This window comes from Lactuca serriola, chromosome 5 (assembly GCF_051521515.1).
Source record: "Lactuca serriola cultivar US96UC23 chromosome 5, Lser_US96UC23_V15, whole genome shotgun sequence".
NCBI lineage: Eukaryota > Viridiplantae > Streptophyta > Magnoliopsida > Asterales > Asteraceae > Lactuca > Lactuca serriola.
Genome location: NC_136412.1, coordinates 347,505,099 through 347,577,187, shown reverse-complemented (window position 1 = coordinate 347,577,187; position 72,089 = coordinate 347,505,099). Strand labels below are relative to the sequence as shown.

Genomic DNA, 72,089 nt, shown 5'->3' with positions numbered 1-72,089 from the left:
TAAAAGAGAGTAAATATTATTAATATATTATGGAAATAATATAGTGAATAATATATTGTTATTTGATTAATATAAGTCATAGAATTAATTAGAATTAATTTGGTGACTTAAAGAGATTAATTAAATAAAGGGGTATAAACTGTCAATTGTTTGATAGTAAAACTTTAGACTGTAAATCCATTAGGATATGCTTTGGACGAATTCTAAGAGTATTAGGATAGCCAAAATCGTCCAAAGGCTTATCTATGGAATGGATTTGGATAGCCTTAAGAGAAGATTATCCAATTAGGGTTTAGGTTGTAACCCTTAAGGAGTCTACAAGTATAAATAGACCCTGTGGCTGATGGAATTCGACACCTAACCTAAAGTAAGGAACCTCTGGTCGAAATTCCTCCCCTCTCCTCTCTCCCAAATCATCCTCCTTGCTTTGGTGTTTGTAAGCCATCAGAGGAGTGACATTTGTGACTCTAGAAGCTCCAAGACCTCAAGATCAACAAGGAACTCAAAGGTATGATTCTAGATCTGTTTCAATGTTGTTATTTAACCTAATTAGTTATTAGAAGACTTGGATTCAAAGCATTTTTATTAGAAAGCCTAGATCCGAGCAATAGGGTTTTGCATGCGCACATAGGAAAGTTCTTATGGCTAAAACCCATCAAGGTTTCCATACGATCGAACAAAAAAAAGCATAAATGGTTATGTGGCTTCAGTTTTGATTGAACTGATAATATTTGAGAAATATAATTACATACATATGACTGGTGAGTATAAATCATTGTATTCTAGGATCGGTCCATGGATTTGGAACGAGAGAGATAAAGATAACGGCTGTAAAATAAGATCGAATAAAGCCCGAATCTTGTTGAAGGTCCTTGCAGGCGGTGGTGCAAATAGGTACATGGAAGAAGGAGGGTGCGAGACGAGAGGATACATCAATTGTAGAAGAAGAAGCAGAATCGGCGATGGTGAGTCGATGATGAATGTGTTCGGCCCCAAACATAACTAGGTCAAATATATTAACTTTATTTCCTTAATTGAATGAATTTAATTAAATCGTTTCCTTAATTAAAAGTATCAAAAGTCCAAAATACCCTTTAATGATTCATTTAATTCTTTATTATTTCTTGAATTCTCATTGGTGCATTTAGGCACACAATAGTTGCTAAAAACATTTGAACCTAACTCTCTCTCTCTCTCTATATATATATATATATAGAGAGAGAGAGAGAGAGAGAGAGAGTTAGGTTCAAATGTTTTTAGCAAATAGTGTGTGACTAAATGCACCAATGAGAATTCAAGAATAATAAATCATTAAATAAATTAAAAAAGGGTATAATGGTAAACTTCCTGTATCTAATTATGGTAAAATTTTATTCAATTAATATCTCCTTAATTAGTTTAACCCTAAAAAGCCCACGTCCCTAACCTTAAAGAGTACGACGGCTTCCTTAAATCATCAATACCTCAATTCCTCCTTTCCACCAGAAATCGATCCTTACATCCGAGCACCACCGTCTGCCTATTATCCACCATCATGACAAGAACTTCTAGATCCTCTATTCAACTGCTCTTCTTCCACAGTTGCATGTTTGTCAGCCTATTATCCACCAGGTGGGTGGAATCGGTGATGGAGGAAGTTGGGCAACAATGATTCAATCAATAGGTAAAGGCTCCTACTTTTCTTTTTGTTCTTGTTTGATTTAGCAGAACTACATAGGTGTTCGTTTGATTAAGAATCGATGGATGTTTGTAGAAATGCCTCAAAGAGAATTTGGCAGCTTTGTTGTAGAAATGGCCTGAAAGAAAATTTGATTTCTATGTTGCACACCAGGTGTTTGTAGAAATGCCTCAAAGAGTATTTCTTTTATTTTCTTCATTAAACCTTTTGATATGTTTTTTTGTTGTTGTTATTAACTCCTTATTTGTTAATTACCTAAGTAGCATCAATCTTTGCTATTAGTGTTTGATTTTTTTAATCAATTTAGGGTGAAGATTTGATTAAGGGTTTATAAGAGGTTTTCACAAATTTGAGACATTTTAGAACTTAAACATTGTATGAATGAGAAAACTCTTCTCAAAAGCATTTGTAATCACCTGATTAAATAAACGATATGTGGAAAATATCAAAATCTAACCTTCTAATATTTGAAAAATATTAAAGTTAACATGTTCCACTGTTTACAATTTTATAATCTTGATTTAGTAGCAAATTTTATGTATTCTGTCAGAATGTATTCTATGTATTCTATCATATTCTATGTATTCTTCAAGAATATATAAAGTGCTAGGAATTGCAAGTAACATTCTAGTAATTCTGACAGAATGCATTTATACATTCTATGCTTTAGAATGTTTATATATAGAGAAATACGATTGCAAATGGAAAATCACATGCTTTTAATTCTTTATAGTGGCATGTAAAGTTATAACTAGCAGATTTTATTCTATGTATTCTGCGACATTGTATTCTATGTATTATGCACTGTATATTCTACCGGAATGAATTATATGTATTCTCCCAGAATGTATAAATTAATAGGAATTGCAAGCAACATGTTTTTAACCATTATTAGTTTTTGTTTGCATTTGTGATAGGAATGGTCGGAAGAATGGCTTGAAGACCTGATAAGAATGACTTGAAGATGAGCCAAAGATTGATGACACTCACAGTTTAAGAATGTTCTTATTCATTAACTGTATATTCAAGAATGTTTTGATTTTTTATGATATTCTTTTAGAATATGTATAAATATATTAAAATGTAGAAGGCTATTAGTATGTAAGAATATGTATAAATTTGTATTTAAGTTCGAATGTATATGAAAATATTAAAATGTTGTTATTCTTCAACTAGGAGTTCAAGAATTCTGTTATTCTTCATTAATATTCTACTAGAATAAAACTCCGAACGAACATCATTCAAACAAAAATTCATTCTGACGGAATAAAATCGGTTATGTTTACAAATTATGTTTAGAATTAATTAGAATTAATTTAAAAACTTCAGATTTTAAAATTAGAAGTGTTAATGATCCCTTAAAATCCGAAAATTACCTTTTTTAAAATAGGTTAATTGACCAAAATACTCTTTTGCTGAAATTTGTGTGATTATATGGTACATGCTACTCTATTGTAATATCATAGACCCTCAAATCATAATCATTGATTTTATTCATTCGGTGGTCCAGATCTATGCATTCTGGCACACAATAGTTAGTAAAAACAAAATAACCTAAGCATATATATATATATATATATATATATATATATATATATATATATATATATATATATATATATATATGGTTAGGTTCATTTGAGACGGCCTAATTTTGTGAGACCGTGAGACGCATTTTTTTATTTTTTTATTTTTTTTTAATTTTTTAATTTTTTTAGTTAATTCAAGCTCCGAAAATAATATTTAAAAAAAGAATTTTTGGATTTATCCATTTATTTTGCATTTTAAAATTATTTTTTAGAATATGTACAGTGTAATATTCTATTAGAATATTTCACGTATTTTTCAAAAAAATTGATTTTTTTTTTAATTATTTTTAGTTAGTTCAAGTTCCAAAAATAATATTTAAAAAAAGAATTTTTAGATTTTTCCATTTATTTTGCATTTTAAAATTATTTTTAAGAATATGTCAGTCTAATATTCTATTAGAGTATTTCACGTATTTTTCAAAAAAAACGAGATTTTATTTTATTTTATTTTATTTTTTAGTTAATTCATGTTCCAAAAATAATATTTAAAAAAAAGAATTTTTGGATTTTTCCATTTATTTTGCATTTTAAAATTATTTTTAGATTTGGTCTCACGGTCTCACAAAATTAGAATGGTCTCAAATGAACCTAAACATATATATATATATATATATATATATATATATATATATATATATATATATATATAGGAAAAATGAATATACCCTTAAGGGTATATAAGCTTAGATACCTAAACCCACAATAATAAATCATTTTGTTTGATATATTTATTAGAATGTTTTTATACTTCAACCCCTAAATTGATTTACTTTGAAGATTTTCAAAAATTACTATTATCTTCCTTCTACATCACATCTTTTTACCGAACACCTATTAGGTTATATATATTATAGTTAAAAATAAAAATTATGTAAGAGAAAGATAAATGTGAAATTTATAGAAATCATGGAAATAAATCACGTTAAAAGTTCAATTATAAAAGCATTGGATACTTACAATATATATATGATACAAAACGACGTATTATTGAGAGTTTGAGTACCTAAGTTTATATATCCTTAAGGGTATATTCACTTTTCCCTATATATATATATATATATATATATATATATATATATATATATATATATATATATATATATATATAAAACTTTCAATCGAGACATTTCTTATTGTAATAACATTTGAAAACAAATTTGGTTTACACAATTTTTTAATTGAAACTATAAAATAATATTCATATAAATCAAAAAATAGTTACAAACAATTAAAAATCCACTAACCAACACCACTCACCACCCCATCAAACCACCCACCACCACCCATCACCATCCTATAACGACCAACCACCCATTACCACAACTTACAACCCATCAACACCACCACCCACCATCACCACCCCCACCACCATCACTGCCACCTGCAACCACCACCCGCCACCACCCACCATCCACTCACCACCACCCATCACCACGATCCGCCTCCACCACCCATCATCAACACCTCACCCATAACCCACCATTACCATCACCCACCACCACTACCTCCACCGCCAATGATCACCCATCACCACCACCCACCTCTACCACCCACCACTCACCACTACCACCCACCTCCACCACCCACCACCACCGCCCATCATCACCACCCGCATCCACCATCCATCAGCACCATTCATCACCACTACCCCACCTATCACCCACCAAAACCACCACCAACAGCCACCACCACCAACCACAACTACCACCCACCTCCACCACCTACTACCACCATCCGCCACCCACCAACATCATCACCACTTACCACCACCACCATTAAAACCACCAAACACCACCTACCATCACCAACACCCACCAACATCATCACTGCCTACCACCATCACCACTAAAACCACCAACCACGACCACCCAACACCACCACCAAACATCACCACTTGCCGCCACCACACACCATCACCCACCGATCAACACCACAACCACCTACCCACTATCCTACCTATCACCCACACCACCCTTCACCACTACCAACACCCACCACCTATAACCACCCACTACCACCACAAACCAACTATCACCCACGATCCTGATCACCCACCGCCTATCACCACCTTGCCCGAACTACACCACCACCACCATGCATCTCCACCACACGACCAACACCCACTACCTACAACCACCAACACTATATATGATTAAATGCATATAATGGCATAAATCATGTGTGATTATAGGTATTTAATCACATAAATCACATGTGATTAAATAAGTATGATCACATATGATTATATATATCTAATCACATATGATTTATATAAACAAGATTAGTTTTCATGTTTTCCATTCAATAATTTTTCTCGTGTATTTAATCATATATGATGATATTTATTTAATAACATATAATTAATGTGAACAAAGATTTTTTTTTGCGTTTTTTATTCAATAGTTGTTTTGTTGTATACAATCACATATGATTATATATATATATATATATATATATATATATATATATATATATATATATATATCTAATCACATATTATTTATATAGACAAGATTCTTTTTGGTCTATATAAATCATATGTGATTAGATACATATAATCACATGTGATTAGATGTATTTAATCACATATGAGTAAAGTTGACAAAGAACCATTATTGAATCGAGAACGCGATAATGAATCTTGTCCACATAAATAATATGTGATGCAATAGTTGTTCTCGTGTATTTCAACACATATAATTATATGAATCATATGTGATTATATGTATTTAATCTCATGAATCATATGTGATTAAATACATATAATCACATGTGATTATATGTATTTAATCACATTATTTATATATACAATATTCGTTTTCGAATTTTCGATTCAATAATTTTCTTATGTATTTATCATATGTGATTATATATATTTAATCACATATGATTAATATGGACAAAGAACAGTTTTTGAACCAAGAATGCAAAAACAAATCTCGCGCATATAAATCATATGTGGTTTGATACATATAATCACATATGATTAAATACACGAGAATAAATATTGAATAAAAAACACAAAACGAATATTGTCCATATAAATCATATATGATGATATGTACACAAGATTCGTTTTCAAATATGGACAAAGAACAACTATTGAAATGTAAACACAAAATCAAATCTTGTTCACATAAATCATATATGATTAATATATATATATATATATATATATATATATATATATATATATATATATATATATATAATAAAATGTGATTGAGTATATAATCACATGTGATTAAATATATGAGAACAAGTATTGAATCGAGAACGCGAAAAAAAAAAAAGAATATTGTCCATATAAATCATATGTGATTATATATATATATATATATATATATATATATATATATATATATATATATATATATAATTGATGGGTTTTATGTACTCTAACATCCCTATGGTGCACATACAACCCAAATGCTTTGGATCTAAGTTTTTTCTAATTATACATGAAATATCGTTTTTCCCAAGCATGAAGCCTAAAGTAGCATACAACTTGACATATGAATCATAAAAATTAGTTAGAAGATTACCTCTTGTTGTAGCTTGTTTGTATTTGGCCTTTAAGAGCTTAGCACCCCAAGTATGATGCCTCAAATGTTTCACAACGCACTAAGAACAAGAGGAGGCTTGTGAGAGAGAGGCTAGGAAGTACAAATCGACTAGTATTCTCTTTTAGAATGCATGAACCAATTTTAGGGAGTTAGGGGTTACTTTTATAACCTAGGGTTTCATCCATGAAAAACCTAATTCACCATGACCCTTCACATTTCATAGGCCTTTTAGGCTAAACCTTCATGGACTCTCATAAAGGTTTAGTCCAATCCTAATCAACATGGATCATTGGTCCACACTACAAGTATTTCTGATTTACCTAATCAGTCCTCGAAAATTTAATCAGTCTCTTTTGATCACAAATTAATTTTTGATCAATACTAATTAAATAATGTGATTTCTCAATTAATATATTATACTTATAATATATTAATAAATCACAAATAACCTCTTTCTCAAATATCCATCCTATCAAATTGTTCTAGTGAATTGCAACCCAAATGGAACATGCTACTTTCGGGTCAAGTACATACCAAGTATAGTTATGGGCTTAGACGCCTAATCCAACAGTCTTCCACTTGAATAAGTCTAATAACTATAATTGCAAATGCAACTTCAAAATCCGATTAGCAATCGTAGCTCTTTAAAGCCGCTGTCGAATCCTAACGCACCATTTAGATAAGGGATCATATAATCCCCTGTTTTTCAAGATATCATGTAGACAAATACATGGAACATAGTCATAATTATTGTACAACAGTTTGGTTCCCAATTTCCGATTTGTTTAACATAGAACTTAATTGAATATATCAATCAAGTCCTGATCGGGCCTGTCACATACATTAAAACAAAATCATCGAGGGACCCAAGATACCGCTTTTATTCCTCTTAGGATAAAAGGAACAGATAAACTTCGACTTATATGTTTGTACTAATTTCTTGTTAAATCATACACAATAGCACGTTTGATAACATCAAGTTACTGATGTAGTTTCGCTTTCTTAGTGTACAACCAACTCATATATCAACAAATTCCAACTTTCCATTCACACCATAATCCTACCATTATAGTTTATTAGGTTAATTAAGGAAGGATATATTACCTTTTCATGTAGTTAAAGGTTCATTCTAGCATTCTTGTGCTCCTATCGCATCAATACGTCCTTTTATATTTGAAATCACCCATATAGAGCTTTAGAGCCACATTGGGGGTGTTTTGGTCTTGAAAATGCACTTCAACAAATTAATATCTATTTTAAGACATGTGAAACCATGCCGCAGTAGAGGATTTAATATAGCATCCAACTTTTAAATTCATGCAGCAGCCAAAGTTCGTTATCTTTGACTTACGTCAAAAATCAAAGCCAATTACCATCATAGAATACATGTTGCGGTTTCTATAGTTTTGGTTTTTTTCCTTTTAAGGATGATCTATTCCCATAATTTGATCTCTATGAATGTGCAGGTTAATAAATCTTATATAGCCACATACTGCCAATGTTTTTATACCAAAATGTTGATATGAAACTAAACATTAACCAACATTATTCCACTTTTCGCATAATTCTTCTATTGTAGCAAAATATGTACCCTTTTATATTAAGACAACATATATACACATAATGTTCATATATCTTTTAATTCTAGGGTAGACACAACATTACCATATATTATTTACTTATATAATACCACATTATATATTTTAACACTAACTTTTCACACAACTAATAACTTTGACCATTTTACCCTTTAACACCATCTTACTTTCATTACAGTAAGCTAGTAAAAATTTCAGGTTGTTATATTGAAGCCGACTAGAAATCTTACACCCCTGTCTGGTGGCGGAAACGCCGGGCGGTGCGACGTAGGGCAAATTGGATCGAGGCATACAGATATATATGTATATATACAAAAGTATATCATAAACGATACTTTTATTTATTATAATTTATTTGGGATTACATTGTTTCTATGTATTTTTGAAAGCCAACAAGCTTCCTTGAAAACCTCCTCCTCGACGCACTCATCTCCCTAAGAATACATGTATTTTTGAAAGCGTCAACATAATGTTGGTGAGTGAACATGTTTTTATAGTTTATTTGGTTGTATTAAATTAAGAATCCTTTTTCTTTTAGAAAAAACTTTCTCAAAGTAGTTTATCAACCCTAGCTTACTATCTTCTTAGGATATCTAACGATCCTATCTTATTATCTTTTAGGATATTTTATTAATCATAACTTACTATCTTTGTAGGATATTTTGTTGGATTAGTGTCTAAGTCCATAACTATTTTTGGTATGTACTTGACCCGATGGTGCATGGTCCTTTTGGGTTGCCTTCACCAAAGCAACTTGATAGGATGAATTATGGAGAGAAAGGATTAAATATGATTTATTAATATATTATGAGAATAATATATTAAATGAGAAATCATATTGTTTAATTAATATTAGTCAATAATTAATAAGAATTAAGTTTGTGGCTAAAAGACATTAATTAAACTTAAAGGACTAGAACTGTCAGTTGTGTGATAGTTAAATATTGAGCTAATGGACTCCATATTAAAGGGGTGGACGAATTCTATGGGGAAACCCATTAGAAATCGTCCAAAGGCCTTTAAGGAGAGAGCCCATGGGTTGCTTAGGGCTTAAGCATCCAAATTAGGGTTTCCTTGTTAGATAACCCTAATAGCCTCACTATTTAAGGAACCCTTATGCCCCAAAAACGTGAACTAATTGGTTAGGCTTTCCACACGTTTTTGGGTAGCCTCCTTCTCTTCTCCTCTTCATCCTTTTGATCTTGGTGTTTGTGAACCATTAGAGGAGTGACATTTGTGACTTTAAGCTTTCTAAAGTCAATACAAGAAGGATTTGAGATTGTTATTGCTACATAACAATCAAGGTATGATCTAAACCCTAATTCATATGTTATATTGATTATCATATATTAGATATAGGGTTTATAGTCTTGGATGAATTGCATGTACAATAGAGAAACCTAGATCCAAGCATTAGGGTTTGTATGAGCACATAGGATGTTCTTATGGCTAAAACCCATCAGTGGTATCAGAGCCATGACTGGTTTATATTGTATTGATGCCTTGTTTGTTTGTTCAAGCTTCAAAAATCGATTTTTTGGACCCCTGTCTGATGAACTCGGCGAGTTCCAATGTGGACTCGGCGAGTAGCTTCAACTCGGCGAGTCCATATAGGAACTCGACGAGTTCGAGCGTCAGAAGGAGGCTGTTTCGGGATTTTTGCCTATTTTGACTTAGGATAATTGCCCTAATTGTTTAAAATTAATAAAATTCGAATTTTATTGATTCCTTATGATTATCCTTGTCAAAATAAAAGATTTTGGTCATCTACTTAGACAATTGTTACCTTATTTGATAAATGTTAAGTTATGGAAATTATTTGATCATTATCTTGCAAGAATTTGAACTATATCTAATTAGATAACCACCAATTATAGTTAATTGTCTTATTTGAATTATGTGATCTAGAATATTCTTGACAAAGTTTGGAAAAGTTTCAAATTAATCCCTTTAGGTTTTATAGTTTAAATTAGAACTCAAAAGTTTTGTTTTGAAATTTAAATAGTTGAAACCCTAATGTTTTGAAAAAGGTTTCAAAACTTGCCCTCAAGTTTTGGAATTTAAATTTTGATTGAAAAGTTTGATTTCGAAATATTTAAATTCTAAACCCTAATGTTTTGAAATGTTTCAAAACTTGCCCTCAAGTTTTGGAATTTAAAAGTTTATTAAAAGTTTAATTTAGAAATGTTAAATTCTAAAACCCTAGTATAGTTTTGAAAAAGTTCAAATCACACCCTTATGGTTTTATTAATTAATTAAAGTGTATAATTAAAAGAGATTTAATAAATCCATAATGTTTTGGTTTACAATTTAATTGAATTAAAAGTATAATTGTTAAATTTGACCACCTAGTATTTTAAAAGTGTAAAATACACCCTATATTATATATAACATTAAAAGTCTAACATTATATATATGTGTGAGTAAAAGTCAGTCTTACCGTTAGTAGGCCTCATTCACGAAGCTGGTCTATAAGGGGTGTTTAAGGAAATTGCCTATAAAATGGTGATTGAATGGGTATCCACTCTTACCCACCGCACTCTTGACTAGTGGAGGGTCGTTAGCCGAACGGGTAGGATAGGACAGAAACCTTCCATTATAAATATAATGAAATATAAAAGTAACTAAATGTTTTCATAAAATTCCCAATCTTAGTTACTTTAGGCAAAAGTGAATTGATGCTATTCCATGAAATTACACTTTGTGCCCTTGCGAAGACGTTAGTGGAGCGTGTGTGGTTAACCGCAACACTAAATGGTTCCAAGCAAAGGTAGAAAAGGGTGACTTAATGTTTGTCATAGTTCGGTGGAGCGTGTGTGGTTTACCGGCACATTAAATATGTGATTGTAACATGTGAGGGCACCATGTAGATTTGCATGGTTATTCACACCCGCTTTGTGATCCTCGGCATCCCAGTCACAAACTAGAGGGGCATATCGAGATTTAAACATGCCATTGAAAAGTTCAATGAATCTCAAAGGATCTATGAGTTTTCACATTTAAAACTTAATTTTATTTTTCGTTTTTCATGGTGGAAATTAGCGAATCCTCATTCGCTTACCTTCAAATATTCTACAACTAGATTACGGCATCCCTTTTCTAGGTTGTAGTGTATTATGTTGGGTCCTAGCCTTAATATCTCATTTGGGTGATTTATTAAGGACTCAATCAATCAACTAACTTGAATTTGTTTTCTCTCGTTTTGTAGATGTCGAAGTTCGACAACTATGGTCTTCCCTAATCCCGTGGAACAAGCATTCCACATAAAGATGATATTCCACGATTCGATCAAGGAACAAGAAATCATGTTTCACTTCCTCCTCCTCCTCCCGTTGTTCTCCCTAACCCACAAGATCGAAGAATTGAAAGGTTCAATGTTACTAAAGCCCTATTGGAAATGAAACATGAAGATGGTAAACCCGTGTGTGCCCATGTTCTAGGAATGAAATCACACATCGATAGGTTGATAATGTTGGGTGCGTCATTCCCGGATAAGTTGGCTGTGAACTGGGTTCTGCAGTCACTTCCTAAATCATATAATGAGTTCAAAAGAAAGTATTATATGATGGATCATGACGAAAACCTCATTGACCTAACTTACATGCTCATTGCTGCTGAATCAGAAATGATTTGGAAAAGCAATGGGGCATATTTGTTGGGAAAGTCAACCAACCATGCTTCCGAGGACGTTCTAGGAGAACCGACTTGCGTTTGCTGCCAAGAGAAAGGGCGTTGTATGCAAGTCTTCCCTAAGAGCCTGAAGAGTCCAGAAGATGGGAGAGTCAAAGAGTATGGTTGTGCTTCAGGTAAAATCCACTATCTAACTCCATTAAGTTCCTATTCATTGATTCTTAATACATAATGTGATAAGATTGCATTTGAATGTTTTGCAGAATCAGTGAAAAGAGAGGAAGCTTGATGAAAGAGCAAGATGAGTCTAATCACGAAGAAATGGATCTCGATCGCATGGATTCGAAGATTAGATTTTGAGCTTAGAAAGTTTTGATAGAGTAGTTAGGAATATTTAATTACAGAGTTTTCAGTTGATTTTGCATTATAAGGACAAATGTTTTCCGCTGCTTTTAATGAATAAAATAAATTTGGATTTGACTCATTCGTTTATTTATTTATTTCCTTGCAATGAAATCGTTATGAAAAATTGATGTTTGCATATTTCTACAATGAATGGATGTGATTCTTAATCATGTTAATTACGGAAATGTCAAGAATTTACCAAATAGGGAGAGTTTCTCATCGCCCAAGTTTCAATTGGACAGAAACTTGGAATCATGCAACTTGGTTGCACGATGAATGAGAAATTTCATATTTGGAAATTAGACTAAGTCGTTGACAAAGTGTCAAGTGAAGGACTAGGAGATCGAGTACACAAAGTTGTGTGTTGATCAAGTCCACCACAAGGGTAACAAAGATATTCGTCATGATTCACTAAAGGATTAGTAAATATGATTATGCTTATAAGATTAAGTGTAATTCTGAATTGATTAAAAAGGTTTAAATCAATAGCAAAACGAATAAGAAGAATCAAGTAGGCAGAAATATAAAGTTTCTCTATTCTAAGAAGAAGGGAGAGTACCTTTTATGCTTTATGATATGACTTAATGATTAAGAACCATATCTCAATTGATCCTCTAAATAAATATTAGTACAGGTGTATGTATAAGAAGAGGAATCAAGAATTGAAGAAATGGTTAAATCAAGAAGTCAATCATACTTCATTCCAAAACAAGTCTTAGAGTTAAGATTGTGACATTAAGTGACAAGTCTTAGAAAGGTTTATAACATTCATCAAATGTAGAATTTGGAAAAAAAAAAGGCTTTCCTATTCTCACACATTTGAAATTGGAAAATGTGATGTCTTGGATAAGACAAAGACCAACTAGGACCAATTTTATGAAATGTTTTGTCTTGATAAAGGCTACACTAACTCTTGAATATTTGTTTGTCAAGAAATGTTTATTGACAAGAGAAACTTATATGTCAAGGAGTCAGTGGGAGTCTTAATGGTCTTGAAAGGTTTCAAGAAAAAATCAAGAATAAACCTTATCGATCATCACTAGCACACGAGTAAAGGCTTACAACCTATCGTGTTGACATTACCTTGTTTCTGTGTCGTTCCAATTGAGTTAATTATGCATGTGAGCCCTATGAGTTCTCATTTGAATGCATAAAAGGCATGGACCTTGATCAATTGAAAGTATATTTATAGGAAAGGGTGAGCTGCTTAACTACTTGGAAGACATGGTAGGCAGTCGTGTTACCATAAGGCAAGAAATCAAGATTAAGAAGGTTCGGTCCATATGAGTTTGGATTTGTCGCAAACTTTGGTTTTGAAAAATTCACATGGATAGGAACACACACACCATTAAAATCTAAGTGTCATAAGATTCCCTCCTTCATGAAAATGACTGTGAGGAATTGTTTTCACTAAGGAAGATTTTAAGAAGATAGTGATTGTGAAAATTGTATTCTCGAAATCGATTATGGTTATGGTATCCCTTTCCATGATTTGAATTATGAGATTTGGCAATTAGTCTGAATTGTTTAAGACACACATATGAGCTATCTAAGGCAAAGGTGTATAAGTTTAAGAAGCATTGATAAAAGATTATCAAGGCATTGGGTATTAGAAATATGAACTTAAAGAAATTCAATAGGCATTGTTTTTCTGAAAGTTAAGTTGTTTATGAATACATGTCAAAGCTAGTAGGAGCATAAGTGTTATGTTTATAATAATCATCATGATAGTGGGAGCATAAATGTTATGATTGCATGATTATTAAGGCAAGTATTGCAAGTTAGCAATATTAATTATAGAAAACAAGAGTTATACTTTGCAAAGTCACAATGGTTGTAAAGTTGTTTTGCTATAATTAAGGGAGAGAATATTATGTTTCATTTCAAATCTAAAGGCTTAGGTTATGGAATGTTAACAAATTTAGTTAATGAAACATAGTACGTTTTTTTGAAATTCGATTATGATTACGGCATTCCTCTTCATAATTCGAATTGTGAGAACGTAGCACATAAAATATTATGGCAGAAGATTGATAAAGTATCGAATCTTTATGTAAGACATTATGCATCGTGTCCCATACGCTTCGGGTATAGGATCGATTGAAAATGCTATAATATTTGACCATTCTTAAATTTTCCAAATGTCTAGTGCATTTAGAGGGAAAAGGACAAGAATCAGTTTTGACTAAGATAATTAGACAACTATCAAAGGACAATCCAAAGTTCGCCGAGGATTGGTCGCTTGTGAGTAGTTGGAAGCATGATATTGGATGGACCATATCGACATTATTATGAATAGATAAGATTCTATTGAGAATGAGTTGTCATATGGTAAGTATGGAAAGGTTTCCATATTGGGAGTTGGATATTGAGAGTCTATGTCTAGATTAGAAATTTTATGCAAAAGGATGTTCAAAGGAATGTACTTTGAGTGAGAAACATCACGTCTATGGAATTGTATTGTAACAATCTCTGATAGAAGACTTTGTAATTCCATTGGCAATAGTCACTGTGACTTTTGTGCTATGGCATTACGAAAGGATCATTGCATAAAATGTTAGAATCTAGCATATTCCATAAGTGGCAAGAATTTGATATTCTTTCATTTGTGAAAAGGATTAGGAGTTGTGAAATGAGTATGATTGGAAATGTGTTCATTTGATGTATTTCACAAAGTAAGAACCATAGGTTAGCATTGTGTGCATGCTGAGAGCATGGGACAAGTGTAGTTGTAATTCAAGTAAGAAGTTGATTACCAGAAACAACAAATAAGGAGTAATCGATATGGTGATAAATAAAAGGTGTTTTATTTATACTCAAAGGTTTGAGGCCATATGGGATTAGTATTATTCTTGTGCTTCACTTTGCATGTTTTGACTTCCTGAATAATTTAATTGGTTGAGAACAGTCAAATTATTCAAACGGGCCATAGTCGTTCATATGTTGGAAGTAGATATGAATGAAGACTGTCGTGAATTGGTGTGTGGATTGTCTAAATAGCATTAGACATAAGCAAATGTTTGCTACAACGTTCATGAGTGCTTATGAATATGATTTGAGCATTGGATTAAACCCACGCTCACTTGGATCACTTCATGGATTGTATCACGAGTGATTGGTGAGACGATAACATCTTATATTCTTGAAACCGAGATGTGTGAGTTGTATCTTGCAAGTCGGTTGCACATTGATAATATGTAAACGCGCCAGTAACTTGGTGTTATAAAATACATTGTTGTGTGTGATTTGGTGAGTGAGTGCAAGCGAGCATTGAGTCAAAGTTTATCCGTTCCTTTTATCCAAAGTAGGAAAAAGCGATATCTGTGGGCCCCTCGATGATTTAGTGATGGCATCTAAGCGCTTGGCCAAGCCGGGACTAAATTGATGTGTTCAATTGTAGTCTGTTGTCAGTCGTCATAAATCTGAATTCGGGAAACAGCACATAGATAGAGAGAATGATTTAGATCCATGTCTCAGTCTATACGATATCTAGAATGGAGGAATATATAATCCCTTATCTAAAGGACACGCGTATCTGATAAGATCAGAGCTGACAGCGGCTTTAGAAAGCTATGATTTCCAATCAGGATCTGAAGTCATACGCAGAATAGTTATTAGACTTATCCAAGTGGGAGACTGTTGGATTAGTGTCTAAGTCCAAAACTATTTTTGGTATGTACTTGACCCGATGGTGCATGGTCCTTTTGGGTTGCCTTCACCAAAGCAACTTGATAGGATGAATTATGGAGAGAAAGGATTAAATATTATTTATTAATATATTATGAGAATAATATATTAAAGGAGAAATCATATTGTTTAATTAATATTAGTCAAGAATTAATAAGAATTAAGTTTGTGGCTAAAAGACATTAATTAAACTTAAAGGACTAGAACTGTCAGTTGTGTGATAGTTAAATATTGAGCTAATGGACTCCATATTAAAGGGGTGGACGAATTCTATGGGGAAACCCATTAGAAATCGTCCAAAGGCCTTTAAGGAGAGAGCCCATGGGTTGCTTAGGGCTTAAGCATCCAAATTAGGGTTTCCTTGTTAGATAACCCTAATAGCCTCACTATTTAAGGAACCCTTATGCCCCAAAAACATGAACTAATTGGTTAGGCTTTCCACACGTTTTTGGGTAGCCTCCTTCTCTTCTCCTCTTCATCCTTTTGATCTTGGTGTTTGTGAACCATTAGAGGAGTGACATTTGTGACTTTAAGCTTTCTAAAGTCAATACAAGAAGGATTTGAGATTGTTATTGCTACATAGCAATCAAGGTATGATCTAAACCCTAATTCATATGTTATATTGATTATCTTATATTAGATCTAGAGTTTATAGTCTTGGATGAATTGCATGTACAATAGAGAAACCTAGATCCAAGCATTAGGGTTTGTATGAGCACATAGGATGTTCTTATGGCTAAAACCCATCATATTTAACTTATCCTAACATATTTTGTCTACCACTCTATGGCGTCCCTAATGGTAATCAGATCTATAAGGTGGTTGTAATGTATTACCATGAGCCCCCATAATCGATTGTTTGACTAGTGATTACCCCGCGAAGATGCTTAATCGGACGTCGAATAATGAATAAGAAGAAAGTTATCATGCCAGGATTATAGCTAGCAATCGTAGGTGGGGTGTCAATCTCCGTATAGATCTATACATATCTTCCTAGCTCTCGCAAGATTAACAATTATAGGTATCGGGGTAGCCAAATTAATCAGTCTAAGTATGAATATTATAAGCTCACTAACGTATTAACCTTAGGTATTTATCTTTTATATTTTTTAGTGATTTCCTATAACTATCATAATATAAACCCATTTAATTTTATATTTGATATTTATATCTTTTAGATCTCATAATTATTTTGTGTGTGTGAGTGTGCGTATATATATATATATATATATATATATATATATATAATTTTGCAATACATATGAACAACATAATGATTAGGTACAGTGCATATTCATATATTTGACCAACATTACTTCTAGGTACTATGTTATCCTAGGGATTTGACCATTATAACAGCTAGGTATTATCTCTTCCTAGACTATTGGACATCATAACTCTTAGACATAATATCATAGCTTACAACTACTCATAGTATCTATCACTACATTATTCTAAGTTTTCTAGCTTTATAAAATGATTGATATTTATGGAAATAAATATATTTTGATAAAGCAATTTGATAAGCATTTAAAATAGTGAAATTGGGGTTGTGAACCTACCCTAGTCACTTGAGACTGTAACGACCAAAAATTTCAACCAATTTAAAATTTTCAAAAACAACCCGATTCCATTAAAGTTTATTACAAAAAGGTTTTCAATACAATTTAGTTTAAGTATTCCCATAATCTCATCACAATATAAACACGAGGAGCGGTACGATCACGCCTTCGCCTTGCCACGGTCTCCTGAAGAACCTTAAAAACATTAAACCACAACTGTAAGCCCGAAAGCTTAGTGAGATACCCCCAAAATACCAACCACATATACCATACACGCATAACATGCCATAACATATCCGATTACAGAACAGCCATGCACTTCAGGTCTACTGTGGGACTGGTCCGCCGCACCGGCCAACAGTCCACCTGATCCACCCTCCGAGTCTAACCACATACATCGAGTCTGCAGTGTGATTGGTCCCCCCGCACCGGGCCTTCAATCCACCTGGTCCACTCTCTGAGTCTACAGAATGACTGGTACGCCCGCACCGGGCCTTCAGTCGGCCTAGTCCACTCTCCGAGCCTCGGCACGTCTGGTCCGCCCTCTTGGGGCCTACAGCCTATCTGGACCGTTCGTTGGGCCTTCGGGACAACCGGTCTGCCCTGGGTATCTTGGCCTACAGCACAAAGCAGGACCCGCCTCAACCCATCTCCAGTCCAAACAACCATGTGCACATATACATACAATCATATAGCAATTCACAGTCAACAAGCAGATCAAACAGATCACATAACGTATCATCATCCTAACCAGGATATCGACCTAACCAGTCACTAGCATAGCATCACCCTATCTCTCTGGATACCGATCTCAATCAGGTCTCTAACATATACCATCCTAGATACCAGGACGCAAACATATCAAAGCAATAACATAACAACAACTACCCGGATCTCAATCCGATAAGGGTTGGCCTTGGTGCCTTAGACCCTGTTGATATAGTGAGGATAACTCACCTTGAAACTGTCGGCTGAAAGGATTAGATCCCGCTACTCCAAACTCCGACACGAACTCCTCCACTGAACAACAACAACAACAAAGCACTGAACTCATTAAATACCCATAATTACCAAAATACCCTGGAAGACAACTGATCAACCCTTGGACAAAGTCAAAGTCAAACCCTGACTGACTCTACTCGTCGAGTCAACCCTATCTCGCCGAGTCACCCCGAGACTCGCCGAGTCCAACAATTCTGAGTCCACTCGCACACAGCTCACCGAGTCATCCCTTGACTCACCGATTCTCGACTCAACCAGAAAATATTGGGACTCTTCGACAAGACTCGCTGAGTCCAAGAATAGACTCGCCGAGTCTGAGGCTATCTTCAACCAACTCGCCGAGTTCCAGACCATCTTCATCCAGCTCGCCGAGTTGTTCTTCCAACTCGTCGAGTTCCAGCTCATCTTCAAGCAACTCGTCGAGTCTACCCATGTGACTCGCCGAGTACCACCGATCTGAATCCATACATAAGCATTCCAGGCCATGCAATTGATCCAAAACGTAGATCTAGCCTCCCATAACCCATCCATCACGTAAAGTGGCAAACTTTACGTGAATCCAAAGAGATCTAGGCCTTTTACACTTTAGGGCTAGGGTTTGGGACATGATGGCTTCACTAAACACTCAAACATAGGGACTTTAATGCACTCTAGACCTTCTCCCTACCAGATCTGAGGTAACAACCTCAGATCTATCCTTCAATCCCAAGATACCACAAGCCAAACCTCTCACCCATTCCAAAAATGAAGAATCTATATGAGTAACACCCCAAGAACGAGATAATACCTCAAAAGAATGCCCCAACAGCAAGGAAACTCGAATCCAAGCAAAGCCCTTTGCTCCAAGCCTCCTACCCTTCAAGATTTCCTCAACAATTGCTTCTCCAAGCTTCCAAATGCAACTTGATCCACTCACACACGAAGGTTAGGGTTTCTGGACTTGAGGAAGAGTAAAGAGGCTGGGGGAATGGATGTTATGATCTTTATATAGGGCTCAACCCCGAGAATTAAGGTTTTCTCCACTCAGCGCCTACTCTCCAAGTCCAGCCTCTGACTCGCCGAGTCGGCCACTTAACACGCGACCCATTCGCGACCCTACTCGCCAAGTCCACCCATGGACTCGCCGAGTTCCCTTTTTCAATTTACTCTTTTAGCCCTTCAACTCTACTCTTGATATTTCGGGATGTTACAATTCTCCCCCACTTAAATTAGGCTTCGTCCCCGAAGCCTACGGCAACTCATCTCCAAAAATACCCCCACAACACGCCACCTGGCCTTAACCGGACCAGGTTCCTCAAGGCATAACCATCGAAACTCGAACTCACCTTCTCTTTCCTTGCGGTGTCCTGACTACCGTCTCAAGCCGGCCACCGGCTTAATCCTCTGATAATCACACTCAACCATCAGGTACTACCCATGATGCAATATTGCTTAGATCACCATAATCACTCGACCCATAGGAGCTAGAAATAACCATGAACCACCGGATTCCCGATCCGAATCCAACTATATCCACTCCGTGCTGACAGAAAGACACATTCTTCAGTCATAGAGCAACTCCCACGAGTTCTCCTCTTGCAATCACATGCACATGATGAACCAGCCCTAGCACTCTCGGGTTGGAAAACTCGTCACACTGACGACATCTCCAACATCCCCAAGAGGAATCACCACCACATACACAACTCCTTGATCCGAATCAAGCTGGGAGTCCTAGACTCCATCCCTGCATCCATTCTGAGACTCTTGGCTCTACACCCGCGGAATCCCTCCCGCGTCCTCAGCAGACATCCCATCATGATGTCATCCAATACCACCACCGCAATTACGCTGCTCAATGACCACCGTCGGACCACTCTGATCACAACTCTACACTGCCACTTTCACTTCCGTGAATTTACTCTTCCTCTCGGAGCTACACTCCTCTCTCTCTTTCCTTACCAAGGAAATCCACTTGGCCGCCTTGTCGCCACGACAAGTGCCATGGTGCTCACCCAACGCTGCACCACCCCTTTATAGCATAACCGCTATCCATGCAACACACATGCTCTGACTCTGATCGCAGGGACTCTCAAGCCCATGCACTATCTCAACTAATCAAGATCACTACCCGGGCCAAACCTTCAAATGCTATCACACCGCAACATACACAAACCATATCCTCGAACCGATTCAACAATACCTGCAGAGTCTTCAGCATGACTGGACCGCCTCACCAGGCCTTCAGTCAATCTGGACCACTCTCAGAACCTTCAGCCAATCTGGACCGCTCTCAGTGCCTTCAATTTAGCTGGACCGTTCTCCGAGCCTTCGGCCTGGCTGGTACGCCTACCGGCCTTCAGTCTATCCGGACCGCTCAACTAGCATTCATCATTCCGAGCTATCTCTCCGGGAAATCCTCCCATGCATACTGTTCTAGCCCTTTAGGGGTTCCGAACTCTATCTCCGTCACTCATAATCGATCCCGGCCTGATCCCAGGCCCTCCACAATCAAATGCCCTAGGTCTGTATCCCGCCCCGCATGCCCGACGCTTGCTCCTACCAGCCTGCACTCTGGGCTGACAGAACACTGCTGAATCCCAAACAGCTAAGCACCTCATATGCTCATCAATCTTCTGGAGAATTATCCAATTCTCCCCCACTTATAGCACTGACTATCAAACACCGGTCGCCATTACCGACCACCCAACACAACCCTGCACCACACCACTCTTACACGCGGACTGATTTCCCACTAGCACTAACAACATTCACAAAAATCACATTTCCACACTGATCAACCCGCTCGAAAGAAACTCAATCTGCAGCTAACCACTCCTCAGAAAGCAGATGCTACCCGGCCTTCAGACCAATGCCAGGTTTCCACTAACAACCCCTCATAAATGATAACCATGGAATTCCCACACTAACCCATAACCATACCATAATCCTCAAAGAACAACGGATACCAAACCGAGAACCACACAAAGATACTAGCACATAAACAATACTCCACAATAACCATAAGATAACAAGACATCAAGGAAGAAACATACCCGCAGCTGCATCTAGCACTGCTCCGATCTCCTTTGTTGCAAGCTGAAAAGTACGACCCTGAGCCCTTGGGGGCTCCGCTCCACCCTGGCCTCCACCTGTGATCCTTAAAGTGGCCGGTGCTGGAGCCTGCATCGGTCCTGCGGCGAGCTGTGGACAGTTGACCTTCAAATGTCCAACCTGATGACAATGGTAACAAATCCTCAAATCACGAACCGGCATTGTCTGCCGACAATCCCTCGCATAGTGCCCCTCCTTTCCGCACTTGCGGCATGCACCACCGGACCTACAAACTCCCGTGTGACTCCTTCCACACTTCCCACAAGTGTGGTTATTCAGATCCCCCACTCTAGAATCAACGGCCTTGGACCGTTTTGGCGCCGGCTGCAACTGCACTGGAGCCTGCCTCAACTCACGCATCTGCAACTCAATCTCTAACTCGCGCCGCCTGGCGGCCTCCTGCAACTCCAACAAGGTCTCGCACCTCTGCGTAGACACAAACTGTCTGATATCCCTCTTGAGCATGCTCAGATATCGAGACATCTGAGCCTGCTCCGAAGCGAACTCAGGGCAGAACATCACCCTCTCAGTGAACATCCTGGTGATCTCAGTCACTGACTCTGAATCCTGCTTCAGCTCAAGGAACTCCTGATCCAATCTTTCCCTCTCAACACGCGGAACATAGCGAGTGCTGAACATCTCCCTGAACTGATCCCTTGAAACCGCAACCCTCTACGCATCCGAATATGACCCCGTGGTCAATCTCCATCAATCCTTCGCCCCGAGCCTCAACAGGTTCAGAGCACACCTCACCCTCTGCTCAGCAAGGCATGAACACGTGAAGAAACACCCCTCCACGTCCGATAACCACCTCATAGCAACAATCAGGTCCTAAACTCCATCGAAGGTGGGAGGCTTCGTATTATCGAAGTCCCGATACTGAAGCCCCAACCAGCTCCTCCCCCTGCCACTGCTACAGCTGCTGTAGCCGCCGCGGCAGCCATCTCTGTGAGAGCTGCATAGCGCTCATCAAAATACTCAATCATGGCGGTCTTGATCGACCCAAACAGTTCCGGCAACTCAGCCCGGAACAACTCAGCAATGTCATCACGCAGGATCTCACGAATCCTCACATCCAACTCGCACGTTCTCATCTGACCAATAACCTCGGGCGGTACTGACCCGCCCGGAACTCCCTCTCCTGCTCCCGATCCTAATCCGGATCCATTCCCAGCATGCCTCGGAATCTCCATACTGAAAAACACCACATAAAATCTCAAACTCTTCCCACTATCCCGGGAACCAACTCTCTCAACCCAACCCTAGAGGTCATGGTTTCCCTGATACGCGTATGGGTCCTGTGCTTTCAGTAGTACGGGCCCATACTACCTTCCACACCTACCCATATTTGTATGAAGTACTACCACAACACCCTAGTGAAAACATGCATAACAACGCTCAACCCTCACAACTAGAGGAACACTGGAAATCTCTCACAAGGAAACCCTAGGCTACAGGCATCACAAATCAGGCAACATTATCATGAAATCCTGAAGATCCCTAGCCTAGCACTAGCATGCTGTTCTAACAAAGCTCAAAAACAAATATCATGTATGGTATTTTGGGGTTACTTACTGGCTCCGGCTGATCGTACCTCCGTGTCCTCCTTTACTCATTTTCAAAACCATTTTAAATACTCTTTTGAAAGCTCTCCTCGATTTGAGACTGGAGTCACACGAATGTTCCTTCAATTCACTCAAACCAACGCTCTAATACCAACTTGTAACGACCAAAAATTTCAACCAATTTAAAATTTTCAAAAACAACCCGATTCCATTAAAGTTTATTACAAAAAGGTTTTCAATACAATTTATTTTTAAGTATTCCCAGAATCTCATCACAATATAAACACGAGGAGCGGTACGATCACGCCTTCGCCTTGCCACGGTCTCCTGAATAACCTGAAAAAACATTAAACCACAACTGTAAGCCCGAAAGCTTAGTGAGATACCCCCAAAATACCAACCACATATACCATACACGCATAACATGCCATAACATATCCGATCACAGAACAGCCATGCACTTCGGGTCTACTGTGGGACTGGTCCGCCACACCGGCCAACAGTCCACCTGATCCACCCTTCGAGTCTAACCGCATACATCGAGTCTGCAGTGTGATTGGTCAGCCCGCACCAGGCCTTCAATCCACCTGGTCCACTCTCTGAGTCTACAGAATGACTGGTCCGCCCGCACCGGGCCTTCAGTCGGCCTGGTCCACTCTCCAAGCCTCGGCACGTCTGGTCTGCCCTCTTGGGGCCTACAGCCTATCCGGACCGCTCGCTGGGCCTTCGAGACAACTGGTCCGCCCTGGGTATCTTAGCCTACAGCACAAAGCAGGACCCGCCTCAACCCATCTCCAGTCCAAACAACCATGTGCACATATACATACAATCATATAGCAATTCACAGTCAACAAGCAGATCAAACAGATCACATAACGTATCATCATCCTAACCAGGATACCGACCTAACCGGTCACTAGCATAGCATCACCCTATCTCTCTGGATACCGATCTCAATCAGGTCTCTAACATATACCATCCTAGATACCAGGATGCAAACATATCAAAGCAATAACATAACAACAATTACCCGGATCTCAATCCGATAAGGGCCGGCCTTGGTGCCTTAGACCCTGTTGATATAGTGAGGATAACTCACCTCGAAACTGTCGGCTGAAAGGATTAGATCCCGCTACTCCAAACTCCAACACGAACTCCTCCACTGAACAACAACAACAAAGCACTGAACTCATTAAATACCCATAATTACCAAAATACCCTGGAAGACAACTGATCAACCCTTGGACAAAGTCAAAGTCAAACCCTGACTGACTCTACTCGTCGAGTCAACCCTATCTCGCCGAGTCACCCCGAGACTCGCCGAGTCCAACAACTCTGAGTCCACTCGCACACAGCTCACCGAGTCATCCCTTGACTCACCGATTCTCGACTCAACCAGAAAATATTGGGACTCTTCGACAAGACTCGCTGAGTCCAAGAATAGACTCGCCGAGTCTGAGGCTATCTTCAACCTACTCGCCGAGTTGCTCTTGCAACTCGCTGAGTTCCAGACCATCTTCATCCAACTCGCCGAGTTGTTCTTCCAACTCGTCGAGTTCCAGCTCATCTTCAAGCAACTCGTCGAGTCTACCCATGTGACTCGCCGAGTACCACCGGTCTGAATCCATACAGAAGCATTCCAGGCCATGCAATTGATCCAAAACGTAGATCTAGCCTCCCATAACCCATCCATCACGTAAAGTGGCAAACTTTACGTGAATCCAAAGAGATCTAGGCCTTTTACACTTTAGGGCTAGGGTTTGGGACATGATGGCTTCACTAAACACTCAAACACAGGGACTTTAATGCACTCTAGACCTTCTCCCTACCAGATCTGAGGTAACAACCTCAGATCTATCCTTCAATCCCAAGATACCACAAGCCAAACCTCTCACCCATTCCAAAAATGAAGAATCTATATGAGTAACAGCCCAAGAACGAGATAATACCTCAAAAGAATGCCCCAACAGCAAGGAAACTCGAATCCAAGCAAAGCCCCTTGCTCCAAGCCTCCTACCCTTCAAGATTTCCTCAACAATTGCTTCTCCAAGCTTCCAAATGCAACTTGATCCACTCACACACGAAGGTTAGGGTTTCTGGACTTGAGGAAGAGTAAAGAGGTTGGGGGAATGGATGTTATGATCTTTATATAGGGCTCAATCCCAAGAATTAGGGTTTTCTCCACTCAGCGCCTACTCGCCGAGTCTAACCTCTGACTCGCTGAGTCGTCCACTTAACACGCGACCCTACTCGCCGAGTCCACCCATGGACTCGCCGAGTTCCCTTTTTCAATTTACTCTTTTAGCCCTTCAACTCTACTCTTGATATTTCGGGATGTTACAGAGACCGTTGATGTAGGGTTGAATCGGCCTCGGGACTCTGGGGACTGCTCCAAGGTCAACAACTTCGAGATTTTCAAAGAGAGTAAGAATGGAAGGTGTGATAAATGAGTTATGCACTTCCTTCTATTTATAGTCATGAAGTTGGGGTGCGCACGTCGCGCATGAAAATTGTGGCTTCATCCAGAGAAGGCCACGTGTCACTTCCCAAATTGGCCATGTCACTCGCAATGCTGCTCGAATCTGGTTTCAGTTACACGACGGGCATAGGCGCACCTCGCTGTCACACCCCGAAACCGATGGCGGAAACGTTCCGGGGCGGAGGACGTCATGAAGTATCGCAACCAATGTACATAGTAAGCATAGTAAACACAAAACATTACGTTACATAGATTCATTACATTTGTTTGAAAGTAAAGTAATACAAGTTTTGTAGTTACATCAGTTTAATCAAAAATAAGACGAGACTTCCATACACTCCGTCTTCTACAAAAGAACGCGGGATACCTGTCTAAGGAGAACCTGAGAATACAAGCAGTTTAAAAATCAACATAAAGCTGGTGAGTTCATAAGCTGTTTGTTTTAGGTAAAAAGATCATATTTCCTTTGGTTTTTTGAAAAGTTGTTATCCAAGAAAATCCCATATTTTCTTATAAAGACAATTTAGTTAAACTTCTGAATTCCGTTCGGTACAACAGTAGATAGTTTAATACGTAAAACTATATATTGAAAAACCCTAGATTGAAAACCCCTGGGAACACCATCCAGTACAAAAGTAGGTAGTTTTATTATATAAAACAATAGATTAAAGGAAGATATAAAATCTGTGAACAAAATTTATATTAATACGTATTATGAGTCGGATAACCATGCTAATATGACACGAGACCTCCTTGACATTCTTCAGGCGTCGGACGATATCCATAATTTGTCACCCCAGGCATGCCCGCCTAACTGTAGCTAGCAGTTAAGGTGTGGGATTGTCAGTCCCGAATAGATCTATTCACAAATTCCACGCTCTCCCTCCAGGAAACTCTGGTTATACTTCCGGGGAGGACTTACTGATAACCCGAAGGGTTTAATGAAGACAAATCTCACAAGCTAGTATTAAATTATTCACGGTGTACTCGATCGTTATCAAACATCGTAATCGTTTTGAAACATCATACACTAAAAACAATTGAATACAAAGAAATTATCTGGCATGATACTATAAATTAAACAGAGTGGAACTGAATCAGACATAGTTTATCTATTAACCTTGCATGAAATCTGTACTCGTAAAACATGAACTGGAGATCCCAAATTATTCCCATAATAATTTGATTGTTTTGATTGTTTCTTACACTGTAATTGAAATCTACTTAGTTATGTTCAGAAAAACATCCCTTATGCTCCGCATGATACAAAAGGGGTAAATATATCCAAAAGCTTGTCAGATATTTATAGACTTACATCAGTTTTATGTTTATCAAAACATTTATAATTTGCTTGTATTCCCCCCCCCCCCCCTGAAAACATTGAAAAACACGGAAAAAGGCGTAGGGGTATGAACTCACCGGTCGAGAAATGTGTCGGCTAGGAAGCTAAGTGTCAATTCGAGGCTTGAAAACACGCGAGGTTCCTATGTAATATGAAGAGATACATAATTTGTATCTAATTAGACCTTGATCTATTAATTAAATAAGAATAAACACTTCTAGACGCGAAAACACTTCAATTCAAGTGTTTGGAGTGACCCGGGTGGCATCTACGAGGGTATAAGGCCTAGATATGGAGTTTTCTCTTCAAGAGTAAACTCCTAAAGGAGATTACCGCCCATATACCATATACCCATGAGTTTACGGCCGTAAAATCACGGTTGGGGTGTTCTTGGGTGCCTAATGGTCTTATAACACTTGTGGGGTGATGATAGGATCAAATCTAGGGCATAGGAAGTTATTTAACTATCAAAGGGACCATTTAATGGATTTTACGGCTGTAAACTAGGAGTTTACAGCCGTAAACTCTCTCATACCCAATCTTTATGTGTTTTAGTGGTCCAAGATTAATCACATGTGATTCTAACTCATTTTACAAGTCATAAGATGAATTTAAGGCACCATTTGACCCATTTATAGGAGTTTACGGCCCAGGAACCTTTCCTTGGGGGGTTTACGACCATGAACTCCTAAAGGAGTGGTTTTTATCAAGTTTAAGTTCCCTAACACATTTGTGGTTGCTTCTAGACTTTATTCCAATGCTCAGGAGGTGGTTAAGGGGCATTTTAACACCTAAAAAGGGGTTTATGGCCTATGAAATGGTGTTTACGGTCTAAGCATGCTCTTGGGCCGTAAACTCATGTTTACCCCTCAAATGATAAGTCTTTGGTGTTCTAAGTCCAGTCTTGAAAGCCCCTAAGTCATATCTAAGCTCTAAAGGTGGTTTGGAAGGGTTTTGAGGCTCAAAAACCCCATTTGTATGTGTTTGCGGCCTAAGGCTATTCCAGGGCCGTGAACACATATTTATGGTCCTTTTTCATAATTTAAACACGAATTTGAAGGCTAAAGGTGTTATACTATGAGCTAGAATGGATTACATACCTAATTGGAGCTTGAAAGGGGGTGATTTTTGGATCAAAAGCTTAGATATGTAGAGAGAGTAGAGAGAGGTTGAAAAAGCTTCAAATGAAGTTCTTTGAACTTTATATATCGGTCGAGTTTGAGACACGGTGGAATTCTACCCGATACTGACGTTTACCGAGGCTTTTGGTCGTACCAGATTAAGTGTTTGTAACCCAACGTGGTCGTAACTAAAAATTATCCAATTAATTATCGAAAGTGTTTTCACGTGTTTCTAACGTGTTTGGATACTTACGAGGTCATAATAAAAGTCTTAAATTAAATGACCTAATCCAAAATGTTAACGGGAAAATTGAAAGACAAACGGGTTTTACCGACGGGAATGGGTTACAGCGACGGAACAATTTACGGGTTGTCACACTCGCGCACATGAAAAGATTTTGTAAAAATTATAACTTCTTCGTGCGCACTCGGATCTAAGCCCTCTTTATATCTATGTGATGATCTCAATGAGTACTACAACTCTCATTTAGGTTGCTTTAGCTAGTTTTGACTTTCATTTTTGTGGCTAACGGGATAAAAATATATGATTTTACAAAAATCATATATTTCTCATACGGATCCCATTTTCGGCACTGTTTGTCCTAATGTTTATATCTTAAGGAGTACTACAACTCTCCTTTTTGTAGTTTTAGTCACAACTCCGCCAATCTCTAAGTACCGTTTATATGTAATTAATTTTAATTACGCAGTTGATTTCTATTTTTATAGAATCCATAACTCTTTCCTTTGGAGTCAGATTTTTATCAATCATTGATTGTTTTATTTTTTAGTTTGATAAAATTTCTAAATTTATGGTTTTTACCAAGTATTGTCTTAAAATATGGTTGTGATTTAAATAAACTGTATGTAATTTGACTCTTATACTCTTACAAAGATTATTATGATTATATATTACATGTTATTCCATTTTAATGAAGTAGACCCTAAAATCTAAAATCATATTGATTCCTACACCTAAATAATATATGTCATTTTTAATATAACATACCACACACACACACACACACACACACACACACACATATATATATATATATATATATATATATATTGTTAATATCACTATAGCGCAACCAACTATCACTTTCTGTTTTAAAAGATCCTTCGTGTTATTTTTTTGGCATCCTAGGGGTGAAAGCTTGTCTTTACCTGCTAAATTGGGGAAGTCACCTTATGTTACATGTTTTAAAAACCAAAACATGATAGATGATGAGTGACATGGTTGATTCAATGGAAACATAATCCCCTATGGCAGTTCATTAGACCAAACTCAGTCTTTAAGTTAATGTACTTTAGGAACATTGTGACTACCGCTATTGATTGTCTCTCACATGATTCTCCCTCACAACAACTTATGCCACTTCTGTAATTTTCAACAATAGCACGACATGTGGAAAACCCACACATCAGTCAATAATTGTGGCTGTTTCCCCCTGTTTAATCAATGACACATCCCATTTAATGATGTTTGATGGAGTATAGTCTCAATCGTTAGCTTTTTGGCCACTTAGTATCTCGAGCAACACGATTCCAAAGTTGTAATCATCGTCTCTCACTTCAAGAATGACATCGTCATACGTTTCTTAAAGTTCAAAGTTAGATATTCGAGCACTCCAATCGGAATGTAGAAGAATATTCGAACTTTTCACGTTACAGTGAGCTATCGGGGTTAGATTCCAATGTGGAGAAATTGGAGACCTTTTGCAGCTTGCATCGCGATTCTTAACCCGAGTAGCCAATTCAACGATGGGAGGTCTCCGTGAAGCGTCCCATGAAGCATAAGTTCATAAACCAATAATCTTTCTCCTGTTTATGCACAATACCCTAACAAGTTTATATCGAATGCTACAAAGAATCTCGAGCTCCATTTCGAATCTCAATGTTATGTGGATGATCGTGGTGACGTTTTCTTGTTTCTCGGTCAATCAATGATCGTACGAAAACATAACTTTGTAAATGAACTCATAGGTGCCTCTACCCAACACGTTCAACTCTTTGAATCCGTTTATTGTGCAACAAAGACCAACGATTGGATGATATTCAGTTTGTCAAATCCTTTCTTGCAGACAAATGTTTCTCTTAAACGTGGCAGATGAGTGGGCAACTATTATTAAATGACATGACATTGTTACTCGTTGACTAGGAAGAGGTTCACCGGTTGACTCCTTCGTTTTTTAAAGAATGACCTTTTAATAAAATTTGAGTTTGTAGAAAATTATAGTTTGTTAGGTTATACTGACATTAACTCATTTTCTGTTTTTTTCCTAGAAACACACATCTTATTAATTTTATTGTTGTCTGAGATACATAGTCATAAATAAGCCGATGAGATGAATATTAAATTGTACAGTAAATATAACATTATATATATCATTGTATCCATCTTATCAGCTAATTTAATGACTAGGCGTCAAAGTCAGCAATGAAACGATAAAATATATGTTACATGGAGAAAAATACGAAATCATCACTAAATTGTTAATTTGTGACTTATTCATAAATAATGGTAAAAATTAAAGTAATAGCACTTTAATGAAACCAGGTAAGTAATGACCCTGATAAACCGGAAAAAGTGGGTCAAATAATCATTTTTACCGGTAATTCATGTTTTTAAATATATATATATATATATATATATATATATATATATATATATATATATATATATGTGTGTGTGTGTTTTTTTAATTTGTGTGTGTGAGCAGTAAATAGGAAAAGGACAAAGTGTGAAATAAACGGGGAGAGTTAAATGCATCCCACTATATATGTTTTTTTCCTTCACTTTACTTGGCCAAAATAAAGAACAACCCACATGATCTCCCATCTCTTTGACCAAACTAAATTGTAAGAAGAAGGCCCAATCTGAATTCTTGACCACAACTTCATTTCTCAAATAACATAGTGCAATCAGATGCCATTTGTGACCGCTAGTGTCTTAGCATCAAGACAGGGGTGCGTATCCGGTTGATAAGAAACCATTTAATCTAGAACATGGTATTGGCATGTTTCCTTTGGCTAAGCCTAGTTTCGTCACTCAAGATATGAGGTCACACAAAGTTTCACAAATCCTTTCATGAAACTAATTAATATTTATGAAATTTTGGTTTTATTATTAGATAAATGATCAAAACAGAAAATTTTATATGGGTTAAACATGCTAGTTGAATTTTTTTTTTCTTTTTAATGGCTTTTAGTGGTAAGAAATTGAGATCACCAACTTAGTAGAATTCGTCAACGTTCGGCAGAACCACCAATCTAAAAGTCAAAGCCTCTACAAAATCGACTAAACTCATATTTGCAAACAAATTGATTGTTTGACTCTGACTCTATGTTTTATCATTTTTTTTTTAAAATTATATAATTAACTATTATTTTCGGTAATATCATAATAAAAACTAATTAAATTAACATTAAGTTTTTCTTGAATAAAATAAGATATGAGATTATAAAAACATAAATATGATTTAGGTTATTTTTAAAGCATAGAATTATTTGATTCCATTATTTGATGGTTCTTTTTGTTTTGTTTTTTTTTTTTAACTTTCTTTATTAACTAAATTATGTATCTTCTTTATTAAGGGTATAATTGTCTAACTAAAACAAGGTAAATAAATATTATTATTATTATTATTATTATTATTATTATTATTATTATTATTATTATTATTATTACATCACCTTTTATTTTCAAAACAATTTAAATAAATCACCGTTCATTTGTAATATTCTATATTATTATTATTATTATTATTATTATTATTATTTTAAAAAACAATTTAAATAAATCACCGTTCATTTGTAATATTTTATATCATGTGTATAGAATATAAAAGAGAAATCTCCAGAAAAGACCAAAAGTTTTAGGTCAATTTATGATCTAGTTCTAAATTAAATCATTAACGAAAGAAAACAAGAAATCGGTTATTGTAATCGCTTTGGTCATTTTTACCTTTTGAGCAGGTAACCCCTTAGGCTTTAACCCTTCTTTTTCCCCAGTCTTTCTGTAACTCTTCTGCAAAATCAAATTTGTTTCCTTCTCTCGGCTCGAATTTAAATAACCAGTTTTTGTGTGAATAAAATCGATGGAGCAGCAAACTTAACTGCTTCGACTCTTTTGCAAAATCGAATTCGACATTGAATTGAACTTTTCAATTCAATAATTTCTCAAGTCCAATGTGAAAACTCCAATCTAATTTATTCATCGATTGATCGAGATAAACTTTAACTTTTCATATACAACCAAATCGATACTCATTCCATCTTATGCTTTCGGCGATCGAAATCTAATTTAATCATATGAACATATGGGAAAACCAATTTGTATGAATTGTATGATCGAACACTACTGAACACCAATTTTGACTTGAATACCAATTTTGACTCAGGTTTTGCATCATCAAAATTCAGTCTGTCTGCTTCAATACTCAACACCGCAAATGCTTTCAATAATTTTTATTTTCAAGACAAGTTCCACAAACACCAAATTTTTCATTCAAGAAACCTTTTCAAATCAAACACACCATTCAATGAAAATTTCATGTTCTTGATTTGTTCTTTCAACAACTCACTCCAAAACCTTTTGGCAAGAATCATTTGGTGGCGTCAAAGGAACCGGTGAACGTCGTTGTGGCAGTGGTCAGCATCATTCGATCGAGAGAGAAATGGGTGAATAGGATGCGATTTCCTGTCCTTTTTCGTTAAAGGTAAAAAAGGATTAAAGTGATTACATTAGACGTTTTCCTGTCCTTTTTCGTTAATGAAATTTACTTTAGATCATAAATTGACCCAAAATTTTGGGACTTTTCTTGATATTTCCCAAGATAATATGCATTAAATATATCATGTCTCTCATTCTCTTATAAAATTTTATTGGTCTCAAATGAAACTTTTATATATATATATATATATATATATATATATATATATATATATATATATATATATATATATATAATGATGTAAATCTTACCTTTCTAAAAATAAACTAATAAAATATTAATATATTTTAATACAGTCCATGTGCTTAAGCTTCAAATACAATCAAACAACAATAAAATAATATTGTAATCTTAAGTTGTACAAACGTTCAGGCTAAAATTACAATTTTCCAATGCATATGCTTGCTTATCTATAAGAGAAATTTTGCTCTTGTATCTTAATTATCTGAAAGTAGCTTCAACTAATCCTCAAAGATTGAATACATAAAAAAAAAGGTATTGAGTTTTAAATACCAAACTTCCCATATTCATGACTTATCCACCACCTTCTAATCTTAACCGAACTAACCCAACATATACAAACCAACATCATCTTTGAACACCTTCGACACAAGTGATCTAGTTTGCCGCTTCTCATCCTTTCCATCACCTGCCTCAGCTACTAAACCATCTCCTTCAATAGCTAATGCAACCACCATCACCACAGCTCTTCTCATTCTCTCTTCCTTAATTCTTGATGTTCACCACCACATACCATTGTCTCTACCACCGGTAAAAAAGTGTTGTCGCCACCCCTATCTCTACACACCTCTATCCACTTATGTCATCACCATCTATTTGACACTCCTAGAAGAAGAACCAAATGTAGGTCACTATCTCTCCCCTTTTTATATCCCTTCCATTCCATTTCCATGTTCTGATATAGAGGTGGCAATTCTCGAGTCAACTCGTAACCCAACACAAAAATAAATGATTTTGGATTAAGATTTATGACCCGCCAACCATTGGGTTGGGTTAGCTATTTGGAATCACAGGTCAAGCCGCCAACCCGACGATATATATTATATTAAAAAAATTATTTATAAATATATAGAATATACAATACAATTTCACTTTGCGTAAAGGTTTTCAATTTCATTTGGTTTTTTATGAGTTTATGAGCTTATGACTTTATGACTTTATGTTGGAAACCTTGTTTTTTTCAAATAGATGTTTATTAAGTTATTATGTTAAATTCGCAATGTAAATTGCTAATTATTAATTAATTTAAAGGCATGTATAATTCGTATAAATTTGATATGTGAATGTAACACTTGATTCTTCAAGTAAATTCCATCCCTTTTTGTTTTAAGTATTATATGTTGGAGTTATATCTACGTAGGGCGTAGATAGCCTCTACACGCTGAGTAAAAGGAAAAGTTTTGGCGAGGCTACGTGGCCAGAGTCCAAAACCTAAATTCAAGATTTTGAGCTCTATTTAAGGACCTTAACCTTCATGAACCTCTTCCATTCTCAGCCTCCATTTCTCCAACCGAATCCCTTGAAACCCTAACCCCATTTTGGTGCATTGTGAGCTTAAAATAGTGTTTTTGTGTGCTTTTGAAGAAGAAAGAAGATGACAGTGGTTGATGGAAGCTTGAATCAACCTTGGATCTGGAAGTTTTAGTAGAAACAAGTTAGTTTATTTCTGTCATTTTTTTATATTCAAATATTTTCAAATTTTATTTCTGTTTATTCATAAATGAATACGAATATGATATATTCATTTATGATTATATTCAAAGTAATATGTTAGTATAACAAAGTTCAGATATTAACATAAAAAAGTTCAGATATGAATATAACTTATTTATTAGTATAACAAATTTCACATATTTATATTCATTTATATTAGTTTACATACAACTTCAACATATGTCTTGATTTTCAATCCCGCAGATGTATAATCACGCTTACTCTCAAATTCCTTCAACATCATCTGTTGTTTCTCATCAAACAAAGTCAATTTCTTTTTGCCATCTTACATATTTGTATTCAATTATGAATATAACTTATTTATTACTATATGAATATAACAAACTTCATATATGAATATACATATTTGTATTCATTTATGGTATATACATTTCTCAATTTTATTTTAGTCTAATCATAATTGAACACAAACATGGTATATTCATTTACCTTTAATATGTAAATAATATCTTCAATAAATGAATCCACATATTATTGATATGGTAAATTATTCATTTATGAATAATTTACCATATCAATATAACTTATTTTATAGTAATTTAAAAAACAAATATCAACATATCAATTTACTGTATCAATATGAATGTGTATTATTCATACATGAATATTATTGTTTATTGCTTTTATCTGCATATACTCATAAATGAATAAAACCAAAAAACATAATTAAAAAAAAAACTAAAAAATTCCTAACTATCTCTTGCTGATTTAGCAGCTCCAACTCTTTCTGGACAAGTACGTAAATTGTGTGGAACTCGTTTTTCACATCCTGAACACATTCTATGTTCTTTTTTAGAATTTTCATATGTTACTTCACCTGCACTTGGATTTTTTTCTTGATTCCAGTATCTTTATTGCTTTGAACTTCATGAACATGAATATTAATCTCTTCTGGAATAGGAATAATAACACCCAAAAGCTTGCATACGACTTCACCATCTGTCTTGCTTTTCAATCCAGCAGATATATAATCACTCTCAAGTTCCTTTAACATTATTTGTTGTTTCTCAGCAAACAAAATCAATTTCTTTTTGTCGTCTCTTATAATATCCAAACATGATTCAAAACTATAATATGAATCATTCACTAGCTTTACATTCTCACAATCACCTGAATCGGATTGAAGAGAACTAAAACAATAATTTCTTGATATCACATCCTTTCTCCATCTTTTCAGAATATACATTTCAGGAATTTCTTTAACACCACATCTCACCATTATTGTAAAAGCATGTCTGCATAAAACACCCATACGCTTAAAATATTCACAACTGCAATTTATTTCTTTCTCTTCAGCTTTTATTTCAACCTGATACAAAAACAAAATTTACACATGTACATTTATATAAGAATACTCATATCAACACTCATATATTCATATATATGAAAATATGAATATTCATATATTCATATATATTCATATTCATATTCATATATGAATATTCTCATATACATATATGAATATTATTACATTTTTCATAAAAAAACTAGTAAATTACCTTAAATTCATTTTTAAATTCGCCTTTACTGTTGTTGTGCTGCACAATGTAAACTTCCCAACCATCTTCAATACCAACATATGAGTATGTACAGAAAAAACATGCTTTATATATTTCTTTTTGCACCTCAAAAAATAATGTACATGCATAAACCTTTGATGCTTGCAGCTCTATTTCTCGAGGTGTTTGCATTTTATATGATGCTTTCTTTGATTCCTTATCAAGATCTCGTTGAGTATTCCTTTGCTTTTGAATGGCAGTGTCGTAATTCATCATGAAATTTAAAAGTAAGTTCCCACTTTCTGAGTATGTATTAAAGAATGAATTCATACTCTCTGACCTCGACGTAGTCTTCATCAAACCACACATTGGAATATTACTAAAATATTTAGGTATCCATGAATCACGTATTGTAAACATGTCTTTAAACCATCTTGTGTCTTCAAGATTGAATTCCTTCATAAGCAAACCCCACTTCACCTCAAAAACATCAAGTTTCATATTAATGTCCCAAACAAGCTTCGAAAAAGTTTTTCTAAAATCTGTGTTCGTAAATAAATCATCTGATATTTGTACTAAAACAAAAATATTCATAAATGAATAAATAATAATAAGTAAAATAACAATCAATATTCATTATATTAAAATAATACCTTTTTTCAACTTTTTCATTATATGCCACATACATAATCGGTGCTTTGAATTAGGAAACACATTCTCAACAGCTTGTTTTATTGCAGCATCTTGATCGGTTAAAACAAGTGTTGGTTCTTTCCCATGAGCTTTAAGAAATGCTTTAAGCAACCAAGAGTAAGACTCAATGCTTTCATTGCTTAGCAACTCTGATCCAACAATAACTGATTTTTTATGATGGTCAATAGCAGTAAATGGAACAAAAACCATTCGATACCTAACACACAAAAAATGTTCATTAAAGTCAATTTTTGATGTATTTATAAGTGAATATAAAAATATTCATCTATGAATACAACTACAATATTTCAATAATAAATACTGAACATTAAACATAAAGTTAAAAATATTTATATATGAATAAGATATAAAAAAAAAAGTAGATAGAATAACTTACTTGTTTGTTCGGAAAGTCGCATCAAACGATATAACATCACCAAATTCGGCATAATATGTCTTCTCCATTTCATCAGCCCAAAACATTATCTTGACAATTAAACTCAAATGAGTAATTTGGATAGTGAGCTCGACGGTCCTTCATTGTGTTTACTATCATTTGGGCATCTTTATAACCAATAACCCTGTTGATATCTATCCTTAAATTTTTATAGTCAACTACTTTAGGCTTTACAAACTCATACCCACCCCCCAGACTTGCCCTCAACTTATGAGTCATAGTTGGACCTATTTTTGATGTGGAAGCACGCACAATAAACTCTTTTTCTGAATATGACATTTGTCTCGCTTTTTTTAAATCGCTTCTCTTCTCAAGTGGATGGTTGTGAAGTTCATCAAACTGAAAAACTTTATAATGTGGAGTTCCATACACAGATTCAAATATAATCTTTGCTTGACAACCAATAGCTCTTGAATTTGAATTTCGTTTCCTCCTAACACCACTTGTACCCAATGTGTCACAAGATTTCTTTTTATGTTTGCCACCACGATTACATATAACATGTTTCTTCTTTATAATCTTGTTATCAAACCTTGACTGCGTGCTCAGTCTCACATCAAAACCACCAATTTCAGCATACTCAGAATACATTTTGATATCCAACTTTAATGATTTCAAGATTAAACCCTTAAATGGAATAATTTGAACAAGTACATTTGGCTTACAGACATGTTCTCCAATTATATCATCACAATATTGCGCATCATGAACTGAACTCGAAGATTCACCACCTAAAAAATTATAAATCTAAATCAATTCATGAATAAAACAATAATATATGAATAAAACAAATCATATATGAACACATAAAACTCATATGAATAAAACAAAAAAAAACATTCATATATGAATACATAAAATTCATGAGCATTCAAAATATATAAAACAAACAGAACTTGTTCATATATGAATAAAACGAAAAATATAAAAAATTCGAAATTACAATTATCACACGTTTATTCATATATGAATAAGACAACAATTTATTAAATGATAATCACCAAAATTAAAAACAACAAAATAATTCAATAACTGATACCTTCAAAAAATGAGTTCTCAACATCTTCTTCTTCACTCTCACTCATAGAAGAATACAAATCACCATCAATAACAGTAGAATTCGACATAATAAATCAAATGATCTGTATAAATAAACAAAAACAATCTTAATATCGAATATATCTAACAAAAAGATTCGTAAAGAAGAAAAGAATATTCATAATGAATTCCTCATATCTGATTCAAACGAGCTAAAGATATCATCAAATTGGAAACTGATAACAACAAACAGATAACTTCTATGTAAAAAAGTTGCTAATTTACAAAGATACCCTTAATAAAAAAAGGGACGTCGTGCTTTTTTTTAAGTTGAACATGTTAGATAAATGATTGGCTGAGAATGATTCCTCAATTCTTAACCTTTTTTATTTTCTCATTTGAACTTTTATATATATATATATATATATATATATATATATATATATATATATATATATATATATATATATATATATATATATATATATATATATAAAGTAATGTTTTACGTTTGTAAACTTCATCAAAACTTTTTCTTTAATACGACTTTTTAGAAAGTTTAAAGCTAAAACATTTTAAAAGCTCGTTATCAAATACACACTTGCTCAAAAAAAGTTTGAGTTATGAAGTTAAATAAAGTGCTAAATGACGTTTATTAGATGATCTTTACACTACATTTAGGGTTAACTCCTAAAACAAATAGGAATGGTCAACTCAAGCGAATGCATTTTGCAAAATTGTTTTGCGATTATTCCTGTTAAAAAAAGCTTGAATTTTTCTGCAAAATATTTTTGCATAAAAATGTCACTTCGTCAAATAAGCCGTGCTTTTATAATTGAACCCACAAATGTTATCTTGTGATAGAACTCGAATTAGCCCAATCCCAGGTTGAGGTAGGTGATGACCCAGGGCAACACCATCTTCTGGGCCCGATGGGCATGATTTTTAGCCCAATGTCATGTGTTATATTAGTGATTTTAGCCCAATTTATTGTAATTCCAAATCACTAAGGCGGTAACCTACTCTCCCATATAGTAAAGAATAATTCAAAAGACATAGGGCATGGGGCTTCTATATAGTTTTTAGGAAAAACGCTAGTAAAAATGAAAAAGTTTCATTCCGATAGAAGCATTTAGCTTTTAAACTAAATAAAACGTTTTAAAATCAAAAGCTACATGGAGTAGCTTTCAACAAAACGTTCCAAAATCAAACGCTATCCGCTACCTGCTACCAACTATCCGCTACCAACTACCAGCTAGTTTTGCCAAACACACCCATAAATGTTTGCCTAAAAGACAAGGACACACTTTAAGCTATAAGGAATGATCCATAAGGATATTACTCAAAAAATGTATAACTCAGGTGACGTACGTCAGCTTCACCATATTCCCACTACATCATTACTAACCTTAGTAAATACTCATCATTCCATATCTTCTATAGTTCTATATATTTTTCATTTTTACATACATAATTTTAATAAAGACACATCATTATCTAAAACAAAATAAAACTCGCATTAAATCAAATAAAAATTACATTACTAAAAACAGAAAATAAAAAATTACATTAAAAAACCTTAGTAAAAATTAAAAGAAATTTTATAATAAAATTAAAAATTATATTATAAACTAAAAATTATAATCTTTATATTTATCCTTCATTTTGCATTGAGTTTGTTAAAATGCTTGAGTTGGCCGGTGGAAGATCCGGATGGGACGCGTGTTTTTAATTTTTAAGGTGTTGAACATTCGTTTTTCTCTACTCAAGTTGAAGTCTTTATATCTAACTTTTTTTTGAAGAAAATAAGATGATCGACAAGCTTTTGCGAAAGTACTTGCACAACATTCGTTTCAATGACGTTTTTTCCTTTGTCCTTTATCGATGATGATGTCAGTCTTTTCATTTTATTCATTCCCATCGTCCATTGTAGGGTGACTTCCTGCGGCTTCTCGTTGTCATCGTCGTCGCCGATGTCATTGAGGTCAAAATCCAAAACCACATCCGACTCCGAAGTTCTCGCTTATTTGTTGGAGTCGGTGGATTGTGAGTGACCAAGTGAGATCGGATCAAGGACCCACTTTTGATCTTCTCGCATATTACGCCACACTTTTTGATGGCCAAAGTGTTTAACAATGGGTGGTTTTGTATTCTTGAAGAATGGTGCTTAAAATGTTAAAATCATTGCACCTACTTCGACGCATGTTTGTGATATTAATGTAGATTCAATTAAAATTTGTACAAGTAACTCTTAGCTCGTGTCATTTGCGCCGTTGATAACATCATAAGTTCGGTATTCAAAATTTCCCATTTGTGAGTGGAAGTGTGCTAGAACACGATTCCAAATTGTCGTCCTGGTTTGGGTGTTGCCAGTCATCCCATCTAAAGATATTGAAATATAAACTTATGATAGCACCACTTCCTCATCTTTGTCCCAATATTTTTGAGTTTTTTTTTCCTTTTTCTTTGGTGTGCCTTCTTGATGCTTTTGGTTGAGTTTTCGACACCCTTTCGGTATCATCATTGTGGGGAGATAGGGGTTGGGAAGGTTTGGTTTGAGTTTGTTGAAATTCGTTTGGTGTTTTGTAAGGGTTTGGTTGTTGGAAGTAGTTTTATTGGAATGGTTGTTGGAAAAAATAGTTGAATATGCGAGTTTGTTAGAAGTAGCATGTACATGAACCCTCTGGTTGGTGATTCAAAACATAGGTATTAACCACGTGTTGTGTTATGGACTAGGTAGTTACGATCCTTAGGGGTGCATGGAGTGTTTGAGGTATCTGGATTTTGATATATTTTCTGATGTTTGGTGAATAAAATTCTTTTTATAGAGATAATGATATGAGTGTAATGTGTTATGGACTATAGTGTATAAAGTAATTAAATAGTGTTTATAAATAGAATATTGCATACTTTTATTCTAATATTACCAACGTTAAAAAAACGGTCAAGTGATACTCTCTCTCTCTCTCTCTCTCTCTCACTCACACACACACATAATGAAGTGTAAGTCGTCCCACACCACTAGGTAGTTACGACCCTTAGGGGTGGTGTTCACATGTGGCTTGGCATTGCCAAGTCCTCTTACCGGTGTTGTCACGAAATCATTCCATGTAGCCTTAATTCTTGTTCTTTTATTTGATGGAAAACTTGAAATATATACGTTTGTTCTTTACTTGTAATATTAACGAGTTTTTTTTCTTTGATTTTGAATGTTTAGGAGATTTGAAATTGAGGTTGGACTGCTAGAGTAATTATCAAGAGCAGGGGCGGACCTAAGAATTTTTCGAAAAAGGGACAAATTTTTTCTTTTTATAACTTTTTATGGGGGACAAATATTTTTAAAGAGTCAAAATATATAATTTTGAATGATTAAAATATAATATTTTTTTAAAAAACCTATTTTTTATTAACCTTTTTTTTTTAAAAACCTCATTAAGAGGAGCAAGGCATGATTGATGCTCGATCAAAAGCTCAAAGTCTCTCACATTGCTAGCCGCTCTAATTCCATTTCTTTCATTTTTTTTAATTTCTTTTAATATTTTAGAGTGCGTTTGGGATTGCTTTTAAAACGATTTTTGACTTTTTCAAAAAGTCAAAAAAGACCCAAAAACTGTTTGGCTAATAAAAAGATCTTTCAAAATAACTTTTTGTGTAGAAGGAAAAATTGTTTTTTCAAAAACCGCAATTTGTGATTTTGAGACCTTTTAATTTGAAAAGTTGGTTTTCCCTAAAAGCAAATACAAACATATTTTAAAAACTATATTCACCAGTCAAAAAGTTATTTTACCAAAACCTTAAAAATTAATCTCAAACACCCCTTAATATGTTCATTCTCTAGATTTTCAACATATCTAACCATTTCTGTCCAAGTGGTGTGGATCTTGAACCTCCTATATTTTAACTAGAACCTGCCCTTTCTTTCAATTGTTAATGTAGTTTCATACAAGAGAGAGGCCATTTAGAATTTAGTTAAGGTTCACGTTGCCTGCAATGAATGTAATGTAATGGGTTAACTGCAATAAAAAGTAACATACTCGTGGATGTAATGTAATGGGTCAACTGCATTAAAAAAATAACATACTCTAATTGATGTGCATTGTAATATCATACTATTTCCCTATATTAGAGGAGCATACATTCAATTTTTGTTATTAAAGGTATTTCGAAAAATATATCAAATTTAGCGTTGTATATTCTTTTCTTTTCTTTTTTAACTGAAAACGTTATATTTTGCAATTTTTATCCCACTATAATAATAATAATAAAATATTTGTATTAGGATTATATTCAAAATACAATCGTTTAATTGAAAAAGCAATTTAAAATATGATAACATATAAAACAAATTAGCAATTTAAAATATGATAAAATATAAAACAAATTACTGAAATCGTCGGTCTATCAAAATTTCATGTTTGGCCCTTTTTTTTTTATTTTTGCACTTGGATGTCCCCAAGTTTTGATTTTGCTAAGGATTTAGTCTCTATTAGACTTAAAATGACTATATTGCTCTCATCCTTTTTTTTTGTTTTATTTATTTTCTGTCATTTTTAATTTTTTTTTTATTGCATTTACCATAGATTAAATAGGCCCACCTCTACCCCTTTAACCTTTCTTCCCCACTCCGATGTTGTATCTTTCTTCCCAACATTTCTGATCTCGTTGGAGCCACCACTGTCCCATTGTCGGAAAATCCTCAGAAATGGTTCCTATTATCGGAATCACCGTCAGAGCTTTATGTACGCCACCTGAAACCACTAAAGACCCATGGATCGCCATCTACTCCGCCTCGTCGGAGCCATCTACTACATCGATTTCTCTTTATGACGCTGTTTCTCTTTACCCTTCACCAGCTTCATCTTCTCCAGAGGTGGATCTGTCTGCCTGAAGGAGACATATCTGAAGATGATGGAGAAGGCAACGTCGTTGATTCATGTCGACGGGTAGTTCACGCAGCGCTGACCTTCCGATTCAGCTTCAACAACATTGGAGGCCATAGAGTTTTACCGGAAAAGACAATAGAGAGACAAAAGGGTCGTTCAAGCAGTGGAGAGGCAAGGGGGTGGTTGAACTGGTAGTCGGTGATCGGTGGTGGTTGTCGGTAACCAATGGACATACAAAAGAAAGTTGTTTTTTTGAGAGGTGAGTGGTAGTCGGTGACTGGTGGTGGTGGTGGTGATGGTGGCTGGTAACCAGTGGTGGCCAGTGACCGGTGATGGAGTGGTTGAACCGGGAGTTCAAGTGGGTCGCACTAGTCAATCAATCAAATGATTCATTCTCTTAAATTAAAAAACTGAAAAATGAAATGTCAACGGCATTATAGTAATTTCCTATTAGACATGGACTTACTCCGTAACAAAATAAAAACTTAAGGACCATCTAAGTGCAAAAAAATAGATATGTACCAAACACGAAACTTTGGCAAACCACATAGAGAATTCCAGTAATTTTTTCTAACATTTAATTCTAATAGTAGGTATAAGACCCATGTATTACATGGGTTCATTTAAAAGAAAAAAAAATATGAAATTCTAAACATTTGAGAAATTTGAATTTATAAAAAAAATAGAAAAATATTGAATTATTAAAATTAAATTGTTTTTTTAAACTAAACAAATAATTTAGATAAATAAACAAAACAAACTAATGAAACTTTAATTTAAAATTTTTGAAATTAGAAGGAAGTCAATTAATGAAATTGATATGCATTTATTATTATATTTATTGTGATTATTATTACATTTAAATATTATGTGAAAATTAATAGAATGAAAATAAACCACAAATGTCATGTGGAAAAAAATTAATTGAAAATAACCACAAAATGACACGTGCCCAAATCAATGAGTGTGACATGTGGCAAAGAGTTCTTTATTTATTAGGGAGGATTATGTGAATTTGATGACTATCTAGAGTCTTGATCTAGCACATAAGAGAGTAAGAGACTACAAGTTGCACATACTAGAATCTAGTTCATTGCAATGAATATGGGCTTCTTTTATTGATCAACGTAACAGATGAGGCTCGATTGAACAAAATATGAGCTCTTAGCTTCTTCGATCTCATCTAACCTGTAGTTGTTTGTTGATACATTTATGTAGTTGAGTTTGTTAAATCGCACAACAAGTGCATATCGGGCGTTAAGATCCTGCAACTCACAATTAAGAAATCAACATAGTGTACTTTAATGGACACTAATAAGAATGGTGTGTTTGACTTTACCTGATCAACAGTCACAACTGATCCAACACCAGTAGGATTCCTTCCTTAGAATTCTAACCTGTTTGTGGATTATCGTATTATAAACATGACATTCTTTAAGTGATGAACAATTTTAACCAATTTATGCGAAACTTCTTATGGTAGTTAACTTATGAGATGAACTGATGGTTGAAAGTAATATATGTTGTTTTAATCAGAGCATTTACATAATTATGTTCCTCTTTTGGGTCCAATCGGAGGTGGTTTAGACTTGTCTTCATCGATATATGTAGCACTGGCGGCCACTGGCGTCATAGCTTCTTTAGTAGCCTTCACAACCAATCGTGAACTTCTTGTGTTCTTGGAAGGAAACATTACCATTGTGGACTTGATTGATAATGTTTCAAAGGTGTAGCTGATGTTTGATTTCACCACAAATCCAGAAGCAGCAAATGTAATACTGCATAATGTCATTTCGCTCCAAATGTGAAGTATTAGATTAGGAAAATTGTGGAAGTGTCAACACTCAACAGGTACTGCAATTGAATTTTAGAGGGTTATAGTTAATTGAGGGTATGTTCTTCTTGGAGTTGCGTTCGATCTAAACACTATCGTGTTGCTATGTGTACATAAAATTTTCCTTTTGATAACGTTCGCCTCCATTTCGTTTGATAAACTCGTCCAATGGGCCTATTGAATTTGGGTACAAATTCTTTAATTATCCATTTGAAATGTTACAAAATAGATGTTAGTATTTACATAAAAAACATACCCTTTATGACTATTTAATAATTTAGAAGTTAGGATCAAATAATAACTTTTATACAACCATTATATATCAACAGTATTAAAACTGATTTTCAATGGTCATATTAGATTGCCTATATATTGATTATTTATTAATTTTGTATAACCATTTATCTGTTCTTTTTGTTATTTTTATTTTTTTTATTTTTTTTTTATTTTTTTAATTTGGTTAGGGGTAATTTTGATAGAGGTTCTATCGGATCCAAAGCTAGAACTTGGTCCATTTTGTCCAATGAGTGCTTTGATTTGATTCAAAATCTTTCAAATCGGTTATAACTTTTAACCGAGTCCACCGCTTTTATTTTTATCCTGTCCAAGAAAAAAAGCTCTGAATTGAGTTTTACTCTTCAGTTTCGGACTCGGTCCTTAGTCCAAGTTTTTATTATCCATTCTTGCTTCTGACTTGATCCAAGCCTCTAACTCAATTCATTCTAACCTAATTAACAACTATTAAACAGTTACTTAATTTATTTGTTGATTACTTATATAATCATAACGCCACAAACAATTACTTAACTTACTTGCTAACTTAATAATCAAACTCCCCATACCGTTACACAATTTAAGGCCTCTTTGACAAACTCTAAATAATTCAGATACAATAATAATTTAGTGGGTCTAAATAAATGTGTTTTTAAATAAAAATATATTGTTTGGTAATCTTGTAAAATGGTTAAGATGAATAGTGGAAATTACTATTTTATCTTTCTATTTATAATTGCACAGCAAACCAACTTAAAAAAGAGTATATATATATATATATATATATATATATATATATATATATATATATATATATATATATATATATATATATATATATATATATATATATATATATATATATATATATATATATATATTGGGTCGAATGTATATTGTGAGAAGTCGAAAGTAGTCAAAGTTTGTAAAGTGTCGAAATCAGTATGGTTTCCACACTTAATCTATTTACAAGGCAGTTCAGTTTCGATACTTAAATATCTGGTCATTGTATTTTTTGTTAGTCTGTTGTACCTTATAAATAGGGTAATTACATAGAGTAGAGGGTAATGAAATTAGCGTCATTTTTCTCATATATTGTAACGCCCGCAGATTCAGGCTAGTAAATTTAGAGACAATAAGCGTCAAAAATGACTTTTTGATAGAAGATTATTTAGAATAAAAATCTTAACCAAGTTATATTATATGTCACAAGGGTTCTGTACATATGAAGAACGCTGAAATCTGAGTTATAACAAATAAGTTATGACCTATCGAAGTTTTACGGCTAAACCGACACGGCACCGCGTAACGTAAAAAGTGAATTTTTGATAAATTACTTTTTAGCCTTAGCAATCTAAATGAAAGTCATAGTATACATTAAACCAAGAGCATGCATAAAAAGAACGCCCAAATTTGACTTCGTATGAGGAAGTTATGAATTTTTTAAGATTTGACATAGTAATGTGCAGCCCGAAATTCGAATTTTAGATTGATTGATGTTTAGCCAAAATAATCTAAACAAGAAATGAATATATCGTTAATAGGAGCTTAACAATAAAAAGATACTCGAAAACGGAGCTCGTATGCGAAAGATATGGACGAAACTTAGTCCCTACTCTTCGAGCGCGGCGAATTCGATAAAGTTTTGTAAATCTGAGATAGAATCAGAATTAGCTGACGAGGTTTAAATGAAATTTGTAGTACTCGTACATACCAACGCGTGGATATAAAGAATGTCGATAATAAAGCTTGTATGTTAAAGATATGGACGAAACTTAGTCCCTACTCTTCGAGCGCGATAAATTCGATACACTTTTATAAATCGGAGATAGAGTGAGAATTAGCCGACGGGGTCTAAATGAAAGTTGTAGTACTCGTAAATAACGATGCATGGATATAAAGAACATAGAAAATGGATCTCGTATGCGGAAGATGCGGACGAAACTTAGGGTCTACTCTATGATCAAACCCCTATAAATAAAGGATGAATTCTTCATATTTTCTTCACACCATAAGCCTTTCTTTCTCTCTCTAACTTCTCTCTAGACTCCCAAAACCCCTATAAATCCCTAGTAACCTCAAGGTGCTAGAGGAAAGCCCTGGAGCGCCCAAAGGCTCCGTGAAAAAGAGCTTTTCGGCTCAGAAGCCCTGCTCCAGCGGAGCCCGTTTTTTAGCAAAACTCGTTGTAAGTGAGATATGCCTACCCTACTTTAAATATTGTTTATATTTAAATATAATATCGTTATTATGAACTTATAAATAAGATTTATCAGTGATTCAAATTTGTTATACTGATTGAACTACTTACGGGGGAGGTGTCTAGAATGGTCACAATGGGTTTGGTAGTTGGATTTCAGAAAAGCTATATGCCGAAATGGTCCTGCCTCCCAACTGTCATGCATGGCTGATCCTTACTTGACAGATCATGAAGTAGAATCTGAGTTAATGATGAATCTAGACTAATAATTAGTTGCAATAAATATTAGACTAAAATTTAGTGGTAATAATACTAGGTTTCGTCGAAGGAAATTATTTTTAAGAAGCGAAGCGCTGTCTGAGTTTGGAATCACCACATTAACAAGTTAGTGCATAGTTACTTTCATCTTACACATAGATATGAAGTATTTTTATATAAATTACGTGCTATGTGTGCATATTATTTGTTTACTTGATATCTATGCTAGATGAACAATCTTATACATGTTTTAAATGGTTTAAACTGTATATGTATTTTATATCTACAAAATATGTTGGGTAAAACATGGGTAGATGAATGATTAGGTATGAAAGCTGATATAGAGGAACATTGGCAGTTATGGACATAGTGCCCTATAGGTGAACATTAGCAGCAATGGACTTAGTACCCTATAGATGAGCATTGGTAGTTTGCCACAACCTGTAGATGTTTTGATCTATGATGTACTCTAAACATCCTAGAAATTGAGCTAAAAGGGTAGTATCGATAGCTACGCCTAATAGAGAACATCATAACCCTGACAGTTGTGCCCAAAGGACAATATCGACAGCTGCGCCTAATAGAGAATGTCATAATTCTGGCAGCTGCGCCTAAATGATAATATTGGCAGTTATGCTTAATAGATAACATTGAAAGCTATGTCATTAGGCAAACGATGGACATCGTGCCTATTCCTTAGGAAAATCCTTAGGAATGAATGAGTGAATGATAAATGATTCTTATGATAGATCCTTAAGAAATAAAGAAGATAATGGGGATGGATAATTGGGTTGATTGTTTAGTGATTAAACATAATTATATTATTGTAGGTTGAAAACCCTATGTACTCACCAGGTTTCCTAACCTGACCCACTCAAGTTTATTTGTATCACAAGTGTCAATACGAAGGTACATTACACTGAGAGATTAAGTAGATGTAGATCACTAGTGTAAATAAATGTAAGGTCTGTTTATGCTTATGTTTCCGTATTGACGATGACATCCCAAAGTTTTAAAAGAAATGAAATACATTTCTTCGAAAATTCTTTGATAACACATTTATCATGTTTTTCTGGGAACAAATACACTTTTCTTTAAAAAGGTTACTCTGATTTTCAAACAAAGCATAAACAAATCGGTATTTTCTGGTCGTGAAAATTAGGATGTCACATATACTCAAAATTCTCTCTTGTACTCTTTAGATTATAATCGAGCCAAACAGATCTTATTTAGATCTCGTGTCATTTTATAGCTTTTATTGAATCAATTATGTTCTTAATCAATTTTTAACTCACCACAATTAGTATCAGAGCAGGATTCCCTCAATCGATTGAAGTTTTCTCGTAAATTTTCATTTTTTTTAGTTGCTATTTTCAAAACCTTCCAAAAATTGAATCGGGAAACTGGTGTAAATTGATTATGCACTCTATGTGTTAGATCAATTGATTTCAGATTAATCTATAATTGATTTCTTTCTTAGATTTCTATTTGAATAAAAAATCTCTTTCTACAACAATGATAAATTCCAGTATAAACACGATGACTAATTTTTCTCACTTGCTCGGATCACCAAAAAAGATTCTGATGTTGATTCCAGAGTATTATGAACAATGGGCTGACATGATGGAGGATTATCTGAATGGGATTGATGAAGATCTAATGAGATCCATCAAAAATGGACAATTTTTTTAGGAAATGTTAGTCAATGTTGGTACGTTCTGTCACACCCCAAAACCGAGAACGGCAGAAACGTTCTGGGGCGGAGGACGTCATGTGAAATATCGTAACAGTGCAAAGTAGTAAACAAGAAACAACATCATCCATTGCATTAAAAGTAAAGTTTTAATACAAGTGTGTTCTTTCATAGTAATAAGACACCAAAGTATGTAATCAAAATAAAAGACGAGTCTTGTCTGTGCTCCGTCTTCTCAAAACCTGGTCATCGTACCTGTCTACTGGTGACCTGAGAATACAAGTTATTTTGAAAGCGAGTATCAGCCAAAAAGCTGGTGAATTCATAAGTATTAATGTGTCTTTAATTTGTAAAACTGTGAAGTAAACACTTGTAAACATTTGGAGAAACGTTTGTATAAGTATGAAAATATTTGTAAGTAGTCGAACAACGTTTGAAAACCCTAGAAAAATCCCTATGATTTCTACTAGTATACAAAGTAGTCTTCTACCAAGACTTAACTATTTTGAAAGTAGCCTTCTACCAAGACCCGACTGTTTTGAGAGTAGCCTTCTACCAAGACCCGACTGTTTTGAGAGTAGCCTTCTACCAAGACCCGACTATTTTGAGAGTAGCCTTCTACAAAGACCCGACTGTTTTGAAAGTAACAAAGATGGTTTTTCCCTTGTATGACCTACTATTAACAATATATATAGTCTACCTCGTCGTTTATGTGAATGTATCACAAAATAAAAGTAATAGGGAAAATATAGCCATATAAGTATTATCTTTTGTATTAGGATAAACCGACATCGCGACTGCCGAATAGTATTAACCTTGAACATTCGTAGATGTTCATTTTCCTCTGTAGCTAACAGCAGGTTGTAGGAATGGTTAGTCCCGTAAAGGTACCCTAGTATAAGTATTAACCGTAGGCATCCGTAGATGTTCATTACCTCTGTTGCTAGCAGTTGGGTTCCGAAAAGGTTAGTCCCATATAGTATCCTTTTGTACTAGGATAGACAGAACTAATCTACACGTATAATATGTAATAGTATCTCATCATATAGTATCTAAGTACAAATATCCATGTAAGTGTATCCCTGTAAGAGGATCCAGGTAAGTGTATCTCTTCATATAGCATTTATTATAGACTCATGAATGAACTGACTCTGGTGTAATTCCTTGTAATAGGAATAATGTTTTGTATCCCCTAAACTATCTCTATAATAGTTTACTGGAATGTAATTGATGTCCAAGAATGTTTATACACCCTTGCTACCCAAGAGTGTGGGAACTGAACGAAGAATGAATGCTCTCATATCAATACATACATACATACATACACACACACACACACACACACATATATATATATATATATATATATATATATATATATATATATATATATGAACATAAGTGTATAGATATAGTTTTGATCAAGAAGATGAAAGAGGTTTTGTAAAACCTTTGAAAAGATTAATATCTAAGAAAGATCGACTTGATGTCAGTTTATAAAACGGTTTGAAAGTATTTGTTTGATAACACAGTTTAAGTATAAAGAAACCTTTGTTTGAAACACAATTGTAAAAGAGTTTGAAATGAAACATACAATGTATAATAAACAGTTTAATAAAGAGTTTTAAACATATAAAACGTTTATGAAAATCATTTGAAGAAATCCGTTTGGTAAAACAGTTAACGTATAGTAAATCCATTCGCATGTTAGTTATTAATCACATGTGATTGATATAATAACTAGCATGATTCAACTTGTATCCCCCCTTAAAACATTTAGAAACATTTAAAAGGTTAATTCAAGGGGTATGAACTCACCTGCAGCGAGTGGATCGGATGGAAGTATCGGACAAGAGCTTGGTGTCAAGTGAAGACTTAGACACACACAATGATCCTAATTACATATGAAGACATATGTATATAAACAATTAGTGATTATAACACTAATTAAACATGTATAAACATCCTATTGTGAGGAAAACACTTTGGTCAAGTGCTAGAAGGCTATCGGGTTGCAACAAATGAGTGTAAGGCCTTATACGAGAGTTTATGGTCAAATGACCATGTTTGTTGGAGTTTACGGCCTAGGGGGGTTTACTCCTGGCCGTAAACTATCAATTGGTCACCAAAAGGGGCTTAAAACTCTAAGGGATTAAGTGGTTAAGTGCTCCAAAGCTTAAACAAGTGTTTGGGTGGGTTTAAGGTCCAAGAATGGCCTTGTATGGTGTTTACGGCCCTGAGACCACTTCCCCATGAGTTTACGGCCGTAAACTCATGGTAAGAAGTACCATTTAGTGAATTGTGGTCCTTAGGTCAATGGTGTAAGGTTCTATGTCACTAACCAAGGCTTACTAAGGTGTTAGGGTGTCATTTGCATTCTTAAAAAGGGGTTTACGGCCCAAGAACATGTCTTGGCCGTAAACTCCTTGAATCCTATGATTTCATATGTTTTCTAAGCTCTAAATATGATAAACCTAGTGTACAATTAGTTGGATCAAGAGTACTTACAATCTAGGAGCTTGAATGGTCGGTTTTGGCTAAGAACACTAGTGTGTGTTCTTGGTGTTCTTGGTGAAACTTGAAGATCTACAAAATGGAATGATTTCATGGATGAAATCATGTAAGATTACTAGTTCATGCAAGATATCAACTAGTTAAGACAACAAGCTTACGATATTTGAAGATCGGGGACGAAGATCGGGATGATACTTGAGAGGATTTGTGCCAAATGGAAGGGAGGAATGAACAAATGACCACCTATTCATCATATAAGCAATAGTTTACGGCCCAAATGGATTTTACGGCCGTAAACTCCCATGTGTTGGCCGTGAACTCCTTGCAGGGGTGTTTAAGGTCATTTCTCTGAGCTACAATTTCAGCCGATAAACCCTGATACTTATTCCTTAAGTGTACGAGGCTCAGAACGCTCAAATAAACTCCTAATTGTGCTAAAGGATAACAGAAATGAGTTTGACTTTTAATGAAGTGTTTGACTGAACTGGAAGGAAAATTTCGGGTTATCACATCATCCCCCCGTTAGAGGGAATTTCGTCCTGAAATTAGAATTTAGGTAAAGGAGTAGGCATGAATAATCGAGTCAGGAGGTGGGGATACTTCCTAATCGATTGATTCTCGTGCTCCCAAGCGAATTCAGGTCCCTGGTTGGCATTCTAGCGAACCTTCGCTACTGGGAGGCGGTTTTGCCTTGTTCTCCTGACTTCTCGGTCCTATGGTTACTACGGTTCTTGTATGAAGGCGAGGCTCTCATTGATCTCGATCTCGTCAAGAGGGATTATGAGAGTCCTGACGGAAAGGTGTTCCGAGATTTCTTTGGAAAGGATTAGAAACATGAGGTACTCCATGAATGAGTACTTCGGTGTTCTGGAATGACAGCTTCGCTAGCAAGACGATTTTGGAGAAAGAGATGTGCGCACGAAACTGGTATTGCGAGGATTGAATTGACTCAAGTTGTATGATAATGTCGGAATCATATGGAAACTCAAGACATTAGATTTGAACATAAGGCGTTACAGACAAAACACAACAGTGCAACCTTTAACAGAGTTACTGTACTTTAGATTTATTACAAGACTTTTGCTGCGAACAAGGTATACTACAAAAGACAAGTATACGCAGCACAAGGGTCCCTTTACTGACGGGATCTCACAAAAGATAAGACTCTAGTTGCACTAGTTTTTGTTGGGTCAATATTTTGGTTTATACTTTGCTTTTATAGAAAATTGTATTTTTATGTAATATCTTATGTGTTTACGGTCAAGTTTATGGCCAAGGGGGTGTTTACGGCCGTAAACCCTGTTTACGGCCCATGTTTCCCGTGTGTATATATAGGGGTGATGGGTGTGAGGAAGAGAGTGATGAACACCAAGGAGCTTAAGTGTGTGCATTTGAAGGTGTTTTAGAGAGAGAGAAAAGAGAGTGTGTGTGTTAGTGTGTGTGAGTCTTTGTATCCGGATCTTCATTCGTAATCATATCATACATAGATTCATCATCATCATCTTCTTCTTCTTCTCTTCTATTTGATCTGACATCATCCGTTTGATTGGGATTCCGCACCATCAAACGGATCTGATTGATACACATGCATTTTTGGGGACTTACAATTGGTATCAAATCTTGGTTGTATCAATCAATTTTTTTCAGATCTGGAGCCGATTTGATCTTATTTTGGAAATATTCTTGCGTTTTATGATAGATCTCGGAAAATTAGGGGGGGGGGTTTGTTCTTAGCGTTTTTCCTAAAAATGACTTTTTGATCGAGTTTTGGAGCAAAAAGGATAAAAAAAACCGCTGTTTTTCGTCAAGAACAGCGATTTCTGGAGAGTTTACGGTCTTTGAAGGGCTTACGGTCCGGAGTTTACGGCCGGAAACAGGTCGCCGGAGTTTGCGGCCGGCGGTTTACGGCGGCAGTGTGCGACCTCGGCTCGGCAGAACGGCTCGGTGGATCACGACTTGGAGGACGGCTCGGCTCAGCAGTAGGCTTGCATCAGCGCGCTTCATAAAAAATAGGAACAACTTTGAAGGCTGCAAGGATCGAACCCACGACCTTCCATTCACTAGTTAGCGCCTTTTCCATCTCCACCATCAGACCTCTTGTGACTTAACTCCGAAATATTAAACTTAAACACTCCCAGTCGCATCCAACCTTCGAAATTTTGTCAAATTCAGCCCAAAAATCAATTTCTTTCATTTTTAAATTTCTTTTTCAACCAAAAATTTTAATTTTTAATTTTTGAATTTTATTTTTGACTTTTTACTTAAAATTTTGACTTTGACTTTAAAGCTTGACCTTTGACTTTGAACTTTGACTTTCTTGTTTGACTTTTAAATTTTCAAATTTAGCTTTCCGGTTTGACTTTTCCGTTTGACTTTTGAGTTTGACCTTTTAAATTTGACTTTTAAATTTGACTTTTGAGGTTTATAGTCAAAGGGCATTTTTAAATTTAAGTTTGACTTTTGACTTCTATTTGTGCTTTTAATAGTTTTTGAAGTTTACGAGGAAATTGAAAACATGAAAGAGAGTCGTCAGGAGACGTTAAGACAAAACTTCAACATGTTTGATTATATCCCTGGAGAAACCCTCGAAACTCAGTTGCAGCGATTTACTACACTCACTACTGAGATGAATATAGCTGGGATCTTCTTGTCCAAATCTGAGATAAACAAAAAGCTGTTGAATTCACTTCCAAAATCGTGGGATATGAACGTGGCCATCATCAAGAAGACAAAAGATCTCAATCATCTTAGTCTTGCTGATGTAGTTCAAGAACTTGATACTTTGAAGTGTAGAGAAACAATGAGTTCTGAAAACATTCCGGTCACTGAAGTTACATGTACTCCAGCTTGTGAAGCCACGATTAAATTTCTTCGGGAACAAATTGATTTATTTAAAAGAGAAGTTTAGGACCAGAGATATGATGGATATCAACTCAGGAAAGGGCAGAAACCCCTGAAGGTTGAATTAGAAGCAAAAACCAAGGACTTTAGGAAACTTCAGGAAGAGTATAGCAACAAGTGTGAAAATTATGATTATATTAAGAGACAACTTGCTGTTGTAACTAAAGAACTTGACGCTTTAAAAATTAAGTGTGGAAAAACAGATGTCAGTTTCAAAAATTATATTGCGTCAAGTCAGACAGTCGAGTCCTTATATGGAACCCAATTAAAATTCAAAGAAAATCAAAACAAGGGTCTAGGGTATGATAGTGTACCTCCTCCTTATAATCATAACTACACATCCATCCCTATGACACAGGACGAAACTGATAGGGAGCCACATCTTCGATATGAACGAGCTGGATTTGTGTCAGGAGGAGTTATTAATGTTGAAAATACTAATGTTTCCACTTCATGTGCAGGTAAAGTAGCAGAAGATGAGAACAAGGAGAAAACCATTGAACAAACCAACATCTCTTTGAACTCTAAATCTATTGCTTCGAACTCAACTGCTTTTGATCAACCTGCCGTTGAGAAATACAGGCCACTAATTCCAACGCAACAGAGTCCTTGTTGCGAGTGTGCATGTGGGAACAAAAAGAGACAAGGCAAGGATACGCCACCAGGGGCAGGAAGAAACAACTTCACAGTGAAGAAAAAGACATGTATTCACTGTGGAACACCTGGACACATTGCCAGAAATTGTCCAAATCGCGCATACGTTCCCTACTATGCACAAGGCTGGCAGAACGCGCCAAGAGGGAGATACTTCAAAAGAAACCCCTCGAGATCATTATCAGACATTGATGACTGGAATGACAAGAAGGCCAAGAATTCAACTCCCAAGGCCAAGAATCAAACTCCAAAGGCCAAGAATCTGAATCCCAAGGCCAAGAAGGGAATGTCGGCCAAGAAGTCCAATCCAAGAGATGTTCCCGTGAAGCCAAAATCAAAGTCATCTCAACGGTCGACATCAAGTTCAAAAGCAAGTACCGAGCCACCCATTAGATCGAAAAAGAAATGGGTTAAACCCAACTACAAATGGGTTCCAAAGGCTCACTCTCCCAAATCTCATAATGCTTCTAATGTTTCTACATCTTCTGTTTGTGATAAACAGGATATGTCTTGGGAGAAAGTACCGTGCAAGGATGAAAAAGGTCAACCCAGTTTCAAAATGGATTGGGTACCAAAGACCAACTAATCCCGCTCTGTGTCAGAGCAGCTATGGAGGCATATCATCAGACTTCGGTTTGTTGGTAGTGGCTGTTCCTGGCACTTGATAGGATACATCTCTCAACTGTACAACACTCAGAACATTGTTTGGGAGAATGTGTCCTTTGCGGGAAGGGAAGAAAAGAAGAGATCACAAACGGGGTTAGTGCTTAATGACATGAAGAATTTTTGGATCTGTTCTGAGTTTATGCGTGCTGTTCTCAGACCTTCTGGATGCAAATTCAATCGGTGACTAACGGTTTGAGTTTTCTTCTCTATACTCCTGAGTTTTTCTTAAACTGATTCGCTTTAAAGACAAAATTTTGTTTTAGGATAGTTTAAATTTGCGCATTAACTTTCGTTTCTCTCCTATGCACAAATTTAAGGGGAGAAATAAAAACAAAACAAAAATTAGAAAATTTTAAAAAATCCAAAAACATTAGAAAATCAAAAAATCAAAAAAAAATGTTGGTTATAAAATGTGCTTGAGGAAGATGTTTTGGGAAGTGATATGATCATGTGATAACAAGCAACCTGAGTCTGCGTAACATACCCAAAGTTGAAGGGTCTATGCTCTGGTTTGATGCGTCGGTAGGCACGAAAAATTTTAAATGGACATGACTAGGCAGAGTTGAACTTAGGAAATTTATAGACTTGACAAATCTTGACCTAGTTAGATCCATTCAGCCTGACAATATGAAGCTTGGATAGGTTGAGCAGGGAGATATATATGGGAATCCACTCGTCACATTAAATGAACCCGTACTTGGAACCGTGGTTTAACTTTTCCTCGATGTGCGGATTCTGTCCTTAATTCTAGTTGGATGGGGCGACTGGTAAATTCCGATAAATTAGGTCTGTAGAATATCATTTTCTTTCTTTCCGTCTGTTAGTCTTATGTTGTTAACTTTGCGTGACTTCCAATCCGACCTGGTACACAACATATGCAACTCTATTTCTCTGCATGTAATATATGTGAAAATCCTTTTATCTGTTAGCCATATGTTGTCTCCTTTGCGTGACTTCTAATCCGACCTGATACACAACATATGCAACCTTCTACTTCTCAACCCCTCTGAAGTAATAAGTAATAGAAATTTGAATCTATCCTCTCTCTGAATGGTTGTCTGCTCACCCGGTGTAAGGAGTACTCTGGAAGTTCTTGATGGTTGGGGATATCAGGAAGCGGGAAACACGTTCTAGTACACTTAAAATTGAACACATGAAGATTGTCTATAGATCTCGCTGCTCAATTTAGGTGGACAACAATATCCTTGGCCGTCGTCAGCTGAATGGTCCTTAAGATATAGTATCTAGGAACTTAGGATCAGATATAATATCTAGGAACTTAGGATCACTCTGCCTTACAATTATTAGTATGTCCTAAAATTGTCACAATTTTTCGTGTTTAAGTGGACCACAATACCGACGATCGACCATACAAAGACGTGAAGATAGAAGGTACCGACAAGTGGATAAAGGCTGTCTAAAAACTTTGACCCCAAATCATTCTTAAAGTTAGATATCATTTTATTTTTGTTAAATTTGTCATAGTTTCTTCTAATTTAAATATTATGGGAGAATTAAGAATTAAAAAAAAGCAGAATAATTCAAAAATCAAAGAAAAATCAGAAAAATTAAAAATCCAAAAATAATGTTATTTCTGTTTTATTTCTTGTTCGGAAAAATCAAAAATCCAAAAATATTTTTGTTTCTGTTTTAATTTGTGTGCTAAGTTGTCTTTTAGTTTTCTTTTAGTTTTGTTTTGTCTTGAAAAGTGATTTCAGGTATAGATAAGACTCATGAAGTTTGTGTTGAAGATTTCTGAGCCAAAGCCTCGTCCGTGAGCATTGAAGAATTTGCATTCGAAGGAGCAAGAAATGAAGATTATTCTTTCGACATTCAATCTTTCAACCCCAGAAGCAAGGTGAAGCCGAAATTGAAGAATATGTGACGGATTGCATTGAAATTCGAAGCCTCCTCAATCAATCTGTTGCTATCTTAAATCTGCTGAAGTGATCCAGAAGATTTGTTCTCTCTGATGTTCTCTATGAAGATTCTCAAGCTGAAAGCGCTATCTTTCAAGAATCAGTACGTCAAGCCTCCTCACCCAATGTGCGTTCAATGCCAAATTCTGAAGAAATGCCCAACTGCTCAAGATGAAGTCAATTATTGAAGATTCATCATGTTCATCTTGAAGTTGTGAAGAATTCGAAGATTAACGCTGAAGCCAAAGCTTCCAATGAAGATTATCAAGAAAGCCAGCTACTTTTTAGGGGAGCTTGTTGGGTCATTTAAGAAAAGAAAAGAAAGCTATAAACCAAGGGGGAGATTGTTGGGTCAATATTTTGGTTTATAGTTTGCTTTTCTAGGAAATTGTATTTTTATGTAATATCTTATGTGTTTACGGTCAAGTTTATGGCCAAGGGGGTGTTTACGGCCGTAAACCTGTTTACGGCCCATGTTTCCTGTGTGTATATATAGGGGTGAGGGGTGTGAGGAAGAGAGTGATGAACACCAAGGAGCTTAAGTGTGTGCATTTGAAGGTGTTCTAGAGAGAGATAAAAGAGAGTGTGTGTGAGTCTTTGTATCCTGATCTTCATTCGTAATCATATCATACATAGATTCATCATCATCATCATCATCTTCTTCTTCTCTTCTATTTGATCTGACATCATCCGTTTGATTGGGATTCCGCACCATCAAATGGATCTGATTGATACACAGACATTTTTGGGGACTTACAGTTTTAAACAGTTTATAAGTCTGTTACAACGAAACACCTTAATTACTTTAACGTGTGGCCGGAGTATACTCTCCTGCGGCAATGATCCTTAGTATTTTCCCGTCTGCGCCAGAGTTCTTCGCTATTGGAAAATCCTTCTTGAGGTGCCAAATTTCACCGCATTGGTGACATATCTGCCTGGCACTAACATTGGTGGTGGAAGTGATGTGTTGGGTCGGAGTTACGTGGACGCGGGTGCTTTGGTTTTTCTTCCTTTTTGGGCAATTCCTTTTATAATGTCCAGTCTCACCACAATTATAGCAACCCTGGCTGGCTCTAGTGTGGGGGTGGTTCCACAGGAACGGGCAACGTGCCCCAGACTGTTGCAATTGATGCATTGCAATACCCGGCAGACTCCATTATGATGATAGCTACACCTGTTACACTTCGGGAGTGTTCCCTCATATTGCTTGCGTCCCTTTTGGGCTTGATGCTTCCGTTTCTTGAACTCTGAGTTGTGGCTTTGCGAGCCTGCGACTGTTATCATTTGTTGGCTCCCTGGATTGATACTACGATCGGGATTTTCAACCCCTTCGTCAGCATTGCTTGCGTTGATAGCGTTACGGTTTGCAAGGACAGTTGTCACGACAGCCATCACGGCAGCTGTAACTGCGGCTTGGAAAGTAGCGGTGTCCATAGGAAAGGCAGGGGTTTCGTTATTCGGCTGATTGTTTCCGGACGACGACATGATTCTGCTACACGGAAAGAGAATGAATTCGTGAGCGAGTATGGTTGAACCTAGATGTAGTTCGATCGTTCAAGTAAGGAGTAACGATATGTTCTCGAGGGTTTTGACCTACATCCCTATGATGCAGCCCTAGTACGGAATAGAAGTATGTTTGTAGAATGGTCTTAAGACGTTTAACGTTCAAATCGGGGTATCATTGGTTGGTAAATAACATGATCCAACCCTTGAAAAAGAATTGGGAATGATCCCTGAGCTAAATTTCCTAGTTCAATAACTCGACTAGGGTGGGCTTCAAATAGACTCCCATGATAGCACGATGAAAGTATTTGAATAAAGAATAACACAACAGTTAGCCGACTGTCAATATCTTTGATATTCATGATGTAATAAGTTCGGGAAAAATTGACCTTGTAGAAGGTCTTACACCATATCCAGAGTAGAAAGGTTTTGGCCGCATAAAGGCCTAACTAAAAGTACCTACAGTACAAGGCAGTTTCATAGAAAAATTCCACATAGGTCATAGATAGGAAAAATGATTCCTTTCAACAGGGAAAGAAAGTAGGGCATCTGCTACTGGTGACGGTCATCCCTCTGGTTAACCCTTAGTTCAGCCAGTTGACGTTCCACATCAAGTAGGTGTCTTTCGTACACCCTCTGGCGTATTCGGAGTTCTATGACTTCGGCTCATGATTCAGCCAGTGCTTGAAGCAGGGTTTCATGGTCTCTCTCAAGTCTCTCACGAGCATCTTCCAGACGAATGGTTCGGAGGGTATGTATTCTCGCATTGGCGACAACTTCTGTGATTTGATGTAGGGTTGTCCTACCTTGAATCTCATTTCGGGCGATTCTACGGATCAGAATAGGTAGAAATCTGTCTGCTGAGAACCCTTCATTTACGTTGTAGAAGCTTCGGTCTCCATTAAATGACATAGGTTGATCTTGATCTTCGCTCCATGTTTCCAAGCATTCTACCTAAGGAGGCATCGGTCCATGAAAAGTCGGACGAGGGTTAGGATTTGGAATGGGAGCTACCGGGGGTAGGTTCTCAACCTTGGGTTCGGAGTTATCATCATCCGCAAGGTCTTCAGCGTGGTGATCATTCAAAGGGATAGGATGATCATTCTCTGGTTCTTCTCCAAACCATCCAGCAATGACTTCGTTCGGAAGGTACGGGTTGCCGTGGGGATGGAGTTTAGCCATGTTATCTACGCGAGAATTGGAGTAAGAAAATAATTATTAGACGAACTATATAGATAATTGTTAGAAAATCTTCATTAGTTACATCACTATTTGTAAATTGCATACCAGTTATATGTAATCAAAACATGATAGGCCTTCGAATAAGTGACATTAACTCCAAATTCACAAGGAATAGGGATAAAGCAAAAATTTCATAGATTCTAAGTCTATAACATCCTGGTCACATATATCCTTAGTGTATCCACTTAGCAACTATCAAATTAGTAATGAAGATCCTTTTAAGTTCTCAAGTATAAAGTACTTATAGTAACACCAAATACCTCTATGGTATTTCATTGTGGTAGGGTTGGTAAGTTTTTAGACTTGTTTCCATATTACAACCATTCTTGGGCATATGCTAATCACTACTCGGACCAGCATAGTTGATCAGGTTATGCCACTCCCAAGACTGACCATACATCCCCGAGCTTACCTGTGATATTCAACAATCGTAATACTTTTGTTCTTGTCATTGAGACACGGATTTTAGTATGAATGCAGGCACGTATACTCAATCAAATATTTTATTATTTAAAGTATAAACTCTTGGTCAGAGTATTTTTAATCCCATTGTATTTATAGTTAGTATATCTTTTATGGGTTGATATACTTAATTCACTATAAACAATGCTCTGATACCAATCTGTCACCCCCCAAAACCGAGAACGGCGGAAACGTTCTGGGGCGGAGGACGTCACGTGAAGTATCGTAACAGTGCAAAGTAGTAAACAAGCAACAACATCATCCATTGCATTAAAAGTAAAGTTTTAATACAAGTGTGTTCTTTCATAGTAATAAGACACCAAAATATGTAATCAAAATAAAAGACGAGTCGTGTCTGTGCTCCGTCTTCTCAAAACCTGGTCATCGTACCTGTCTACTGGTGACCTGAGAATACAAGTTATTTTGAAAGCAAGTATCAGCCAAAAAGCTGGTGAATTCATAAGTATTAATGTGTCTTTAATTTGTAAAACTGTGAAGTAAACACTTGTAAACATTTGGAGAAACGTTTTTATAAGTATGAAAATGTTTGTAAGTAGTCGAATAATGCTTGAAAACCCTAGAAAAATCCCTATGATTTCTACTAGTATACAAAGTAGTCTTCTACCAAGACTTAACTATTTTGAAAGTAGCCTTCTACCAAGACCTGACTGTTTTGAAAGTAGCCTTCTACCAAGACCCGACTGTTTTGAAAGTAGCTTTCTACCAAGACCCGACTATTTTGAAAGTAGCCTTCTACCAAGACCCGACTGTTTTGAAAGTAGCCTTCTACCAAGACCCGACTGTTTTGAGAGTAGCCTTCTACCAAGACGTGATTGTTTTGAAAGTAACAAAGATGGTTTTTCCCTTGTATGACCTACTATTAACAATATATATATATATATATATATATATATATATATATATATATAGTCTACCTCGTCGTTTATGTGAATGTATCACAAAATAAAAGTAATATGGAAAATATAGCCATATAAGTATTATCTTTTGTATTAGGATAAACCGACATCGCGACTGCCAAATAGTATTAACCTTGAACATCCGTAGATGTTCATTTTTCTCTGTAGCTAACAGCAGGTTGTAGGAATGGTTAGTCCCGTAAAGGTACCCTAGTATAAGTATTAACCGTAGGCATCCGTAGATGTTCATTACCTCTGTTGCAAACAGTTGGGTTCCGGAATGGTTAGTCCCGTATAGTATCCTTTTGTACTAGGATAGACAGAACTAATCTACACGTATAATATGTAATAGTATCTCATCATATAGTATCTAAGTACAAGTATCCATGTAAGTGTGTCCCTGTAATAGGATCCATGTAAGTGTATCTCTTCATATAGCATTTACTATAGACTCATGAATGAACTGACTCTGGTGTAATTCCTTGTAATAGGAATAATGTTTTGTATCCCCTAAACAATCCCTATAATAGTTTACTGGAATGTAATTGATGTCCAAGAATGTTTATACACCCTTGCTACCCAAGAGTGTGGGAACTGAACAAAGAATAAATGCTCTCATATCAATATATATATATATATATATATATATATATATATATATATATATATGAACATAAGTGTATAGATATAGTTTTGATCAAGAAGATGAAAGAGGTTTTGTAAAACCTTTGAAAAGATTAATATCTAAGAAAAAATCGACTTGATGTCAGTTTATAAAACGGTTTGAAAGTATTTGTTTGATAACACAGTTTAAGTTTAAAGAAACCTTTGTTTGAAACACAATTGTAAAAGAGTTTGAAATGAAACATACATTGTATAATAAAGAGTTTTAAACATATAAAACGTTTATGATAATCATTTGAAAAAATCCGTTTGGTAAAACAGTTAACGTATAGTAAATCCATTCGCATGTTAGTTATTAATCACATGTAATTGATATAATAACTAGCATGATTCAACTAGTATCCCCCCCCCCTTAAAACATTTAAAAACATTTAGAAACATTTAAAAGGTTACTTCAAGGGGTATGAACTCATCTGCAGCGAGTGGATCGGATGGAAGTATCGGACAAGAGTTTGGTGTCAAGTGAAGCCTTAGACATACACAATGATCCTAATTACATATGAAGACATATGTATATAAACAATTAGTGATTATAACACTAATTAAACATGTATAAACATCCTATTGTGAGGAAAACACTTTGGTCAAGTGCTAGGAGGCTATCGGGTTGCAACAAAGGAGTGCAAGGCCTCATATGGGAGTTTATGGTCAAATGACCATGTTTGTTGGAGTTTACGGCCCAAGGGGGTTTAATCCTGGCTGTAAACTATCAATTGGTCACCAAAAGGTGCTTAAAACTCTAAGGGATTAAGTGGTTAAGTGCTCCAAAGCTTAAACAAGTGTTTGGGTGGGTTTAAGGTCCAAGAATGGCCTTGTATGGTGTTTACGGCCCTGGGACCACTTCCCCATGAGTTTACAGCCGTAAACTCATGGTAAGAAGTACCATTTAGTGAATTGTGGTCCTTAGGTCAATGGTGTAAGGTTCTATGTCACTAACCAAGGCTTACTAAGGTGTTAGGGTGTCATTTGCATTCTTAAAAAGGGGTTTACGGCCCAAGAACATGTCTTGGCCGTAAACTCCTTGAATCCTATGATTTCATATGTTTTCTAAGCTCTAAATATGATAAACCTAGTGTACAATTAGTTGGATCAAGAGTACTTACAATCTAGGAGCTTGAATGGTCGGTTTTGGCTAAGAACACTAGTGTGTGTTCTTGGTGTTCTTGGTGAAACTTGAAGATCTACAAAATGGAATGATTTCATGGATGAAATCATGTAAGATTACTAGTTCATGCAAGATATCAACTAGTTAAGACAACAAGCTTACGATATTTGAAGATCGGGGACGAAGATCGGGATGATACTTGAGAGGATTTGTGCCAAATGGAAGGGAGGAATGAACAAATGACCACCTCTTCATCATATAAGCAAGAGTTTACGGCCCACATGGAGTTTACGTCCGTAAACTCCCATGTGTTGGCCGTGAACTCCTTGCAGGGGTGTTTAAGGTCATTTCTCTGAGCTACAATTTCAGTCGATAAACCGCGATACTTATTCCTTAAGTGTGCGAGGCTCATAACGCTCAAATAAACTCCTAATTGTGCTAAAGGATAATAGCACTGAGTTTGACTTTTAATGAAGTGTTTGACTGAACTGGATGGAAAATTTCGGGTTGTCACACGTTCGCAACTTTTAAGGACATGATCAGAAGAGGAACCTGGATGAAGGAAAACAAAAAGAAAAGTATGCATGAATTACATAGTGCTCTTCCACCACTAGTTTACAATTATGTTCGAGGATGTGAAACTACAAAGCAAATTTGGGATACTCTAAAGGAGAAGTATCAAGGTAATGAGAAGACAAAGAAGAGTTTGGTTAAACAATGCTTGCTAGAGTTGGGATATTTCAAGCGCAAGGAAACATAATCGATCGAATTATACTATGATCAATTGAATGAATTGATCTTCAAGTGTTATCGCTATGGAGTGACACGTTCATCACTAGAGTTCAATCTCACCTTTCTCATGGGTTTAAGAAAGGAATGGAGAAATATCAGTTTGATGATCAAGACACAAGAAAGATTTGATGGTTACTCTTTTGCAAATCTGTACAATATCTTGAAAGTACATGAAAGCGAGATTAATGTTATTGCCGAAGAAAGTAAATCGATTCTGGGAGGACCATTGGCATTGGTGTCAAAAGTTGCTACAAAGAAATCTGAATCCAAAGAAGAATTTAAGGATAGCGAAGAAGGATTCTTATTTAACTCCGATGATGAAGCAGTTGCATACTATAACACTAATACACTGGTATTTATCTTATGGCCCTTGTATTTTTGAAATTATGCATTTTAGTCCCTGAAGTAGTACTTGGGGCATAACACTTGGTACGCTTAGTGTACTAGTTGAAAAGCCAATACGCGGGGTGTACCACTAGGTAAGCTTAGTGTATTGAGTTGATGGTGAGGCGGGACCCAAGTCACGTATGTTGGGCGTATGTATGTGTATGATGGGCGTACGTGGACTTTAATGAAACCCTATTTGGGGGGTTTTGCACCCGATATAATCATCCTTATTCATTAGGGTTGGCCTCCTTATCATCCTCTAAAGCCCCTAGACCCTAAAAATGAGTCTTAGCCTCCATTGTTGAGTGTTTGAGCCTTTGGTGAGAATTTGGTGTTCATTTTGTGCATTTTGAAGGAGCTGGAGAAGTTTGACATTGCTTAGCTTGGAGAGAAGATCTTGGATCCAGAATCACCACCCTTTTTGCAATGCTTTTGAGGTATCAATTTCTCATCTTCACTTCTAGTTGTTTAGATCTCTTTCTGGGATGATTTGTCATGTTTTTGGCCATTTTTGGGTGGATTGTTGAGTTAAGACGTCCTAAGGACTTATCGTTTTAGATCTAGGTCTATCAAATTCTCCTTAAGCATCAAGGTGCCAACTTTATGGAGTATATGGCCTCATGCATTCATTAAGTCACTTATTAAGTCCTTGTTGAGCTAAAGAGATTCATCTAACCATGCATGGGTGTGAAGTTAGCAACTTTACATGGTAATCCAGCTCAAGGAAGTCAGATCTACATTTTGGAGTGAAGTCTTAATGGGTTAAGAGCTGAAAAGTAGAAGGTGGCTAAACTAGAAAATGTCACACCCTAAAACCTGAACGGCGGAAACATTCGGGGGCGGAGGAATTCATGTATAGTATCACAACAATTGCATAATAGTAATCAATGTACAACAACCACGCATTTATAAAGTATAAGTTTTTACATATGTGTTCAAATCATTTGTATATTGACACCTGATGTTAATAAAACTTAGATCGATTAGATCTTTCACATGTAAAATATAAAGATCAAACGAATACAAACACAATAATGTGATGAACACAGAATGGAATCAACGTTGTGCTTATGATTCAAATATAGTCACGCCTTAGCAGAGCTCGATGAAGAACTTCCACTGTAGAGGCGATCCAGGGTTTTCAAAAACTGAATCAAGAAAAATAATAAAAGCCTATCTATTTAAAAGACTGCATGCATGCAGCTTAAATACTAAACCCTAGTACAAAACATGCACGGATGGACAGGCCCAAACCGGCAACCAAAACTGGGCTAAGGACCGAGCCCATGACGCAACACTATTAGCCCAAAAACACCAAAATGTATAAACAAAAGTTAAAAGACATGGGTCTATAATACTCCGTCTTCTCAAAAGCTCGTGGTTATACCTGTTTTACTGGTTCCTCTTTTAGGTTGTGTCGGCTAAAAATCGCTTCATCTATAATTAAATTTTCAGGTTGTACACTGCAGTGCTTATTCTTAGAAAAATCATAACTTCCTCATACGAAGTCACATTTGGATGTTCTTTTTATGCACACTCTTGGTTTATCGTATACTACACCTTTTATTTAGATATCCAAGGCTAAAAACCATTATATCGTAAATTCACTTTTTACGTCGCACAGCGTCATGCCGGTTCCATCGCGAAACTTCGATAGGTCATAACTTCTTCGTTATAACTCGGATTTCAGTGTTCTTTATATCCCCGGAATCCTTGTCAAGACCACTACAAGTTTCTTCATAGATATTGAGTTTATCTAACATTTTAATTTTGACGATCATTTTTATCTTGATTTATACATTTTTAAAAATAAATAGATGCACATAATATTCAAATAATTTCTCTTTATTACTTTAAAACTAGTTACAATGGTTGACCTAGACTATTACATTGACTTGAAATATCGGGTTGTTACAGAAGAGTACGTTGGGCGTACAAGTATGTATGTGTAGCGTACAAGCCTTTGAGCCAGTACGCTTAGCGTACAAGCTGAGTACTCAGTTAGGTGGCTATGCGATTTTGGGCTTTGAGTTTGGGCCATGTTTTGGTCTTAGAAGGTTGGGGTTTAGGTGGGCCATCTAAATTTGGGAGTTTTGGGCCAGGAACATTATTGGGCTTTGGGTTAAGGCCCATGAGAAGATAATTGGTCCCAATTGGAAATTAGGCCATATTTGGGCCTTGGTGGTATATTTGACTTTTGGGCCTTTTAGATTGTGAGATTGTTCCTTAATCTTGAACCAATCTAGGTTAGGGGTAAAATGGTCTTTTTACCCCAAGTATGGATTAATTTGTTATGATTGGAACCCAAATGCTAATTGGATTTTATTTAATATTAATAGCTCCAGGATTTGTCGGACCAACAGCCAAGGATTATCTGTTTGATTTAGTAGTGCGAGGTGAGTTTCCTCACTAGGTTAAGCAGGTCAAAGGCACCAATGCTGACCCATGATCATGCTATGTTAGTATCCTAGTTATCTGTGTGACTCTTGCATGTGTTATGTGCTTATATGATTACCAGGCAAGGCCCGATGATGGGCGGGGCCCGATGACCATTTTTTATGTTATGTATCTTTGTGATTATTTTATGTGTATGTGTTTACTTTATATATGTTATATGTTATATGTATGTTGGGCGGGGCCCTATCTGTTTATCGAGCGGGGCTCAATGTCGGGTAAGGCCTGATGTCGGACGGGGTCTGATGGCGGGCGGGGCCCATTGTATGTTATTAGGCATGGTATATGCTACTTTGGGGAACTCACTAAGATTTGTGGTTATGGTTTTCATTTTATGTTTCTGGTACTTCCGATTCCAAGATAAGAGCTCGGGTTGACTGCCTCGTACACACCATATAGATTTCCGCTTTTGAGATATCACTCTAATTGTTTTGATGTTGGGATACTTATTTTCTTTTGAATTGTATGAATAATGTTTTATTTAAATTAAAATTGAAATTTGTGGATCATGTTTTCGGGACTTTACACATACTATTCAAACAATAAGGTCAATAAATTCTTTCAGAAGCCATTTAATGGAAAGTTCAAGATTAATTATGACGGCAAGGGTGTATCATCGAATGGGAAATATGTGGAGGAATAAGTAAAGGTAGAAAAGAAAGAGGTGGAGAGTTTGAATGAGAAGAAGAAGGAATTCAAGTTGAAGGGTGATTCTGGCTATAATTGTAACTACTGCAATGGTTACAATCACTTAGCGAAAGATTGTATGCTAAGAAAGAAAGAAGAAAAGGAGGGAGTTAAGGACGAGGATTATTATGTTGAGAAGCTTGAGGATATTCGCTCTTGAACAAATAATGTTTCACTGATTACTAGAGGAGATGATGAAGAAGAGGGCACATATCAAATTTGGTCTTTAGGATTAGATGATGAGGAAATGTGTCATCCGACACATGGTGCATTGTATGTGAAACTGAAGGGGATTGATGACGAGAGTGAGGATGATGACGAAGAAAGAATTATAGGGAGATGCTTTATTGAAGGACGATATCAAATCACCAATGACTGCAAAGGTATGTGATCTTCTAACCTCATTTAAAATTATTTCATCTTCTTTTAATGATGTTTTATCTGACTTTGATAATATGTGTTCTTATCTTAATTACATGTTAATCTCCATGAGTAGTGAAGCAGAAAACTCCAAAACCCTCTATTATGAAGCTAAGAATAAACTAGAAGAAAAGAAGGGTTTAGTAGAATCTCTAGAGTTAAGGATTACTAATCTTTTGATAGATAGAGACTCTATTCAAATGGAAAATATTATGCTTGTAAAACAACGAAACATATATTGTAATATTGCTAAAAGGTTGTATGCGAAATTAACTGAACTTTATCATTATGCTGAGATTTGTGATGAACAGCATCGAAAGCTACTTCCTTTTAAAAGAGAACAAATAGACAAAACCACATATGACTGTAAAAGCAAGATAGCAAATTATGATAAAATCCCAAATGATTCATATGCATATGGTATTGTAGATTTTAATGAATGTATTAATGTTGATGATCTTGTGAAAATTATGAATGAGACCTTAACCAAAAATGAACAAGTCAAGATTTTGAACATGACTGAGAAGTCGACACCTGGTTCTCAACAAAATTTTGTTGATATCGAAGATAATTCTGACAATATCAGTGAAATTAAGGAAGAGGAATGTGTCGATTGCTCACGATTGTCTGTCATTAATGTCAATTCGATGACTAAAGGAAAAGAATGTACTGATTCAATGTCAAAATTAAACAACGATCAATCTTCGACATCTAAAACTAGTAATTCTCATGATTATGTTATGGTTCAGGATTATGTGAGTGATGAGGATGAAGTTTTGAATGAGAAACCAATTCCAAGAGTTATGGTAGATCAAGTCTTTGAAGATTCAAAGGAGTACATGAAAGTGCTGAAAGAAAAAGGAAAACATTATCTTGAATCAAATGTAGTGGTTTATCCTACGTTCAAGGATTCAGAAGATGTTTTGTTTCCAAATCAAGTCTTTGTTACCAAAGGAAATGGTGATAATGTAGCTGCTGAATTGAACAAGTTGGTAAATGAAGACAATGTGATTGTGACGAATGACGGATTTTATTCGAATCAAAACACAGCTGAAATGGCTTGAACAAAAACTCAAAAAAGAATTCAACAACAAAACAAAACAAAACGTGTTTGGTCTATGAAAACAGAAAAATTTGTTGTTGATAATAAAAATAAAGAAAAATTTGTTGACTCTCTACCTATTAATCCAAAACATCAAAAGGTGAAAACACAAACTTTCAAAAGAGAAGTAGAGAATTTGGCTTCTGATAAAGGAATTTCAAAATCAAATACACAAAATAAAGCCTATTGGAAAAATTAAAAACTTTTCAAAAACAAAAGGTTTTTAAACAAAAATCACCTGAAATAGCAAAGAAGTTTTCACAAAATGCAAAGAATTTTCAAAAAAAACAAAATGATTTTTCATAGGAGTCTAAACTTTGTCCAAAATAACTTTCGTCAAAATGGTTTACAAAGAAATTTTCAAAGAAATGCTCAAAATCATGGACAAAGGAGTTTTGCTCAAAATCATGGAAAAAGGAGTATTGGTCAAAGTCATAGACAAAATATTTTTGGTCAAAATCAAAAAGGTTTACAACAAAATGGTGTTGGTTATCAAAATTGTTTTCCAAATCATTCACAAAGGTCATTTCCCAAAAGACAATATGAGAAATTAGAAGTTAAAGGAAGGAAGAGTGTAAGTCCCCAAACTGCTTGTGTATCAATCAGATCCGTTTGATGGTGCGGAATCCCAATCAAAAGGATGATGTCAGATCAAATAGAAGAGAAGGAGAAGAAGAATAATATGAATCTCAATGTATTGATGAATAGAATGATGATCCTTTACATGAGATTCACACACACTAACACACACTTGTTCTTCTATCTAGTTTCTCTCTTTAGAACACCTTAGAATACACACACATAAGCTCCTCTAAACCGTACACTCTCTTCTGTTCATCAATCTCTCCTCAACCACCTAACACCTATATATATACTTGGGAAATATGGGCCATAAATGGGTTTACGGCCGTAAAAGGGCATACGGCCGTAAACCTGTTTACGACCGTAAACACAACCGTAAACACTTATATGTCCGTAAACACAGAGTTGTTTACAGTCCTATACAGAAAAATACATTTCCCTAGAAAAACAAAGTATAAACCATAATTTTGACCCAACAATCTCCCCCTTGGTTTATAGCTTTCTTTTTTTAATTGACCCAACAAGCTCCCCCAAAAAAGTAGCTGGCTTTTCTTGTTAATCTTCATTGGGAGATTGGCTTCAACATTTATCTTCAATTTCTACACAACATCAAGATGAACATATGAATCTTCAATGAATGACTTCATCTTCAGCAGTTGGGCTTTTCTTCAAAAATTTGACTTTGAACGCACATTGGGTGAGGAGGCTTGATGTACTGATTCTTAAAAGATAGCGCTTTCATCTTGAGAATCTTCAGAGAGAACAAATCTTCTGGATCACTTTAGCAGGTACAACGATAGCAGCAGACCGATTGAGGAGGCTTCAATGCAATCCATCACAAAATCTTCTCTTTCTGCTTCACCTTGCTTCTGGGTTTGAAGGATTGAATGTTGAAAGAATAATCTTCATTTCTTGCTCCTTCGAATGAGAATTCTTCGATGATCATGGATGAAGCTTTGGCTCAGAAAATCTTCGATACAGTCTCCATGAGTCTAATCTACACCTGGATTCACTTTTCAAGACAAAACAAAACTAAAAGAAAACTTAGCACACAAATTAAAACAGAAACAAAAATATTTTTGGATTTTTGATTTTTCTGAACAAAAATAAAAATATTTTTGGATTTTGAATTTTCTGATTTTTGTTTGATTTTTGAATTTTTCTTTAATTCTCCCCCTAAATTTGTGCATAGAGGAAAACTATGAACAAATTTAACAAAAAGAAAAATATTTGGGATCAAAGTTGTGAGACAGCCTGAACTTGTTTATCACTACCTTCACCTTCATGAACAGATCTGGTCAATTTCCGGTATTATGGTCCACTTAAACACGAAGAGTATCGACAAACTTTTCTAAATAAACCATTTAGCTGATGATGACCACGGGTATTGTTGTCCACTTAAATTAAGCAGCGAAATCTACAGAAAACTTCTAAATTGTTCAATTTTAGTTGCACTAGAATG

General features: G+C 35.6%; 1 protein-coding gene and 1 pseudogene across 1 annotated transcript; both read right to left on the bottom strand.

The window, feature by feature from the left end:
* Nucleotides 1-35,619: 35,619 nt before the first annotated feature.
* LOC145051099 (protein FAR1-RELATED SEQUENCE 5-like) lies at nt 35,620-38,587 on the bottom strand. Its single transcript, XM_078999237.1, has 7 exons — nt 38,500-38,587; nt 37,584-38,191; nt 37,401-37,489; nt 36,964-37,220; nt 36,454-36,885; nt 36,311-36,375; nt 35,620-36,120 (listed from the first exon to the last, which is right to left on the bottom strand). The coding sequence occupies exons 1-7, from the start codon at nt 38,585-38,587 to the stop codon at nt 35,620-35,622; spliced, it is 2,040 nt and encodes a 679-aa protein (XP_078855363.1).
* Nucleotides 38,588-43,446: 4,859 nt separating this feature from the next.
* On the bottom strand, nt 43,447-45,173 carry LOC145051096 (photosystem I reaction center subunit IV A, chloroplastic-like; annotated as a pseudogene).
* Nucleotides 45,174-72,089: the final 26,916 nt, after the last annotated feature.

Coding starts and splice junctions, on each gene's coding strand:
- LOC145051099 (XM_078999237.1), bottom strand. CDS start 38,587: ATGTCGAATTCTACTGTTATTGATGGTGATTTGTATTCTTCTATGAGT. Junction 36,376..36,453: donor AGCATCAAAGGTTTATGCAT/GTACATTATTTT, acceptor TTGGTATTGAAG/ATGGTTGGGAAGTTTACATT. Junction 36,121..36,310: donor AATTTAAAAATGAATTTAAG/GTAATTTACTAG, acceptor TTTTTGTATCAG/GTTGAAATAAAAGCTGAAGA.